General features: G+C 43.0%; 1 protein-coding gene across 1 annotated transcript; it reads left to right on the forward strand.

The window, feature by feature from the left end:
• Positions 1-2890: 2890 nt before the first annotated feature.
• LOC120933454 (mucin-3A-like) lies at positions 2891-45760 on the forward strand. The gene is made up of 10 exons (XM_040346682.1): positions 2891-9286; positions 12950-13057; positions 16095-16210; positions 30035-30093; positions 32108-32259; positions 39833-39886; positions 39978-40149; positions 42646-42813; positions 42917-43002; positions 45429-45760. Exons 1-10 carry the CDS (start codon positions 4048-4050, stop codon positions 45440-45442), a joined length of 6168 nt encoding a protein of 2055 aa, XP_040202616.1. The 5' UTR covers positions 2891-4047; the 3' UTR covers positions 45443-45760.
• Positions 45761-67323: the final 21563 nt, after the last annotated feature.

Here is a 67323-nt window from a genome sequence, read left to right on the forward strand (position 1 = left end):
TTATGGCATTTTTTTTTTTTTACTTGTAATGGCGGCGATCAGCAATTTTTTTTTTCAGGACTGCGACATTATGGTGGACACTTCGGACACTTTTGACACATTTTGGGACCATTGGCATTTTTATAGCGATCGGTGCTATAAAAATGCATTGATTACTATAAAAATGCCACTGGCAGGGAAGGGGTTAACACTAGGGGGCGAGGAAGGGGTTAAGTATGTTCCCTGGGTGTGTTCTAACTGAAGGGGGGGGTGGGACTGACTGGAGGAAATGACTGATCGCTGTTCAAACATTGTATGAACAGAAGATCAGGCATTTCCCCCCTGATGGGACCGGGAGCTGTGTGTTTACACACACAGCTCCCGGTTCTCGCTCTGTAACGAGTGATCGCGGGTTCCTATTGGCTGCTGGGAGAGATCACGTATAGCTACGTGATCTCGCCCAGCAGAGCCGACCTGCCGCCGTATAACTGCGGCGGCTGGTCGGCAAGCAGTTAAATGACTAGTTAATTAGCTCATGTCAATTTATGTTTCTGGTTACAGTTTGTATTGAGTGGGAAATATGATCAGGAGGGGGAAACTCCTTCTCCAGTGTATAAAAGCCTGTATTGTTGTTCAAATAAACAATTGCAGCTTTGCAGCCAAATGAGTCCTGCCTAGTTCTTGGTTGTAATATACAGCTATAATATCTAATACCTATATTCACTGGAGGAAGTGGTATATGATGGAAGCACTCAAGCGGAGTGCCATGAGGTTCCGTTACACAGGCATTAAGTACAACTAGCCAAACATTTTGTCCAAATTTTAGACAGCATCGGCCGGTTCAATAGAAACCGGCCAACGTTCGTCCCATGTGTATGGCAGCCAGTCCGACAGAAGCCGGTCAGACATCCGCATGCTGACGAAGGGGCATAACTGTAAAAGATCTGCCGATCAGAATCTGATCAGCGCTTTCAGCCAGTGTGTTTTAGCATGGGGGGGGTTCCCCTGTCAATACACAATAGCTTAGCAGTGGAGATCGCTGTACTAATATTGGATAGTTAGTGCAGCGGCTCCTTCCGAGCTCTTCATTTTTTTACATTCAGTGCACCGGGTTGAACAAAAAATAAACTGCTAGTGTGTACCAGACTTTACAACACTAGACATAATAGACCCGATTCATTGAGCTGAGAGAGCACTTATAGTGGTTCTATGCATTAAGATAAATAAAAAAAAGGAGAGAGAGGGGGAGGGACTAAGCCACGGCTCAGTGTCTGAAAGGACACACAGAACAGTGGCTCGGCTTGGGTGCCCCATAGCAAGCTGCTTGCTGTAGGGGCAGAAGGGAGGGGCCAGGAGCGCTGGCGAGGGACCCCAGAAAAAGAGGATCAGTGGTACTCTGTGCAAAACCATTACACAGAGCAGGTAAGTATAACATGATTGTTATTTATAAATGAAAAAATAAAAATAACACTTTAGTATCACTGTAAGACATCCTAAAGTGTTCCTAAGGCATGCTAAGATGATATCTCAGTCAGTGTACTGTGTATTTGATTGCCATGCTTTAAAGTGTTTGTGAAACCCTAAGATTAGATTTCTCTTAGCTCATCCTTTTATCTGTAAATATATAGTTGAAAGCCTTTTGTTATTTTTGTTTGATGAGTAAAAAAAAATACCTTTCAATCCCACTATATATTTTGTGAGCTTGCAAGTTTCTGTGTTCTCTGCAATTTCATCTCAACCAATGTTATTAACCCTGCTTGGTTCAAACTATTCTTCCAGAAGCGCATTTGTGAGGTCAGGCACTGATGTTGGATGAGAAGGCCTGTGTCGCGGTCTTCGCTCTAATTTACCCCTAAATAGTGTGTATATATATATATATATATATATATATATATATATATATATATACTGTATATATATATATATATATATTAATACGCTGCCAGAAACAGTACACCATAGAATGCACTGTAGATATAGGCTCCACCTCCTGAGAAAATTGGCACATTTTACCACCTGATCCAGGTCAAGACCCGCTCCTGCAGCGCAATCCTTCTCTTGACAAAGTCCACCAAGATTGGCAGATCAAGCCTCAAAGGAAATCATCATCAAAGCACACCTGAGGCTTCCTATAATTGACTCTTTTCCTTCTCTTTAATAGGATTCCCCAAGTGCCTGTGGTACCTGTCATCGTACCTTAAAACTCCACTGGTATTGGCAGCTCTGCTGTCTTGTCTAGGGTTGCCACCTCATCCCTTTAAAACAGAACACATATGAATTACACAGGTTCTGAGGCTAATTTAATTTAGATAAGGCTCCACTTGAGTTCAATTACCACCTTAATCAGCCACAGAACCTGTGTAATTCATATGTGTTCTGTTTTAAAGGGATGAGGTGGCAACCCTAGTCTTGTCCTTCCAGACCCCTTTTCTTACATTTTATTTTTGTTGTTTACCGATCCAGATTCCTAGTTCCACGTTGGGAACATTGCAGTCCTTATTTTTTACATTGAACACCTTTCTAATCCCATGCATTGATATAGCATGATTTCACCCAACAAAATTTATGACAAATAATAGCTCTCTCTGTGCCCTTTGTTTTTAACTTGTACTAGATGTTATGTACACACTTTGTACCGATGGTATATACTGTTCAGGGATCGTACTGCCTGGCCTTTCCCAGCACAGTTTGCTCCCAGATGGGGTGCGGGGGGAGACGGGGTAGGGACTTGCAACGTATGTATGCTACCCAGTATAATTCATATAGTTCACTTTGTCTGTTTTTCAGTAATGTGTTCATACCGTGACAACGACTGTTCAATGTACTTTGTTACAAAATCTTAAAAAAAGAAAAATAAATCTAATGTCAACAACACTAACATAATCAGCTACTATATTAGTATAACAATCTATAAACTTTTCTATTACTCCAGAAACAGAATTCCCTTCATCAACAACCAGTGATGCCACATCAGAAGAATTAACAACAGACTTGAATTCAAGCACAGAATCCACCACCGTGCCTGGTATAGCCATACAATCATCAACAGAGATACCCACAACCTCATTAACTGATTATTCTACTGAAACTGAACCCACCTCAGATATATCCATACAGTCCTCAACAGAAAAACCCACAACCTCATTAACCGATAATTCTACTGAAACTGAATCCACCTCGGATACCGGTATATCCATACTGTCCACAACAGAGATACCCACAACCTCGTTAACTGATCATTCTACTGAAAGTGAACCCACCTCAGATATATCCAAACCATCCACAACAGGGATACCCACAATCTCATTAACTGTTCATTCTACTGAAACTGAACCCACCTCAGATATATCCATAGAGTCTTCAACAGAGATACCCACAACCTCATTAACGTATCATTCTACTGAAACTGTTCACATCTCAGATATAGCCATACCGTCCTCAACAGAGATACCCCCAATCTCATTAACTGATCATTCTACTGAAACTGTACCCACCTCAGATATATCTTTACAGTCCTCAACAGAGATACCCACATCTCCATTAACTGATCAGTCTACTGAAACTGTACCCACCTCTATTATATCCATACAGTCTACGATAGAGATACCAACAACCTCATTCACTGAAAATGTTACTGAAACTGAACCCACCTCAGATATATCCATACAGTCCTCAACAGGGATACTCACAACCTCATTAACAGATCATTCTACTGAAACTGTACTCACCTCAGATATATCCATACAGTCGTCAACAGATATACACACAACCTCATTCACTGATCAGTCAACTGAAATTGTAACCACCTCTTTTATATCCATACAGTCCTCAACAGGGATACCCACAACCTCATTAACTGATCATTCTACTGAAACGGTACCCACCTCAGATATATCTATAGAGTCTTCAACAGAGATACCCACAACTTTATTAACTCATCATTCTACTGAAACTGTTCCCATCTCAGATATATCCATACTGTCCTCAACAGAGATACCCACAACTTCATTAGCTGATCATTCTACCAAAACTGTACCCACCTCAGATATATCCCTACAGTCCTCATCAATGATACACACAACCTCATTCACTGATCATTCTACTGAAACTATTTCCACCCCTGTTACATCTATACAGTCCACACCAGAAATATCAACAACTTTATTTACTGAGCACTCTACTGAAACTTTAGCCACCTCTGCTCTATCCATACAGTCTACAACAGAGACACCAACAACTTCATTAACTGAACATTTTACTAAAACTGAACCCACCTCAGATATATCCATACAGTCCTCAACAGAGATACCCACAACCTCATTAACAGATCATTCTACTAAAACTGAACCCACCTCAGATATATCCATACAGTCCTCAATGGGGATACCCACAACCTCATTAACAGATCATTCTACTGAAACTGTACTTACCTCAGATATATCAATTTCCTCCTCAACAGAGATACCCATAACTTCAATAACTGATCATTCTACTGAAACTGTACTTACATCAGATATATCAATTCCCTCCTCAACAGAGATACCCATAACTTCAATAACTGATCATTCTACTGAAACTGTACTTACATCAGATATATCAATTCCCTCCTCAACAGAGATACACACAACCTCATTCACTGATCGTTCTACTGAAACTATTTCCACCCCTGTTACATCTATACAGTCCACACCAGAAATATCAACAACTTTATTTACTGAGCACTCTACTGAAACTTTAGCCACCTCTGCTCTATCCATACCGTCTACAACAGAGACACCAACAACTTCATTAACTCAACATTTTACTAAAACTGAATCCACCTCAGATATATCCATACAGTCCTCAACAGAGATACCCACAACCTCATTAACAGATCATTCTACTAAAACTGAGCCCACCTCAGATATATCCATACAGTCCTCAACGGGGATACCCACAACCTCATTAACAGATCATTCTACTGAAACTGTACTTACCTCAGATATATCAATTCCCTCCTCAACAGAGATACCCACAACTTCAATAACTGATCATTCTACCAAAACTGTACCCACCTCAGATATATCCATACAGTCCTCAACAGAGATACCCACAACCTCATTAACATATCATTCTACTAAAACTGAACCCACCTCAGATATATCCATACAGTCCTCAACGGGGATACCCACAACCTCATTAACAGATCATTCTACTGAAACTGTACTTACCTCAGATATATCAATTTCCTCCTCAACAGAGATACCCATAACTTCAATAACTGATCATTCTACTGAAACTGTACTTACATCAGATATATCAATTCCCTCCTCAACAGAGATACCCATAACTTCAATAACTGATCATTCTACTGAAACTGTACTTACATCAGATATATCAATTCCCTCCTCAACAGAGATACACACAACCTCATTCACTGATCGTTCTACTGAAACTATTTCCACCCCTGTTACATCTATACAGTCCACACCAGAAATATCAACAACTTTATTTACTGAGCACTCTACTGAAACTTTAGCCACCTCTGCTCTATCCATACCGTCTACAACAGAGACACCAACAACTTCATTAACTCAACATTTTACTAAAACTGAATCCACCTCAGATATATCCATACAGTCCTCAACAGAGATACCCACAACCTCATTAACAGATCATTCTACTAAAACTGAGCCCACCTCAGATATATCCATACAGTCCTCAACGGGGATACCCACAACCTCATTAACAGATCATTCTACTGAAACTGTACTTACCTCAGATATATCAATTCCCTCCTCAACAGAGATACCCACAACTTCAATAACTGATCATTCTACCAAAACTGTACCCACCTCAGATATATCCATACAGTCCTCAACAGAGATACCCACAACCTCATTAACATATCATTCTACTAAAACTGAACCCACCTCAGATATATCCATACAGTCCTCAACGGGGATACCCACAACCTCATTAACAGATCATTCTACTGAAACTGTACTTACATCAGATATATCAATTCCCTCCTCAACAGAGATACCCATAACTTCAATAACTGATCATTCTACCAAAACTGTACCCACCTCAGATATATCCATACAGTCCTCAACAGAGATATCCACAACCTCATTAACAGATCATTCTACTAAAACTGAACCCACCTTAGATATATCCATACAGTCCTCAACGGGGATACCCACAACCTCATTCACTGATCGTTCTACTGAAACTATTTCCACCCCTGTTACATCTATACAGTCCACACCAGAAATATCAACAACTTTATTTACTGAGCACTCTACTGAAACTTTAGCCACCTCTGCTCTATCCATACAGTCTACAACAGAGACACCAACAACTTCATTAACTCAACATTTTACTAAAACTGAACCCACCTCAGATATATCCATACAGTCCTCAACAGAGATACCCACAACCTCATTAACAGATCATTCTACTAAAACTGAGCCCACCTCAGACATATCCATACAGTCCTCAACGGGGATACCCACAACCTCATTAACAGATCATTCTACTGAAACTGTACTTACCTCAGATATATCAATTCCCTCCTCAACAGAGATTCCCACAACTTCAATAACTGATCATTCTACCAAAACTGTACCCACCTCAGATATATCCATACAGTCCTCAACAGAGATACCCACAACCTCATTAACAGATCATTCTACTAAAACTGAACCCACCTCAGATATATCCATACAGTCCTCAACGGGGATACCCACAACCTCATTAACAGATCATTCTACTGAAACTGTACTTACCTCAGATATATCAATTCCCTCCTCAACAGAGATACCCACAACTTCAATAACTGATCATTCTACCAAAACTGTACCCACCTCAGATATATCCATACAGTCCTCAACAGAGATACACACAACCTCATTCACTGATCGTTCTACTGAAACTATTTCCACCCCTGTTACATCTATACAGTCCACACCAGAAATATCAACAACTTTATTTACTGAGCACTCTACTGAAACTTTAGCCACCTCTGCTTTATCCATACAGTCTACAACAGAGACACCAACAACTTCATTAACTCAACATTTTACTAAAACTGAACCCACCTCAGATATATCCATACAGTCCTCAACAGAGATACCCACAACCTCATTAACAGATCATTCTACTAAAACTGAGCCCACCTCAGATATATCCATACAGTCCTCAACGGGGATACCCACAACCTCATTAACAGATCATTCTACTGAAACTGTACTTACTTCAGATATATCAATTCCCTCCTCAACAGAGATACCCACAACTTCAATAACTGATCATTCTACCAAAACTGTACCCACCTCAGATATATCCATACAGTCCTCAACAGAGATACCCACAACCTCATTAACAGATCATTCTACTAAAACTGAACCCACCTCAGATATATCCATACAGTCCTCAACGGGGATACCCACAACCTCATTAACAGATCATTCTACTGAAACTGTACTTACCTCAGATATATCAATTCCCTCCTCAACAGAGATACCCACAACTTCAATAACTGATCATTCTACCAAAACTGTACCCACCTCAGATATATCCATACAGTCATCAACAGAGATACCCACAACCTCATTAACAGATCATTCTACTAAAACTGAACCCACCTCAGATATATCCATACAGTCCTCAACGGGGATACCCACAACCTCATTAACAGATCATTCTACTGAAACTGTACTTACCTCAGATATATCAATTCCCTCCTCAACAGAGATACCCACAACGTCAATAACTGATCATTCTACCAAAACTGTACCCACCTCAGATATATTCATACAGTCCTCAACAGAGATACACACAACCTCATTCACTGATCGTTCTACTGAAACTATTTCCACCCCTGTTACATCTATACAGTCCACACCAGAAATATCAACAACTTTATTTACTGAGCACTCTACTGAAACTTTAGCCACCTCTGCTCTATCCATACAGTCTACAACAGAGACACCAACAACTTCATTAACTCAACATTTTACTAAAACTGAACCCACCTCAGATATATCCATACAGTCCTCAACAGAGATACCCACAACATCATTAACAGATCATTCTACTAAAACTGAACCCACCTCAGATATATCCATACAGTCCTCAACGGGGATACCCACAACCTCATTAACAGATCATTCTACTGAAACTGTACTTACCTCAGATATATCAATTCCCTCCTCAACAGAGATACCCACAACTTCAATAACTGATCATTCTACCAAAACTGTACCCACCTCAGATATATCCATACAGTCCTCAACAGAGATACACACAACCTCATTCACTGATCGTTCTACTGAAACTATTTCCACCCCTGTTACATCTATACAGTCTACATCAGAAATATCATCAACTTTATTTACTGAGCACTCTACTGAAACTTTAGCCACCTCTGCTCTATCCATACAGTCTACAACAGAGACACCAACAACTTCATTAACTGGTTATTCTACTGAAACTATACCCACTTCTGATACATCTATAACGTTCCCAACAGAAAAACCCACTGTCTCATTCACTGAATATTCTAGTGAAACTGTACCCACAGGTACACAGTCCTCAACACAACCCTCTACCATATTATCCACAAATCAATCTACTGAAATTAGACCCATTTTTAATACAACTATACATTCCTCTACACAGCCCTCCACCATATTGTCCACTAATCAATCTATTGTAATTACATCCACTCCTGATACAACTATACAGTCCTCTACATTGCCCTCCACCATATTGTCCACTAATCAGTCTACTGAAAGTAGACCCACTTCTACTACAACTTTACAGTCCTCTACACAGCCCTCCACCATACTATCCATTAATCAGTCTACTGAAAGTAGACCCACTTCTAATACAACTATACAGTCCTCTACACTGCCCTCCACCATATTATCCACTAATAATTCTACTGAAAGTAGACCCACTTCTAATACAACTTCACAATCCTCTACACAACCATCCACCATATTATCTACTAATCATTCTACTGAAAGTAGACCCGCTTCTAATACAACTATACAGTCCTCTACACAACCCTCCACCATGTTATTCACTAATCAATCTTCTGTAATTAGACCCACTCCTGATACAACTACACAGTCCTCTACACAAACTTTCACCATATTATCCACTAATCATTCTACTGAAAGTAGACTCACCTCTAATACAACTGCACAGCCCTCTACACATCCCTCCACCATATTATCCACTAGTCAGTCTACTAAGACTTCTACCCAGTCTACACCAACAACCTCTACTACCAAAAAGCCACCAATTACACAGCCAGGTGAGTGTGAGCTTACAAATATTGTGCTTTGTTTTCACCATGCCCTTTCATCTTTTATTGGGGGATAATTATTTTTTTTCACCTGGTGGATTAAGTGAACTTATTCCAAGTTTCCTCAGTACTTACTGTACCTCCATGGGTGATGAATGATATGTCAGCACCACACAACCATTCTAGCAATCCAGGGATTAGAAATCCCTGTTATTTCCCCCCATCTATCTCCAGGTCTTCCTTCCAGATCAGAGTGCTCCCAATTAGTCAACGCTGATATGTGACCAATCTGACCAATCAGAATGCCCTACAGAAAGAAGGGGAAACAAGTATGTATTTCAAATTCCTGGACTTCTACACTGCGAAGGCGCAGACATCTCATCACCTACGGCGTTAAGTACAGTAGGGACTGGGGGGGTGGGGGGTGGTTTTGGCGGTTTTATGTTGTTGGTTAATTTTTATGAAAAGGGTGAATGTACACTTTAATGTTTAGATTTAATATTAATAATTAGGGTAAAGAAACTGTTATTTATTGACTTAATTATATCAATATTTACATATTTCTTTAAGAATGTACATCATATGTGTAGAGACATGCCAGTCTCAAAATGATATTGCATTATATATACTTTTTTGAGTATGTAATTTAACAGCAATAAGCATTCTTATTTTTAGTATTATTGTTCTTAAACATTTTTAATCATATTAAGAAAACAAAGCAATTCTTAGTGAATCTTAATTTTTTACTGTTTTCTGAAAACTAAAATCACCATTTCTTTTTTTTTCTATTATCACCTTCTGCTCCTACCATGCAATATAATTGATTCATTTTCCTTAGATCCACCAAGAATTTTGCAGGACGAAAGCCTATCTGACCAAATACAAATATAGTGGATTGTTAAAATTGGGTTTCTGAAGTGGCGGCTGGTGCTGTATATTTTGGGGAGGGGGCGGCAAAAAAGAGATTCTGGCACCACCCCCAAAACCCCCCCCGGTCGGTCTCTCAGTCAAACCCCCCCCGTCGCTCATTCATCCCCCAACCAGCTCTGCACTTATCTAGGTTGTGGGCAGCTTTGGTTCCTTCCTTTATCACCTTCTCCTTTTCGGGGGCTTCTTCCTCGGCGGCTTCACCCTGTGTCTCCGGCTTCACAGTGGTTTTTTCCTTGGCAGCTTCCCTCGGCGGCCAATATGATCACTTCTCTTCTCAGCCAATTGGGTCTTAAGACCTTCTTCGTGATTGGCCAGGAGGAGAATCAGGAAGACAATAGCGAATATTATTTTGCTATTGTTACACAACTGGGTGGGCTCAGCCCACCCTTTTTTTAATCCAATTAGAGCCTCAGACTCTAATCATGTGCTTAACCACTTAAGACCCGGACCAAAATGCAGGTAAAGGACCTGGCCAGTTTTTGCGATTCGGCACTACGTCGATTTAACTGACAATTGCGCGGTCGTGCGACGTGGCTCCCAAACAAAATTGGCGTCCTTTTTTTCCTACAAATAGAGCTTTCTTTTGGTGGTATTTGATTTTTTTCGTGACATCGACATTATGGCGGACACATCGGACAATTTTGACAAATTTTTGGGACAGTTGTCATTTTCACAGCAAATAATGCTATAAAAAGGCATTGTTTACTGCGAAAATGACAATTGTAGTTTGGGAGTTAACCACTAGGGGGCGTTGAAGGGGTTAAGTGTGACCTCATATGTGTTTCTAACTGTAGGGGGCGGGGCTGGACGTGTGACATCATTGATCGTGCTTTCCTATATCAGGGAACACACGATCAATGACAGCGCCACAGTGAAGAACGGGGAAGCTGTGTTTACACACAGCTCTCCTCGTTCTTCAGCTCCGGGGACCGATCGCGGGACTCCAGTGGCGATTGGCTCTGCGGGTCCCGCGGCCGCAGAGCTTCGGACCGGATCGCGGGTGCGCGCCCGCGACCCACGGCTGGGCACTTAAAGAGGACGTACAGGTACGTGCTTGTGCCCAGCCGTGCCATTCTGCCGACGTATATGTGCAGGAGGCGGTCCTTAAGTGGTTAAAGTGACACTAAAGTAAAAAAATAACAAACATGTTATACTTACCTCCACTGTGTGGCTCGTTTTGCACACAGTGGCCCCGATCCACGTCTTCTGGGATCCCTCGGCGGCTGTCATGGCTCCCCCTCCGCAAGAGCTTTCCACCTTCATGCGAGCGAGCTCGCATGGGGGAAAGCTCTTGCGTGCGTGCTTCCGTGATACAGTGGTGGGCATAGCCGCCGACTGTATCACTTGGCCCTGCCCCCCGGCGCGCCGCGTCATTGGATGTGATTGACAGCAGCGCCAGCAAATGGCTGCACTGCTATCAATCTGTCCAACCTAGCCAAATCACCAGCTGGGAACCGAAGAGGATGACGGGGACGAGCGCAGGACTTTCGAGGGGTGAGGTAAGTAAAACAGGGGCTTTTGGATGTTTTTTCACCTTAAAGCGGAGCTTCACCCTAAAGTGGAACTTCCGCTCATCAGAACCCCCCCTATTTGCACCCACTTTTTGGGGTCCTCACTGCGGGGAGTCTGCGGGTAGTGCATCACTTGCCGCCCCCGCCCGTTGTGTTCTGGGAAACACTCGGCTCCCAGAACACAACGGAGACCAGTGAGGACGGCGCTTCACTTCCTGATCCCCTCACCAAGGATGGCGGTGGGGGCAGCAGAGTGACGAGCGATTGCTCGTCCTCTGCTGCCGACGGCGCTGGACTCCAGGACAGGTAAGTGTCCTAATATTAAAAGTAAGCAGCTGCTGGCTTTTAATATTTTTTTTTCCGGGGGAGATCCACTTTAATGCATAGGATGCATTAAAGTGGATGCATAGGATGCATTAAGGTGAACAAAAATTGTATATTCAAATTGTAAAGTGTATAGCCATCAAAAGTATCACAATCGCAATGTTTTCACATTAAAGCAGAACTAAACTCTCTCAATCAGCATTAACTATTGTTTTCCTTATTCTGCTACCATTAATACATAGATAGGAAGTGAATAAAAAAAGTGTCTCTGGATGGAAACACTAACAGCGCTGTTAGTGTTTCCATCCAGAGACACTTTTTTTATTCATTTCATTTCTTTTATAATAGCTGCTATTCTGCAAAAAACAATTACTATTTTATATATTACACTATATCCACAGAGCGTTTGGATCAGTTTTATCTTTGGATAATTTCTGATATATTTCTTACATAGATAGGAAGGTATATTATATTATATTTGCTTGTTTTAAACATTTTTTTTTTTATTAATTCAGTTGCTTCCTGGTTTCTGTCATACATCCCAGGAGTCTTCATGTGAATTTTTGTCTTTCATATGGGAGGAGGAGAGGAGGGAGTTTCTCTGCTAAGCACACCCTCCTGCCTTCATGCCTGAGCTAAGGGCAGATGGATTTCTAGAAGTAAATGCTACATGAAATATCGGCCCTTACCAAAGATAGCCACAGCTAGAGATGCTAAGGGGGAGGGTGTATTTCAAATTCATGAATTTAATAGAGATTTCAGTTTGTGGTGCTCAGATAAATTTTAGTCCCGATTTAAGAAATACATAATTGTACCGGATAAATTCCAGTGCAAGAGTGAGATTTTTTCAAATTGAAAAAATTCAGGAAATTGTAAACTCACGTGTTTTTATGTAATGTCTTTGAAGGAGTCAATTGTGAAAATGGTGGTTATTATGATGGAAACAGATGTGTATGCAAAAATGAAAATTTCTACGGGATCAGGTGTGAATTCATTGTGAGTGAAATCAAGAAAGGTAAGTTTATTTCCATTCTATAAAAGGAATTACATACATTAAAGTGGATGTAAAGCCACTCTCATCCTTTCTCACTACTGCCATAGTGCTGATCTATAAGGATATAGATGCCTCCTGCATGTATCCTTACCTGTCAAATGTCTCCCCTCTGTCTGTTATAAGAACTGAAAAACTGCAGATTCCGTGGGTGGATCGTGATGTCAGTAGACTCCCCGTCCTCCTCTACACTCCCCTTGTCAACATGCATTTTTTCCTATGCATTCCTTACACTAAATTCTGCTATGATCACTAACATCCAGTCAAAATCCAGAAAAGTAACCACATGACTTCAGAAAAGGAGTGGGGGTGAAAATTGATAATAATGCCTGTCTCCAGGCTAGTGCATGAGATATTTAAATGACCTGTCACTCACAACAAGGGGGCGGAACGGACTAAGGTTTTTCTCTGTAAGTCTGTTTTATTTCACTGAACAATAAAAGAGGATTGCTCAGAGCTGCATTCACTCTGTGTGGCAAGACTGGGCACAGATGATAGGAAATCTTATACTCTACATTGTGACATTTCTGGTTTACATCCACTTTAATGGTGGATCATGATATAGCGTTTAGAGAGGATGAGGAAAGACAAACTTGTTAAGGCTCGTACACACGATAGGTTAAACCAATCGTGTGTAGGCCCCATAGGTTATTTAACCTTCGGTTAAAAAAATGGCAACTTGCTTTAAAATTTAACCGATGGATTGCTAACCGATAGGTCAAAACCGATCGTTAGTATGCAAAACCATTGGTTAAAAATCCACGCATTCTCAGAATCAAGTTGACACATGCTTGGAAGCATTGAACTTCATTTTTTTCAGCACGTCGTTGTGTTTTATGTCACCGCGTTCTGACATGGTCGGTTTTTTAACTGATGGTGTGTAGGCGCGACGGACCATCAGTCAGCTTCATCGGTTAACCTAGGCTTTAGTGTGTTGTTTCTCCTTTCCCTGTCCAGTCACAGAGTAAATGTAGTGAGGGAACCTGTAATTAAAAGTGAAACTGCAGCAGAGACAGACAGGGCCGTACAGTGTGTGGCAGAGCAGTGAAAGGCCTCGTACACACGACCGATAATCTTGTCGTAAAAGAAACGTTGTTTTCCTCGACGAGGTTCTTGTCAAGCTTGTGGAGAATCTTGTTGAGCTTTCCTTGCATACACACTGTCAAGACAAAATCTCGTCGTTCTCAAACGCGGTGACGTACAACACGTACGACGGCACTATAAAGGGGAAGTTTGATTCCACTGGCGCCACCCTTGGGGCTGCTTTTGCTAATCTTGTGTTACCGCGTGTTTAGTAAAAGTTTGGTGAGAGACGATTCGCGCTTTTCAGTCTGTTACAGCGCGACGAATGTGGTATCTCCATTACAAACGCTACTTTTACCGAAGGCACACTCCCATCTCATACTTTATTCTGAGCATGCGCGCAGGCCCGGATTTACTCCCTTTGCCACCCCAAGGCCAGGTCCTTCAATGCCGCCCCCGCCTGCGCAGTACAGCAGGGGGGACATTATCCGCCGGGTGACTTTTTCTTTTTCGGCAGGACACTGAGAAGGGGGGGGGGGTTTTGCTGCCGAAAATGAATGACAAAACGACATTGAGTACCGGGAGGGAGGTTGCTCACCTCCTCTTCCCTCTGTTTTTTCTCCTCTCACCATCCACATGACAGGGGAAAGTAAAAGTGTCCTCTCCTCTCAGCCGCAGTGCCGCCCCTGCACCCACTGCCGCCCCGAGGCCTGGCCTTGTTGGCCTTGTCTGGAATCCGGCCCTGCATGCGTGGGTTTCTAAGCATACACACGAACGTGTTTCTCGTCGTAAACCAGCCCGACGAGAAACCCGACAAGGAAATTGAGACTCCCGACGAGAAAAAAGAGAGCATGTTCTCTTTTTTTCTCATCGAGATCCACAACAGTTTTCTCGACGAAAAACATACACACGACCGTTTTCCTCAACAAAAAAGCTCTGCCAGCATTTTTCTTGATGGATTTTGACGAGGAAAACGGTTGTGTGTATGAGGCCTAAATCTCAGGACTGGATGGACATAAATATAAATCCTTTAGCTGGTAAAACAACCAACAATGTAGAATTTTATCTGAATAATAAGCTTTTGTCTAGAGTTCAGCTTTAAATGGAAAAAAAATGTACATTTTGCTAGTAAAGAAAATTTTGTTAAATGAGCACAACATTTTTTTTTTTATAATATTTATGCTAATAACTTAAAATGTGAGCAGAAGATCTTTTTTACATTTGTTTTGGGAATGCGAGAAGTTACGTTCCACTTGGAGGGAGGTCTTGGATTTGTTGGATATGTTGGCTGGGAGTAGCATGGCTCTGACACACACTCACTGTTTGCTGTTCGAGAATATTCCAGATACCCCTAAACCCCTGATGCGTCTTTTGCACACTATATGTGTGGCGGTTCATTGGACGATTGCGCTCCATTGGAAGCATGGTTCCTCTGGCACAGATTGTGTCTAGGGTGGACCAAATTATGCTCACGGAGAAGATTCATCACACACTTAGGGATACCATGCCGCTTCACAACGCTAAATGGAACCCCTGGTTTTTGCACCGTATCTCAGCTCAACCATAGATTGGTTTTTGTGTAAAAACAAAAAGAGAAAAATTATTATTTTATTTTTTATTTATCTTTCTTTACATTTTTTTTTTTTTTTACTGTGAGTTCTGTGTTTTGTTTTTGCCATTTTTCTTTTTTCTTTTTGTTATTTGATTTTTCTACCACTAAATGCTACCCTTGTGGTATTCATGACGGTTGTTTGTCACAGACTTTGGTCAGCAGTTCGTGTTATTGAGCTGTTACTGTGTTAGTTGATGCTCACAGAAGTCTGTAATTTTCAATGTGTGTTATCTTGCCTGTCATGTCTACTGGATACCTTATTTGATGTATTTTGTATTTTGCTTACTTTCAAATAAAAACTTTTCCGTAAAAAAAAAAATGTGAGCAGAAAACACACTAGAGCTTGATTTGTGCTTCTCGTTATAGAAATGGTCACTGTCACAGTAACAGTCAACATTACCATAGAACAAAATTTTACTGAAGATCTCAAGGATGAAAACTCTGACAAATACAAAAAGTATAAAGAGAATTTCCTGAGTGAGGTAATTTATGTTGTGATTACTATCTCGTGATTAAATCTTATTTGAAGTTGTATTGAAATTTAAATGTGTTTGTGTGCATATATATATATATATATATATATAGCGGGTAAAATAAAAGTTGAACACGTCACCATTTTTCTAGCTAAATATATTTCAATTGACATGAAATTTTAACCACATGTCAGTAACAACCCATGTAATCCATACATACAAAATCAAAACAAATATGTTCGGAAATTAGTTTATGTGTAATAAAATGGAAGGACACAGGGAAAAAGTATTGAACGCGCTAACTGAAATGTATTTAATACTTCATACAAAATCTTTTGTTGGTAATGACAGCCTGAAGACGCCTCCTGTATAGAGAAACTAGTCTCATGCATTGCTTCCACACAAATTTTGAAAGTTCCCTGGGCCTCTTCTATAAACTCTGATCTTTAGTTCTTTCCATAGATTTTCGATTGGATTCAAGTCTGATGATTGGCTGGGCCATTCTAGCAGCTTTATTTTTCTTTCTTTAAAACCAATTGAGAGTTTCCTTGGCTTTGTGTTTGGGATCATTGTCTGGCTGAAATGTTCTCCCTCGTTTCATCTTCATCATTCTGGTAGATGGCGGCAGATTTTTATCAAGAATGTATTGGTACATTTTTCCATTCATCCTTCCTTCAATAATATGAATTTTGCCATTACCATATGCTGAAAAACAGCCCCACACCATGATGTTCCCACCTCCAAACTTCACTGTTGGTATGGGGGGTGTTTTTGGGGTGATGTGCCATTTGATCTTCAAACATGGTGTGTATTATGGCATCCAAAGAGTATTCTCCCCTTATTTCACAGCCTTGTCTAAATGTTGTGTGTACTGGAATGGCCAGTGACACCCAGAGACTTTTGAAGGATGTGGGGTACTCCTGTGCCAGCTTCAGCAATGACTCTTGGGTCTAGGTCATCCTATGTCCGATAGGGGCATAGGATGACTGAGTAATGATATCATTAATTACATGAGATGGGACATTACTGATAATTCATGTTTTGCAATATTATCTTGAAATATTACAAGTTGTTCCTTATGAACAGGTCAATAGACTGTTGAGGTGTTAATTGAGTCTGGCTTCTGAAACACATTCCATAGTGTGATGCTAATACCGTTTTGTGTCTATTGTACTAATTAATAGTCAGATTCATAGAGAGTTACGCCGGCGTATCAGTAGATACGCCGTCGTAACTCTGAATCTACGCCGGCGTTAATTTAAGCGTATTCTGGAAACCAGATATGCTTAAAGGGTCACTAAAGGAAACATTAAATAGCTTCCTTTACCTTACTGCAGTACTGGTTTCATGTCCTCATTGTTCGTTTTTGCTTTGAAGTAGCTGTAATTCTGCTGTGATCTCCACACTTCCTGGTTGCCTGTTTCCTTATAACCATGGTACTGGGAGATTTTCACGGTGGTCTAAGCTGTCATTACTGTGTGTCTAAAACTCCTCAGAACCAATCAGATTCATTTTAAAAACAAAACACTGCCCTGGATTTGTCTGTTTTTGTTCTGTGAGTCTTCCCGACTCACCTCTCATGTATGTACCTTTAAAATCGAAAGTGAAACTAGAGGCACATTATATGATAGATTAAATTCAATTTTTAATCATTTTTAAAAGGAATCAGTTAACTTTTATGGAAAAAAGGAAAAAATTGCGCCAACCAATAATATAAACGGTAAAGTCCTTTGTGTTCCCACAAGTGAAATAAAAAAATGCACCATATGAGTGCATTTAAAACGTGAATAAATGAAAAAATCCAGTGTCAGAGTCCATAAATGATGAATCCAAACCAGACAACACCCAGTGTGAAGATGATTTACAGTTGTGAACCGCCACCATATGGACTGAGGCTTACCGATAGGTAATTAAATAACAGCGTTATTCAAATTACAGCAGGATACTCCAGAGTGCGGGATCACAGCCAGGGATACACCAGGTCACGGCCCTTTAAGAGATCCACGACGGGATGCAGCAGAATATACTAAGCAGTACTCGTCCTCATAACATCTCAACAGCCCAGTCGGTTGTAAACCTCCCTAGAGCGACTTTTTCTCTCTTTTTTTCTGGTTTCTAATCAAATTCGACCGACTCAAGACAAACGGCACAGAAACGACTTTAGAACATAGGCGTCTTGCAATATCCAGCATTCTTTATATTATTGGTTGGCGCAATTTTTTCCTTTTTTCCATTATTCTGTGTTAGTTCACGCTATTGCAGCCTTCCCATTTATTCACTTAATTTGTATTTGATTAGCGCAATTTTTTCTTCCTGATAGTTAACTTTTATGTCCCAATAACTTTTATATACCCAATAAACAGTCATTTCAGCAAAAAATTTTTTTTCCTTTAGTGACCCTTTAAATTAGGCTAAGATACGAGCGGCGTAAGTCTCCTACGCCGTCGTATCTTAAAGTGTAATTTTTAGGCTGGCCGCTAGGTGGCGCTTCCGTTGAGTTTGGCGTAGAATATGTAAATGACTAGATACGCAGATTCACGAACGTACGTGCACCCGTCGCAGTAAAAATACGCCGTTTCCGTAAGAGATACGCCGCGTAAAGATAAAGTTGCCCCTAGGAGGCGTAGTCAATGTTAAGTATGGCCGTCGTTCCCGCGTCAAAATTTGAAAATTTTACATCGTTTGCGTAAGTCGTCCGTGAATAGGGCTGGACGTAATTTACGTTCACGTCGAAACCAATACGTCCTTGCGGCGTACTTTGGCGCAATGCACACTGGGATATGTACACGGACGGCGCATGCGCCGTTCGTAAAAAACGTCAATCACGTCAGGTCACCCCCATTAACATAAAACACACCCCCTCAGCCTAATTTGAATTAGGCGCGCTTACGCTGGCCCCATTTACGATACGCCGCCGTAAGTTAGGAGGCAAGTACTTTGTGAATACAGTACTTGCCTCTCTGACTCAAAGGGTCACTAAAGGAATTTTTTTTTTTAGCTAAATAGCTTCCTTTACCTTACTGCAGTCCTGGTTTCATGTCCTCATTGTTCGTTTTTGCTTTGAAGTAGCTGTAATTCTGCTGTGATCTCCACACTTCCTGGTTGTCTGTTTCCTTATAACCATCGTACTGGGAGCTTTCTCACGGTGGTCTAAGCTGTCATTACTGTGTGTCTAAAACTCCTCAGAACGAATCAGATTCATTTTAAAAACAAAACACTGCCCTGGATTTGTTTGTTTTTGTTCTGTGAGTCTCCCCGACTCACCTCTCCCCCGGAACTTCATGTATGTACCTTTAAAACCGAAAGTGAAACTAGAGGCACATTATATGATAGATTAGATTAAATTTTTATTCATTTTTAAAAGGAATCAGTTAACTTTTATGTCTCTATACCCTGTAAACAGTCATTTCAGCAAAACATTTTTTTTCCTTTAGTGACCCTTTAAGGTGGCGTAGCGTAAATACGGTACGCTACACCGCCTTAAAGATGCGGCGCTCTACATGAATCTAGCTATAAGTCTGTAAAGGTCAGATGTCTAACGTTGAGGTGTTAATTAGGTCTGCTTCTACAGACCTTTCATTATGTTATGCTAATGACACTGTTTTGTGTGACTTCTCAGGTGTAGCAATTAGGTCATGTTAATTATGTCAGACCAGTGCCGAAAAGTCTGTGGGATGTGTATCTGAGACTCGTTAGTCCCCCCCCCCATTGTGTGATGTGTGGGTGGAGTGTGTCTTTGTCCCTGTGCTTACTGAAGCATGCTTGTAACTGTATAAAAACCTGAGAGCTAACCATTAAAGCATTCATTCATTTTGGAACCAGGAACAGAGCGTGTGTCTCGTCTTACTGGGAAATGAAATGGGTCCTGTCTGCTGGATTGTGGATTGTCAGATAAGCTGTCGTGGTTGATGGAATGGGAAATAGTAAACGGTGGTGACCGTTACATTGTGCAGCAAACTTTAAATGAGCTTCAACATGCTTTTTCTTCAGCAATGGAGTCTTGCGTGGTGAGCGTACAAACAGGTCATGGCGGGTGAGTGCATTACTTTTTGTCTTAAGAACCCGCTCATGTACTGTACATATATGTCGGCACTTTAAAGATGGATATCTCGGTAATGGCAGCAGCTGCTGCCACAACCAAGATATCCATCTTTTCTGTGAGCGGTCCTGTAAATGATAACGGTGGTCTCCACAGCGGATTCGCCGCAAGATCACCTCTCCCGCCGCTCTCCGCCACTTACCGGAGCCATCGGTAGCGACGGAGGCGATCGGGTCCTTCTTCCTGCTTGGCTGGGATACGAGTGGGGGCAAGATGGCCCCCACCCGTCTCCATAGCATAGCAGGACGGAAGCGATGTCAAAACGTCACTTCCGCCCATGCATTTTAAAGGCACATTTTTCTGTTGTCATTTTTTTAAATGATACATTTACATTTTTTTTTTTTTCTATTGCATTTTAGTGTAAATATGAGATCTGACATCTTTTTGTCCCCAGATCTCATATTTAAGAGGACCTGTCATGCTTTTTTCTATTACAAGGGATGTTTACATTCCTTGTAATAGGAATAAAAGTGACCCATTTTTTTTTTAAACAGTGTAAAAGTTAATAAAATAAATTAAAATAAATAAGAAAACGAGCTCACGCACAGAAGTGAACGCATACGTGAATAGCGCCCGCATATAAAAACGGTGTTCAAACCACACAAGTGAAGTATCACTGCAATCGTTAGAGCGAGAGCAATAATTCTATCCCTAGACCTGTAACTCAAAATATCTAATCTATAGAATTTTCTAAGTGAAGCCTATGGAGATTTTTAAGGGTAAAAGTTTGACACCATTCTAAGAGCGGGTGCAATTTTGAAGCGTGACATGTTGGGTATCATTTTACGTGGCGTAACATTATCTTTTACAATATAAAAAACAAATTGGGCTAACTTTACTGTTGTCTTATTTTTTTATTAAACATTTTTTTTCAAAAAAAGTGTGCTTGTAAGACCGCTGCACAAATACGGTGTGAATAAAAGTATTGCAATGACCTCCATTTTATTCTCTAGGGTGTTAGAAAATATATATATATAATGTTTGGGGGTTCTAAGTAATTTTCTAGCAAAAAAATCATAGTTATAATCTTGTAAAAACTGAGTCTGAAAAACAGGCAAGGTCCTTAAGTGGTTAATACAATTTAGCTGCTAATTCCAGGTCTTTCTGAAGCTCTCCCCAAGTGGAGATACAAACAACACAGTCGCTTCCAGAGCTAATAGGTCTTCCAAGGTGAGGAGTAACAGATGTCAGATAAAATGGTGGTGTGAAAGGTATATATGGTATCCCAGAACTAAATGAATACTGCCTTCCTCAGATGGGGTAATCCGAAAGGAACTACAAGAAAAACAGAAATGGAAGGCTCCCACACCTAGTGCATTACCAGAGATACTTTAATAATAATATTTTTTTGTATAAAAGTGGATACTCACAAAATGCAACTGACAAAAGGCCATAAACACAGTGGATGCACATGCACAGAACATGGGGTACAGCTAACGCATTTTGGGGGCGCACCCCCCTTCCCCCGAGCTAGACCTAGCTCATAGGAAGGGGGTGCGCCCCCGAAAGGCGTTAGCTGTACCCTGTGTCCTGTGCATGTCCATGCACTGTGTTTATGGCCCTTTGTCAGTTTAATTTTGGGTGTATCCACTTTTATACAAAACAAAATATATTATTAAATGATCTCTGGTAATGCACTCTATCTATTCTAATAATTATTTTCACTCCTCTGTCAGAAATCTTGTGAGGATTACCTGGTCATGGCTGGTTTATGGTGAAATTAGGTTCTTTCCACTTCTAGATTATGGCCCCATTAGTGCTCACTGGAACATTAGAAGTTTGGAAATCATTCTGTAACCAATGCCATCAGAATGTTTTGCAACCATTAGGTTGTGAAGGTCTTGAGAGAACTCTTTGCTTTTACCCATCATGACATGTTTCTTGTGTGACACCTTGGTAATGAGACACTTTTTTTATAGGCCATCAGTTGAGGCTGAACGAGCTGATATTAATTTCCACTGACAAGGGGCAGGATTGCTTTCTAATTACTCAAATATTTCTGCTGGTGTCTTGGCTTTCCAATCTTTTTTGCACCTCCATTTCTTCATGTGTTCAATACCTTTTCCCTATGTCATTTCATTTTATTACACATAACTTAACCACTTCCCGACCTCCTCATGTACATTTACGTCAGCAGAATGGCACGGACAGGCACATCCACGTACCTGTACGTCCTCTGCTAGACGTGGGTGGGGGGTCCGATCGGGACCCCCCCCCCGTACATGCGGAGGTCGGGTCCGCTCGGGGAGCGATCCGGGACGACGGCGCGGCTATTTGTTTATAGCCGCTCCGTCGCGATCGCTCCCCGGAGCTGAAGAACGGGGAGAGCCGTGTGTAAACACGGCTTCCCCGTGCTTCACTGTGGCGGCGCATCGATCGGGTGATCCCCTTTATATGGGAGACTCGATCGATGACGTCATTCCTACAGCCACACCCCCCTACACTAGTAAACACATACACAGTGATCCCTAAATGTTACTGCGCCCCCTGTGTTTAACTCCCAAACTGCAACTGTCATTTTCACAATAAACAATGCAATTTAAATGCATTTTTTGCTGTGAAAATGACAATGGTCCCAAAAATGTGTCAAAATTGTCCGAAGTGTCCGCCATAATGTCGCAGTCACGAAAAAAATCGCTGATCGCCGCCATTACTAGTAAAAAAAATAAAAAAAATAAAAATGCAAAAAAACTATCCCCTATTTTGTAAACGCTATAAATTTTGCGCAAACCAACCGATAAACGATTATTGAGATTTTTTTTACCAAAAATAGGTAGAAGAATACGTATCGGCCTAAACTGAGGAAATTTTTTTTTTTTTATATATGTTTTTGGGGGATATTTATTACAGCAAAAAGTAAAAAATATTGCATTTTTTTCAAAATTGTCGCTCTATTTTTGTTTATAGCGCAAAAAATAAAAACCGCAGAGGTGATCAAATACCACCAAAAGAAAGCTCTATATGTGGGGAAAAAAGGACGCCAATTTTGTTTGGGAGCCACGTCGCACGACCGCGCAATTGTCTGTTAAAGCGACGCAGTCCCGAACTGTAAAAACCCCTTGGGTCTTTAGCCAGCATATTGGTCCGGGGCTTAAGTGGTTAAAGGAGGGGTCTCAAACTGGTGGTTCTACAGCTGTTGCAAAACTACAAATTCCATCATGCCTCTGCCTGTGGGAGTCATGCTTGTAACTGTCAGCCTTGCAATGCCTTGCAATGCCTCATGGGACTTGTAGTTTCGCAACAGCTGGAGGGCCACCAGTATGAGACCCCTGATTTTAAGTGTTAATAAACCACAACAATACAATCAGTCTGTATATGCAGTAAAGCATGCTCACTGTGGAACCTAAGGGGTAATCCTCTGCATTATGTAAAAAGGCTGTTTGATCCTATCTTCTTGGATCCTCCCCTTCTTCCACTGTCCCCAATCCATCTACTGGTAAGACAGAGCCTTTGGAGTCACTCGCTCAATTTAGTGTGTGTTGCTAGATTTTTTTTTTTTGGGAGGGTGCATGTGATCAGCACAGAGCCAATTAGCACAGTCCAGACACAGGCTTTGGGGTCCTGCAGCATTATAGGAGAAATAAAACACCTCTTACAAGCTTTAAGCAGACACTGATAGAAGTCACAAGACTGCTATAAACTGCTGATGAGAAATATATTTACAGAGAAAAAAGGTGACATATTCAATACTTATTTTACCCGCTATATATAATCAGAAAAGCTAAGGTATTTTCTTGTCTGAATCAATTCTTAACCCAGTACATCTCCATTTCACATTCTAACTTTGCTGTTGGTTACAGACCTTAAAGCGGAGGTTCACCCAAATAACATTTATATCAGACCAACTTCTTTATACTTCTAACATGTACAGTCCGCCATTTTTTTTTTTAGGCTGTACATACCTGTATTGCATAGGCGCGTCACAGCGTTTCCGAAAGAAGCCGAACATGAAGAAGCTCTATAAGGCGCCTGCACAGTCAGCTCTACACAGCTCCTAGTCGGTGCGCAGGCGCCGTATAGAGCCGGCTAGCAGCTCTGCATGTTCGGCTTCTTTCGGAAACGCCGTGACTCGTGACGCGCCTACGCAATACGGGGGGCGGGGCCTTATCCGCCAGGGAATAACTTTTTCTGAAAGGACGTCAATCATCTGGGCGACCTCCCAGATGACATGCCTCCTCAGCATAGAAACGCCTACTGGTCTGATATAAATGTTATTTGGGTGAACCTCCGCTTTAATTAGGCAATTTACATACACATTCAGTGACTCTTCTCTTATCAGATGGCTCCATCTTGAAGACAAACTGCATGCACATTAATTCTGTGCAAATGGGGAAAATCACATGTTACTAAGCTATTTTCTCTCCAAGTTTAATGCTATTTATTTATAAAGAATACACTTAACCAGGAAAGTATCACATTATGGCCACTAGATGGAGCTGTTGATCATAAGTGGCCATAATGTGGTATTTTCCTGATTCACGCTACTCTTTACAAATCATTAACACTCTATGGCCCGGTACACACGAGCAAACTTGTACGGTGAAACCGGTCCGTCGGACCGTTTCCACCGTACATGCCTGCCAGAGGGCTTCTGTACGATGGTTGTACTAACCATCGTACAGAAGTCCGTGCGTAAACAATACGCGGGGCGTGTCCGCGTCGTCGCCGCAACGATGACGCGGCGATGACGCGGAGACGTGGGCGGGCCTGCCATTTAAAGGCTTCCACGCATGCGTCAAAGTCATTCGACGCATGCGAGGGACGGCGGGCGCTCGGACATGTACGGTAGGTCTGTACTGACGACCGTACATGTCCGAGCGGGCAGGATTCCAGCGGACGGTTTTAAAACACGTCCAGGAATATTTGCCCGCTGGGAAAAGGCCCGGCAGGCAAATGTTTGCTGGAATTTGGCCCACTCGCGCCTACACACGACCGAACATGTATGCTGAAACTGGTCCGCGGACCAGTTTCAGCATACATGTTTGGTCGTGTGTACGGGGCCAACCTGGTAAGAAAATAAATTAAAGGGGTTTTCCACCTTTTTTTTTAGTTTAAAAAAAGTCAGCAGCTACAAAAAGTGTAGCTGCTGGCTTTTAATAAACAGACACTTACCTGCTCCATTGCTCCAGCTCCTCGCCGACCGGGGCTCCGCTCCTCGCCCCCCCTTGCCGGCCGGCGTCTTCATTCTTAGTGTGGGCACCCGGCAGTGACAGCTTTCGGCTTCACGGCCGGGCACCCACTGCGCATGCGCGAGCGGCAGTGCGCATGCGCGAGTGGCGCGGCGCCATCCGATTGGACAGGGAGGGGCTGTGAAAAGGCGATTAAGCTAATCGCCTTTCCAGCCCCTCGGCGGAAGGAGGAAGTGGGACAGGAAGTCCCCTTCTCCTGAAGCCCCCACTCCCACCCCAAAAAAATTACATGCCAGATGTGGCATTTAAGGGGGCGAGGAGTGGGTTAAGCGGAAGTTCCATTTTTAGGTGGAGCTCCGCTTTAATGACATGTGACATTGTACTTGTTTGTACAGAGTACAGTGTGTTAGACTTCCCAAACCTCTTATACAACCCTACATTATTGGATATTGCTATTATGGTTAATTGTGTGTGGGTTTATCAAATTATTGTTGGAGTGGCAGGGAATGTGTCCCTTGCTTACATACTTTTGTGCTAAAGGTATCTCTCTTTGCCAGGAAGTTGGGAAGTATGTCTTTATTTGTAATACAAAGAATATGTATAGCTACAGTACTGTGTGAAAGTTTTAGGCAATGCTGTAACATAAGAATGCTTTCAGAAATAATGGTTTATTTTTATCAATTAAAACAATGGAAAGTAAAGGAACAGAAGATAAATCCAAATCAAATCAATATTTGGTGTGACCACCCCTTGCCACACCGCCATTTACCTTCAAAACAGCATCATTCCTTCTAGGTACACTTGCACAGTTTTTGAAGGAACTCGGCAGGTAGGTTGTTTCAAACATCTTGGAGAACTACCGTATTTATCGGCGTTTACCGCGCACTTTTTTCCCCTTAAAATAAGGGGAAAATCGTGGGTGCGCGATATACGCCGATACCCGCTTCCCACGCTGAGTTTGAACTGCGCCGCCTACATATATCGAGCGCAGTACACTCGGGTACATTCGGCCAGGCTCGGCTTCACTCGCGGTCACGCTCTGTGACACCTCCTAGCCTTTATGCGTGAGAAGCCAAGCGTGGCCGAGCGTGCCCGAGTGTACTGCGCTCGGTATATGTCGGCGGCGGCGTTCAAACACAGCGCGGGAAGCGGGGATTCGACTCAAAGACAGCGCGGGAGGACACCACCGAGGCCGCAGACGGACGTCGGACCGGACAAGGCCGCCGATGGACGCCGGGCAAGACACCGACGAGGGGCATTCAAACTGTAAGTATTTTTTTTCTGAAATTTCCCTTCTAGTTTAGGGGTGCGCGCTATACTCGGGTGCATGCAATACCCTGATAAATACGGTAATCACATGTGTTCTGTGGATGTCGGCTGCCTTAAATCCTTCTCTCTCTTCATGTAATCCCAGACAGACTTCATGATGTTGAGATCAGGGCTCCTTGTTCTTCTTTACACTGAAGATAGTTCTTAATGACATTGGCTGTATGTTTGGGGTCATTGTCCTGCTGCAGAATAAATATTTGTGGCCATTGGCCAATACCTAATGGTGTGGCATGATGGATAAGTATCTGCCTGTATTTCATTAAGGACTTGGTCATTCCCCACTTTGGACGGGGTGGGTCAGCCACGCCTCTTGACCATTGGCCTCTGGGAACCCTTCTGACCTTTGACCTCTGGGGAGGTCCCTATTCCAATTCCTGAGTCCTAGCCTTATTCTTCAAGGGGAAACCCTAACCCTAAACATTAACTCTTAACCCTGACCCCTAACCCTAACATTGAGGACACCATTGACCCTGACCAAATCTCCAGCCCCATTTGCAGATATGCAGCCCAAAACTTGCAATGAACCTCCACCATGCTTCATTGTTGCCTGTAGACACCCATTATTGTACTGCTCTCCAGCTCTTCGCCAACAAACTGACACTTACTATAGCCAGATATTTCAGATTTCGACTCCAGAGCACCTGCTGATATTTTTCTGCACCCAGTTCCTAAATTTTCCTGCATAATTGAGTTGCTTAGCTTTCTTTCCATGTTGGATGTATGACTTTTTTTCAATGAAGACCACTTCTGGCTAGACTTCTCCAGACAATAGATGGTTGTACCTGGGTCTTACACGTTCCTGCCAATTCTGTGCTGATGACACTGCTGGACATATTCCGGTGTTGAAGGCATGATGTGTCTTTCATCTGCTGCATTAAAATGATTTCAAAGGTTATCAACTTTTTTTTTTAAATAACAAACATGTCATACTTACCTCTGCTGTGCAGCTTGTTTTCCACAGAGTGGCCCTAAGCCTTGTCTTCTGGGGTCCCTCGACGACTGCCTCGGCTCCTCCCAGCATCAGATAACCCCCTCTGGGAAGTGCCTTCCCAAGGGGGTTACCTTGCGGGCGTGCTCCCGAGTCCAGCGTTTGTGTCCATAGACACAAATGCCGGACTCGACCCCACCCCCCCGGCGCCTGCATCATTGGATTTGATTGACAGCAGCGGGAGCCAATGGCTGGTTATCCAATGAAACCAGCACGTTCTCGACATGGGACTTTTGAGGGCTCAGGTAACTAAACAGGGGGGCCAGTAAGTATCGGATGTTTTTTTCACATAGGATGCATTAAGGTAAAAAAACAGGAAAAAAAATTGAATATGTTTTACATTTTTCCTATGGATAAAAAAAATGATAGAAAAATGAATCGTATGTATGGAACTCCATCGGTCAAAAATCCACGCATGCTCAGAATCAAGTCGACGCATGCTTGGAAGCATTGAACTTAATTTTTTTCGGCTCGTCGTAGACTCGTAGTGTTGTACGTCACTGCGTTTGGACACAATCGGATTTTTGACTGATGGTGTGTAGGCATGACTGATGAAGATCAGCTTCATCGGATATCCAACGAAAAAATCCATCGGATTAGAATCCATCAGATATCCGATCGTGTGTATGATGCTGAAGGTTTACAACCCCTTCAAGTATCCTTGGCTGACCACTGCATCTACGGTCCTCAACATTGGGTAGCGCAGTGGCCAAGTGGTTAGCACTTCTATCTGCAGCAGTAGGGGCATTATTTCAAATCTCAACCATAGCACTACCTGCCTGGAGTTATCATGTTCTCCCGGTAAAAGGCATAGTGGTAAGTAATAGGCTCCAGTCTAAATTGGCCCTAGTATGTGTACAGTATGCATGCATGTGAGTTAGGGGTCTTGAATTGTAAGCTTTTGAAGGCAGGGGCTGATGTGTGGGTACAATATATAAGTAAAGCGCTGGGTAAATTGTCAGTACTATATAAATACCTGTAAAAAAATAAATAAAAGAGAGAGTGAGTCAGCAAAACAGAGCAAAAACAGATATAAGACAACTTTAACATAAAAATGGATCTCTGTTGGAGCCCCAGGTTGCCCTAAAATATGGGGTGCTACAAAAGTAGGAAAGTTAAAGGAACACTAAAGGCAAAAATGTTAAAAAAAAAAGTGTTTCCGAACGCTGTCTTCTGGGGTCCCTCGGCGGCAATCTCGGCTCCTCCCCGCAAGAGCTTTCCACCTTCATGCAAGCAAGCTTGCATAGTGGAAAGCTTTTGCGGGCGTGCTCCCGTGATACAGCGGCGGGCATAGCCGCCGACTGTATCACTCGGCCCCGCCCCCCGGCGTGCATCATCGGAAGTGATTGACAGCAGCGCCAGCCAGTGGCTGCGCTGCTATCAATCCGTCCAGCCTAGCCAATCAACGGCCAGGCTGGGAACCGAAGAGTATCACGGGGACGCGTGCGGGACATTCAAGGGGTGAGGTAAGTAAAACGGGGGTTCGGGGGGGGAGGCGGTACCGTCGGATGTTTTTTCACCTTAATGCATTGGATGCATTAAGGTGAAAAAACATTTACCTTTACAACCCCTTTAAGCTTAATCCCTCTTTTCTCCTGCTATGCTTCATTAGTGGTCCTCACTTATGATCTACAGCAGGGATCCTCAAACTACGGCCCTCCAGCTGTTGCAGAACTACACATCCCATGAGGCATTGTAACGCACTGACATTCACAGTCATGACTAGGCATTATGGGAATTGTAGTTCCTGAACAACTGGAGGGCCGTAGTTTGAAGACCCATGATCTACAGTATGTGCATAAAACAGCACCTGGGTTTTGGGTTGAGATCGGGAGGCATGCATGGGGTCTGCTAAGTGCCCCGTATGCAACCCATATTTTTAGCATTTCCTTCAAAGTCAGAATCTTATTCTTCAAAGTCAATGTTACCACTGGCCAGGCTTCTCCTTACTTCTTGTAAATGTGACAAAACAACATTTAAGGGTACACATCCTCAGCCGCTGGAGGGTCTTTTCAAACCCCCTCCCCCCGCCCCAAAAAAAGGAAAAAAAACTCTCCTGTCGTTCGTTCCTGTTGATAGGACAGGAAATCTCTTGTATGGAGGCTGTTTGTGATGAAAAGGCTTTTCTTTAGGCTGGAATTTTACTTTAAAATCAGGATCATGCTGCAAAATCGGATTGGGGGGTTCTAATAGTGTGAACAAATATCTGACTTTCTCTTTTTGCTTTTGAGTTTTATTTTTTCTGGTAATATGCGAAAAACAGCTCAACGTTTTTTATTGTCTTGCAGATGGAAAGGATCTACAGAGCCCTAGGTAGATTAGTAAAAATCCGGTTAATATCTTTCAGGTATGAGAACTTATGTGTGTATCAAATACTAAATAGAGATATATTTATTTTCCTGCTCTCAAATAAACCCTTTGGCCTCATTCACATGGGGTAATTACATTCATGCCCCGTGCAGGACCGCGTTTATCGCACAAAGACGCACAGTCTCATCATGTCCCAATATGACATACATGTGGGTGCGGGTGTGTGTGGCTGTTGTGCCCAAACTCACCCTTGGTGCATTCGGGACCATGCACCCACACAATGCATTGGGAGCAGCGTCTGTATCTGTGTAACCGATGAGTACCAATAGACAATAATAGGACTGGTGGCACTGGAATGCACACAACACCTATGCATCTCCGTGCCAGTAAAACATGGCCCTGCATGAGACATGGGTATAATAATTGCCCAGTGTAACTAGGCCTTCAAGTAAAAGGATCACCACTTGACCCCTATGCCTTTTCTGGCACGTTTTGTTTACATTTTTTTTGCTAGAAAATTTCCCCCCCAACATGATGCCTTTTTTTGAAACTGAGGTCCTACAGAATAAATTGGTAGGCGTTACAATTTTTTTTATGTCACACGATATTTGTATATTGGTTTTTCAAATGCAATTTGTTTGGTTCAAATACAGTTTTTTTAATTCTTAATAGGAAAAAAACACAATACAATACCATTTTCTGGTAAAATATAAAAGATGATGTTACGCAGAGTAAATGGATACCAAACATGTCACGCTTTCGAAATTGGGAAACAACGACAATCTATGTAAATTTTACTATCCATTGGTGATGTTTTAAAAGTCTTTACAGGTTACCCCTTTAGATTTACAGAGGAGATCTGATGCTAGAATTACTGCCCATGATCTGACATTCGTAGTTGTACCTCACATGTGTGGGACAATTTCTGTGTGCAGGACCGACTGGTGCTTAAGCCTTTGCACGTGAACGGGGGGGCGGGGTGCACTTAATTTTTTTTTGATTAGCTATTTATTTATTTTTTATTCTTACTCTGTTACTATTGCTGTCACAAGGAATGTAAACATCCCTGCAATAGGCATGTGACAACAAGTACTCTTTATGAATAAATTTGAGGTCTATAAGACCCCAGATCCCTCCTCTGCCCTCTAGGGGCAGTCTAGGAGAAGACTCATGACCAATTCACACTGCCTTGCACTAAAATGTATGGCAAATGCATGTACATTTCCACCCATTTTAGTCGCATTTTAATGTGCACTGAAGTCCGCTAACATACACTTTGATGTCCGTTGACATGCATGTGCGCAGCATTATGGTGTGATAAAGATACATTGGAAATAATTGTTTTTCAGATGTACTCATTTGTATTTCTGCCTGTGCCCCTGTTGCAGATCTTCCCTCAGTTCCTGTCAACAGGAAATTTCACTATAATGTGTAAAAACAATCTGACTACACTTGCAGATAAATGAAACAAGTAAATGAAATACCATGGAAAAAAAATATCAACAATTCTTTAATCACCATATATATTTCATAAACACTAAATGAATATATATCACGTGAAAATTAATCAAAATAGTCAACAAATATATAAAAAGCGACAAGTCCATAATAAAATTCATAAACCAAAAATGTCAACTGTGTCCAATCTTCAAGTCTTTTTGGCCAAAGGTATAAAAAACACACTTACATTTTCAAAGTGTCTACCCAACACTGAGGATAAAAGCGACTTTTAAAGTTCTGTTAGCTCCAGCCATGATCTATGACTGTGAGCGGACAGGCTGTGTGGGATGACATCACTACAATAAAGCTCCACCCTACGTGTTTCAATGTAACGTCATCATCAGGAGCTTTTAGATGTTTATACGCTGTTATCCTTAGTGTTGGGTAAACACTTTAAAAATGTAAGATTTTTAAACTCTTCATATTCCCATGATCAAGTTATCAATCTTTAAGAAAAAAACTTTACAGTATTGACAGTAATGACCCAACTTTCTCAGTCATTTCATGTATTGCTTCTTGTAAATTTGCTAGTACTTTTGTCATTATTCTAGCTCTGGAAGTGTTGTTGTGAACCATGAAGTCAGTACAGAAGTCCCTTTCGAAAATTATATAGGAGAGCAGGCCAACTTTGCAAAAGATGTGGAACACATTGTACGTGGTTCAGAATACAACAATTGCACATACAATACATCAATGGATAATGGTAAGCATGCATTCCTTTCTTTATTTCTTCCTTGCTTTTCTGTCTATGAATCTATCTATCTATCTATCTATCTATCTATCTATCTATCTATCTATCTATCTATCTATCTATCTATCTAATCAGTGGAGTCCCATCTATTAGGGGCACATGGGTGCCGCCCCCCTAATCCATGCATGTGTCCAGCTGTGTGACATTAGGAAACTGTCAAACAGGTGCGGAAAAATTGTTTGTCAGTACATGCCCAGCGTCTAAATGCAAGCTTGTCAAAGCTGCTGGCTCTACAACTTCTGCCTTTTTACTTGATGGATTCTGTCCCTTCCGTGAATTTACAGAATGTGCTGTACCACAATGGCAGTTTTCCAGTCGCTATTTCTTTTCATGTAAGGCCATTCCAGCTCTCTACCATTACGTGGAAGGCAATGTTGTGGCATCATTGGGCAAGGCAGTCAGCCACAAAGTCCACGTTACTGCTGACATGTGGTCCAGCAAGCATGGGCAGGGACGATATATTTCATTCACAGCACACTGGGTAACTCTGCTTGCAACCCGAAAGGATTCAGGACAGAACTTAGTGCTGTAGCTTGTTGTGCCCCCACATCTCCATACAACTGGTGATGATGCAAGATCTGTCAGCTCTACCCCCCTCCTCCTCCTCTTCCTTCATGCCCTCCTCTGCTGAATTGTCCTATGAACCTTAAGTACCCCCTAAGTGTTCAAATGGCTATTTAATGAGTCAGGCTAAAAGGTGCCATGCAGTGCTTCAGATGGTGTGTCAGCTCTGTGGGGACAGGCCCAGAGGTGGTTCACGTCATGCCAGCTAGAGCCAGGAATGGTGGTGTGTGATAATGGCACAAACCTCCTATCCGCCCTTAGACAGGGAAAGTTGACATGTGCCATGCCTGGCACAGGTCCTCAATTTGGTAGTGCAGCATTTCCTAAATAGGTACCCAGGGTTTGGAAGATCTACTATAGCAGGCCAGAAGAGTCTGTAGCCATTTTAGGAGATCATACACAGCCAGTGCTCGGTTGGCTGAAATTTAGCAGAAATTCCACCAGCTCATAAACCGCCTGATTTGTGACATGACCACCATGTGGAACAAGTGCAGCAGAGGGCTGTCAACAAACATCTGTGTGAGTATGGCACAATGACATGCTCAGGCCGACTCAGCTTTTTTTTCCCCACTGGTCAATTGCTGCTCATAAAGAATGCATGTACTGTACTGTCACCATTTGAAGAGGCCATAAGGATGGTGAGCTGTGACAATGCATGCATCAGTGACACAATCCCTGTTGTGTTCTTGCTGGATCAGACTCTGCATGGCATTATGGACAGGGCACTCAAGGCAAAGCAGACGGATGAAGAGGAGGACTTCCTTTCCTCTCAAGGCCCACTTTATGCAGACACTATTGTAACTATGCCACAGAACACACAAGAGGAGAGAAAGGAGAAGGAGGAGGATTCTGGCAGTTTCAGAGGCATTGAAGCAGAGGAAGACATATGTCAAACAGTAATGCCGCGTAGACACGATCATTTTTCAGCATGCAAAAAAAACGAAGTTTTCCCAACTTTATCATTAAAAACGACGTTGCCCACACACCATCGTTTTTAAAAAATGATCAAGCAAAGCGCGGTGACGTACGTCACGTACAACGACACTATAAAGGGGAAGTAAAAAATGGAAATGGAAATGGAACTTCCCCTTTATAGTGCCGTTGTACGTGACGTACGTCACCGCGCTTTGCTTGATCATTTTTTTAAAACGATGGTGTGTGGGCAACGTCGTTTTTAATGATGAAGTTGGGAAAACTTCGTTTTTTTTTCATGCTGAAAAATGATCGTGTCTACGCGGCATTACTGTTTGACATATGTCTTCCTCTGCTTCAATGCCTCTGAAACTGCCAGAATCCTCCTCCTTCTCCTCTCTCTCCTCTTGTGTGTTCTTTTTTTTTTTTTTCCCTTTTTTTTCCACGTCAGACTCTGCTCACATTTTAGCAGCGAGACAAGCTCACGGTTCGACCGCCCATAACGTACCTCTTGTGTGTTCTGTGGCTGCTTTAGCTGATTCAGTGTTAGTAAAAGACGAAAAGTGTTACAGCGTGATGAATGTGCTTACTCCATTATGAACGGTAGTTTTACTACGAGCTCTCCCGTCTCATAACTTGCTTCTGAGCATGCGCAGGTTTTTTACGTCGTTTTAGCCCACACACGATCATTTTTTACAACCCGAAAAACGACATAGTTTAAAACGACATTAAAAAATGCAACATGTTCGGAAAAAAAAATTGTTGTTTTTCAGAACCTGAAAAACGATGTGCAGCCCACACACGATCATTTTAAATGACGTTTTTTAAAAACAACGTTTTTTTCATGCAAAAAATGATCGTGTGTACTCGGCATTAGAGCTGGTTTTCTATCCCCAGAACCCTTGTGAGTAGTGCATGGCTGAGAGGGGGCAGTTCCAGATACTCAGTGGCCCAGAGGAGTCTGCTTCTCATGCCTCTGCAAATTTGCGGTGCTTGGGCTCCCTCATGTTTCAAAGCCTGTGAAAGGACCCAAGAATATGTGGAGTAAACAGAAAGGATCACTATTGGTTGGTGACCCTCCTTGACCACCATTATAAGGGGAAAGTCTCAGAACTCATCCTGTCCCCACAGAGAGTCCAGAAGATGAAATCTCTTGAGGACACGTTAAAGTGGAGTTTATCAAATGATTTTCCAGACTCTGGTAGATTACAGTGTCGTGGAAAACTTTGTTTTGAGGCTTCTGTTAGTCAAGAGAGGAGCGGTGGAGAAGGCGGCCACCTAAGTGATGCATTTCTGAATTTATTTAGTCCTCGACGCGCAGGGTTGTCAGCTTCCACATCCTATCGGCAGCATCTGCATCACATGGTGGACGATTATCTAGAAGCTTTCCAGTCGATGATCCACTGGCTTACTGGATTATGAGAATATCCACTGGCAAGAACTTGCCCAGTATGCTATTGATCTGCTGGGCTGCCCTGCATCCAGCGTTATTTCCAAACCTGCATTCGGTGCTGCTGGAGGTTCTGTTACTGATCATAGAACACGTCTGTCCACAGACTCCCTGGAGTGTACAGCTGGTGTTGTGCTGCTGGCAGATGTGCTGCAAGGACCTGGGACACCCTTTGCTATACCATCATCCCAGTGGAGACTGCTGAGAGGTCATGAGGTATAGCAGGGACAAACTGAGTTGAGTGAGGAGGGACAGATTTGTGCCCCTTTTGTGTGTTTTTAGGTGCTCTTGCCAATGGGCTAGTGGTGGGAGGTTAAATGCCTTGTCAAGCATGTGGTACCCAAATGGTTGGTGTTTTTGACACACTTGATGCGCTTGAGACAAAGTTTGCAAATAGCAACAGTGCGATCAGCTGCACGTGTTCTAAAAAAGGCCCAGACAACTGAGCTGGGGGAAGTGGGCCGGGAGATAACAGCTTCACAATGTGACGGAATAGGGTGACTGCTCTCTACTCTTCCATGATGGCTGTCTCATTGGGGTTGTGCCTCACCCTCACTTTCCTCCTCTGCTCTATCCAGCACCCAATTCGAGTAAGTGACCTCACCATCATCATCTCCTCCATCCTTATTACCACTGGAGACAACCTGGCAATACACTGCGGCTGGGGGAACATAAATGCCAATTTGTGTACCTGTGTTATCCCCTCTCTGTTGGCTCGTGTTCCTGCCTTCCTCAACCTCAGAGTCAGAACCAAGATCTGAATTGAGTAATGGCTGTGCATCATCAAGGTACAAGTGGCTGACACTGTGTTCTAATAACTCCGCTGACTCCTCCATGCCTGATGCTGGGGCTATGGCAGGAATAGCTGTGGACAAGAAGGCAGGTTTTGCCACTATGGCAGCTGCAGGGGACTGCGCGCTAGTCTCTGCTTGGGTGACAGAGGATGAAGAGGATGAGGACGGTTTAGTAAGTCAGTCCACCATCTCCTCTGCATGCTGTGGCTGGATAGCATGAGCAACATCACTAAACAGAGGAAATTATACCCTGCTTAAGGATTGACCACGTCCACCTTTGCCTGTGGACACATACGCTGATGGCCCTATTACAGTGCTGTGGGAATGTCTGCCTCTCCTTGCTGTTCTCCCAGACATAATGGGGGAGTGGGGGGTGCTTTTAAAAAAATGTAATAAAGATGTGTAAATGTATAAGTGGATGCACTTTTATCAATGCAAAGTGGTGTTTGGTGCACTTTGAGTATTTGCCACATAGACACACTTCACAGATATACTATATTATACTGCAATATACTGAATCGAACATACAGTAACACTCAGAACTATATGGCTTTAAACTTGCAGTAATGCAATGAAATATATGGCGTTAAACTTGTGGTAACGCAATGAAATATATGGCGTTAAACTTGCAGTAGCGCACATAACTATATGGTGTTAAACTTGCAGTAACACACAGAACTATCCTGCGTTAATTGCAGTCATGCACAGAACTACATGGCGTTAAACTTGCAGCAATGCAATTAAATATATGGCGTTAAACTTGCAGTAATGCAATTAAATATATCCTGTTAACTTGCAGTAACACAATGAAATATATACAGTGTTAAACTTGCAGTATTGCACAGAACTATATGGCATTAAACTTGCAGCAACACGCAGAACTATATGGCGTTAAACTTGCAGTAATGCACAGAACTATATGGCATTAAACTTGCAGTAATGCAATTAAATATACAGCGTTCAACTTGCAGTAATGCACAGAGTTATGTGGCGTTTAACTTGCAGTAACACAATAAAATATACTCTGTTAAACAGTCACTACACTCAAACTGACTGAACTATCCCTACATTGGCACTAATGTAAAGATGAATGGACGCACTACACTCACACTGAACTATCCCAAGATGCATAGTGAACCGATATTCTATACTGACAGTAGAATCAGAAAAGAACACTATAGCACACTAACTGTCTAAAAGCACTGAACAGAGCCTTGTTCTATCTCTCTCTACGCTGCTATCACACTACAAATGGCCGCTATGGAAGGAATACTTTTATAGTGTGGGGAGGGGATTAAGAGCAATGAGCCATGATTGGATACAGTCATCATAACAGCATCCAATCATGGCTCTGACAGTGCTCTGTTCCCTGATTGGGCGAAGCTTTTATTGCTTCAGTCATTTAGCCTTTCAATGCACTGTGTGGCGGCACAGTGCATTGTGGTCATTTGGCGGCATTCGGTGGACAGAACAAACGGTCGAACGACCCTATAATTTGGTTGTTCGGAGAACTTTTGAAAACGTAATGTTTGGCCCAAACTCATGCTCGGGCCGAACCGTTCGCCCATCCATAGTCACACATGTTCTGGTAAAAACACTCTAAGGCCGGGTACTCACGACCAAACATGTATGGTGAAAGCGGTCCGTCGGACCGTTTTCACCATACATGTCTGCCAGAGGGCTTCTGTACGATGGTTGTACACACCATCGTACAGAAGTCCGCGCGTAAACAATACGCGGGGCGTGTCCGCGGTGTCGCCGCGTCGATGACGCGGTGTCGCCGCGACAATGACGCAGCGACGTGGGCGGCCCACCTTTAAAATGCTTCCACGCATGCGTCGAAGTCATTCGACGCATGCGAGGGACGGCGGGCGCCTGGACATGTACGGTAGGTCTGTACTGACGACCGTACATGTCCGAGCGGGCAGGATTCCAGCGGACTGTTTTAAAACAAGTCCAGGAATATTTGTCCGCTGGGAAAAGGCCCGGCGGGCAAATGTTTGCTGGAATTCGGCCCGCTCGCGCCCACACACGACCAAACATGTCTGCTGAAACTGGCCTGCGGACCAGTTTCAGCAGACATGTTTGGTCGTGAGTACGGGGCCTAAGAAGAGAGTTCCCCTCGTTTTGTAGAGCTTTTCCCTCACTTCCTGTATCTCTGGGACAGGAAGGAACAGAAAAAGTGCCCAATGGGACACAGTCGGAAAAAAATAATATTTTGACTATACATTTGATTGAAGGGGTTGATAAAAAAAAAACAAACAACATACATATTTAACTCCATGTTGCAGCATCCATGAGATATTACAGCTGTCCCATGACTCTGCATCACAAAAGAACATTAGTAAATACCTTTGAGATCTAAAAGGGAAGTATAGCCCAAAAATGTTTGGTCATACTTCTCTTTAAAGTTGACTTACTATAATTGAAGGTAAACTTTGATTTTAGGCTTGATACAAACTGCATATACTTGGTATCCTTGTATTTAGGACAGTTTGTCACCTGGGGTAGGTATCAGGGGTTGTAGTTGGAGATACTAAGACACACCTTTAGAGTCCACTAAATGCTAGGACCTATTGTCACTATGATATATCATTGCCGATATCATCAGCTATGGGCCAGATTCACAGCGGCAATACGCTGGCGTATCTACTGATACGCCGGCGTATCTACTTATACGCCGGCGTATTTTCAAATTTGCCGCGTCGTATCTTGTTTTGGAATCCTCAAACCAAGATACGACGGCTTTTGGCTAAGATCCGACAGGCGTACAGCTTCGTACGCCTTCGGATCTCAGGCCCCGTACACGCGACCGAGTTTCTCGGCAGAATTCAGCCAGAAACTCGGTCGGAGCTGGATTCGTGTGTACACTTTTCAGCGAGGAACCCGTCGAGGAACTCGTCGGGCCGAAAAGAGAACATGTTCTCTATTTTCACGTTAGTCAATGGGAAAAGTCGGCCCGCCGAGTTCCTCGGCGGCTTCCACACTGAACTCGACGAGGAACTCGATGTGTTTGGCACGTCGAGTTCCTCGGTCGTGTGTACGGGGCCTTAGGTGTAATTTTCCAGCGGCCGATGGGTGGAGTTTGCGTCGTTTTCCAGCGTCGGGTATGCAAATTAGCTGATTACGGCGATCCACGAAGATACGCTCGTCGGCTTTTTCCGTCGTATAGTTACGAGTCCTATTTAGATGGTGTAACATTAGACCATCCATGTTAAAGTATGGCCGTCGTTCCCGCATCGAATTTCAAATATTTTTTTTTTGCGTAAGACGTCTGGGAATACGAAAGTACGTTACGCACGTCGCCGTTCAAAAAACACGTCGGGGCGCCGTAAATTCGCGCAAAGCACGCCAGGAAATTTTCAGACGGAGCATGCGCAGAACGTCCGGCGCGGGAGCGCGCCTAATTTAAATGACACACACCCCATTTGAATTAGGCGGGCTTGCGCCGGACGGCTATACGCTACGCCGCCGCAAGTTTACAGGCAAGTGCTTTGTGAATCAAGCACTTACGCCGAAAACTTGCGGCGGCGTAACGTAAAGGGATACGTTACGCCGCCGTAATTTTTCATGAATCTGGCCCTATGTTGGCACTGATCAACGTAAACACAATACTTGTTAAAATGTAAATAAAAAATAATACATTGTAGTTAGCTGTAGCTGAATCCATGATACAGAAATTGCTAAAAAAAAACTTGACAGTTAAGCAAAAAAAATAATAAAATGCATTCTTATATAACTTTCTGGTTAAACATTTGTAATCCCCAAGTAACCCTAATTAATTTCTTCTTCCTTTATTTTGCAGAGATCTTTTGCTTCAAGTCCCCAATTGTCAACACAACAAAAATCGATATATCAGGTACTCTTTTCTTCATTTTATTACACTGGGGAATAAACTCTATCAGTCATTGTTCTGTATCTTTTTTATTTAAAGTATTTATATCTTTCAGATTTGTGCTCCTTTGTGAATATTGATCCAGAATTCAGGAAATATTATTATGGTATAAATGGGACCACTGAGCTCTATTGTGTTAACAACTGCAGTGGCCTCACATTGAATACATATCGGTTAGACTGCCACCATGGACAGTGCTCACTAACAAACAAAGGTCCTCTGTGCTAGTAAGTATCACCCATAACTTATCTGCTTCTTCATTATTATCTTTAACATATACAGTAACATATACAGTATATTACCCAGAGATGTATCTATCAAAGCGATGCATAGAAACACTCTATGTGGTGCCTAGAAAAATACCCCTAAGTAGAGAATTATACTCTTTTATTTCTTTTTTACAGTTTACTTTACCTCCTTGTATAGCACAGCAGAGTCTTCTAAAAATGGTATCTGCAAGTGTCACAAATTTCGAAAATAATATTACTCACTTGAAGACAAAGGCCCAAATTCTCATATCTGGGCATAAAACTGCGTAACATATGTCATTTACGTTACGCCGCCACAAGTTTTACAGGAAAGTGCTTTATTCACAAAGAACTTGCCTGTATTCAAATGATCAAATGATCCGGGTAGGGGGCGTGGATCATTTAAATTAGGCGCGTTCCCGCGCCGAAAGTACTGCGCATGCACCGTCCCTAAAATTTCCCGACGTGCATTGCGCTAAATGACGTCGCAAGGACGTCATTGGTTTCGACGTGAACGTAAATGGCATCCAGCCCCATTCACAGACGACTCACGCAAACAACGTAAATTTTTAAATTTCGACGAGGGAACGACGGCCATACTTAACATTGGTTGCCCCTCATATAGCAGGGGTAACTTTACGCATCGCAAATCTAACTTAAACGTCGTAACTTCACTGCGTCGACCGCGCGTACGTTCGGGAATTTGCGTATTTTGCTAATTTGCATACCCGACGGGGAAAACGACACCTAGCAGCGAAAAAAAAAATTGCATTTAAGATCCGACAGCGTAAGAGCCTTACGCCTGTCGGATCTAATGGGTATCTATGCGTAACTGATTCTAAGAATCAGACGCATAGATAGGACGGCCCAGATTAGGACTTACGACGGCGCACATTGCGTTGCGCCGTCGTAAGCCCTTTGAGAATCTGGGCCATAGCCTTTTCTGGCACATTTTGTTTTTTACAAGTAAAAATCTGTATTTTTTTTAGCTAGAAAATTACTTAGAACCCCAAAACATTCTATATGTTTATACCAGAGACACTAAAAAATAAAATGGCGATCATTGCAATATGTTAATGAATTTGAATGCAAAAAAAAACAAAAAAACAATATATAACCCAATTTTTGATTAAGTATAAAAGATGATGTTACACTGAGTAAATAAATATCTAACAAGTCATAAAATTGCACACGCTCGTGGAATGGCGACAAACTACGTGACTCAAAGTCACGCCAATTTCTTTGTTACGTGTTACCTGTTTAGAGTTACGACTGAGGTCTAGTGCTGGATTTATTTCTCTTGCACTAATGTTTGTGTTAATACCTCATATGTATGGTGCAAACACCATTTTTTTTTACCTTGTCCCATTATTATTTTTTTATCACTTGCATTCCTTTTACAAGGAATGTAAACATACCTTCTAATAGACATAAGAGATCACCGGTCCTCTTTATGATGAGAACTGGGGTCTATTAGTCTCCAAATCTCTCCTCTACCTTTTAAAAGCAAAGGATAAAAAAAAAAGTTTATCTCCAGCCTAGACCAGAAGTGACGTCATGATGTTGCTCCGGTCCTCCAAGATCATAGAGGTGATCAGAGATGATCTAGTCTCTGTTCACTTCTATGGCCAGCTGCACAACCTGTTGGATAATTTCCTGGGTTTGCTGGTAAAAACAGTAAGCCTGAGAAACACCGGTGAACGGCAGGATGGGGGGGACAACCCCTCCCGCTGCTTCTGACAGCAACCTAATTATTCGCTCTGTCTGAAAAAAAATACGGGGTGTTATGGCTGACATACTATATATATATGTATTGTGGTCGGAAAGTGGCTACCCAATGTTTGTTTTTTGATGAAGTCATGAAAATCATTCCTTGATGGCTCTGTTCCAACTTTACTTTCAGAACATCTGGTTTATAGTACAGATACAGCGTAATATTGTACTGTTAACCTTAAAAGTGGCTGCTGGAAATAAATTGGGCCCCCTTACCTGTCCAGAGGCTGCCTGCCCTGTGTTCAGTCCCAGAAGCACACAAATGATTTCAGGTTCAGTCTAGGGGTCTTTTTACCTTTTATTGCAGATATTGAAAAGATATTTAGGGGAGAGGGTTTAGGGTGCAGTATAGTCTATGTAAAGAATCCATGTAAATACTTCCTGCACTGTCATCTACCATTCAAATCAGTAAAAAAAAAATGATCTGTTTATAGTAGGGGTCTCAAACTGTTACAAAACTACAAGTCCCATCATGCCTCTGCCTGTGGCAGTTATGCTTGTGACTGTCAGCCTTGCAATGCCTCAAGGGTACTTGTAGTATCGCAACAGCAGGAGTTTGAGACCCCTGCTCTATAGCAATGTCTGTGCTGTGTAATTTTTTTCTTGTCCCTTCTCTTTAGCATGTATACAATGCAAACTCTAATTTTGGTATCAAGGAGATCTGTTCTCATTTGCCATTCTCAAAACGTTCTATCCTCTCAGCTGTCAGATATCAGACCAATACTGGTACACCGGGGATCAATGCAACACAGCTATCAGTAAACCCGGGGTCATCGCTGGAGTCACAGTTGGACTGGTTGTTCTCCTTATTGTATTTTTAATTCTGCTTTTCTTCGCGTATAGACGTAAACATCGCTCAGAAAAAATGAAGTGAGTGATTTATTGATACAAAAGAAAATAAAGGATCAAAACCTTTATAGCAAAAGTTTAATCTTACCACTTTTATCTGTATATTTTCTTCCTTTAAAACCAGAGTGATACAGCCAGAATTGCGTTCATATAAGGACATCTGGGAGCCACCTGGTTATCAAGGAAACCCAAGAGACAAGACCAGAAAAGGTGAGGGATCATAAAAGACAAATTTAGTTAGCTCCATAGTCTTTATCACAACCATTCAGTTCCTGAACATCACCCCTTCTATTAGATGCTGCCATGTATATCACCCACCTAACTGCCCAAGTTCTTACTGTCACCCTCTCTATTCGTCCTAGTGATGACTTTCACCACAACCTCAAATAAAGATAGATGCAAAAGTTTGAGTTGTTACCAAGACAGGAACTGAAGTTAAGTCTTCCAGTGGGGACGCTTGTTCTGGTGACAACTGTCTAAGGCTCCATTCACACTAATGCTTTTTTTGGTGCATTTTGCATTTTGCAGAATGCAAGGAAATTTTTTAACATGGTTTCCTATGGAACATGTTCACATCAATGTTTTTTTGTGCCTCTGCGTTTTTGAAAAGGGTCAGAGACTTTTTTTCCAGAAAAAAGCAGCGTTTTGCATGCAATAGAATTCAATGGACCTGCATCCAAAACGCATTTTGCCGCGATTTTGCGTTTTTTTTAACCTGTTCATAGCTGGTTGTTAAAGGAAATGTAAAAAAAAAAAACTTACTGCCAAAAAAAAACCCCGCAAATCGCGGTAAAATCGCGGTAAAAACACACGTCAAAAAAAGGAAGCAAGCACCGCAAAAAGCATTGCAAAAACGCTCAAAAGCAACATGCATAGGTGTGAATCGAGCCTTAGCCCCCTTTCACCCTTGTACAACTTCAAAGACGCGCGATTTTACCGCGATTTCGCGGCCGCGATTTTACCGCGATTCGCGGCCGCGATTTTAATGAATGCCTGTGTAAGTGGCATCAAAATCGGACCAAAGTAGTGCAAGGACTACTTTGAAGTCGGCACTACTTAAAGTAGTGCCAGTATAAATGGTTGTCATTGAAAATAATGGAGAATGACTTGTCATACGATTTTGCAGTCCAAAATCGTGAGACAAGTCGTATAAGTGTGAAAGGGGACTTAGACCTCTTTCAAATTGAGGCGTGGAGCCGCGGTGATGGTATAGCGCGGCTATACCGTCGTATTTACCGCGATATTCAGGCGCTAGCGGTGAAGTTTAACTCCCGCTAGCGGCCGAAAAAGGGTTAATACCGCCATTGCGGAGCGGTATTACCATGCTTTCCCATTGATTTGGGAAGGCGCGGTATAGGAGCAGTGAACACACCGCTCCTATACCGCGGTAAAGATGCGGCTAGCAGGACTTTTGGAGCGCTCCTGCTAGCGCACCGCTTCAATGTGAATGCCTTCGGGCTTTCACATTGAACACTACAGGGCAGGTTTTTTCATGCGGTATAGCAGCGCTATTTTTAGCGCTGTACCGCATGAAAAACGCCTCAATGTGAAAGGGGCCTTAGGGAGGATTTCATTCTCTTTGAAGAGATTTTGAGACTATGTTGGTGAGCTTTGGGCTTGTGCCAATGAGCAGTTTGACACACACGTTTGACATCAGTTTCAGATCACATCTATGATAATTCTGAATTAATTGACAAGAGCATTAAGCCTGGTACACACTGGCCGGATATTGGTCAGTTCAACAGAAACCGTTCGACATTAAGCCCGTCTGTACAGCAGCCTGTCCGACAGAAGCTGGCTGAACATTCAGCTTCTGTCAAATGGACATGCTGGAAAAAAGCTGCTGATTGGCATCCGATCAGCACTTGCATCCAATGGTTGCAAGGGCTGACCGGTGTATCCCTATACCTATGTGTGTGATTATATGTCAGTAATAAGGCCCGTACACACAAGATGACTTTTTGACAACAAACCTCAGACGGGCCTGTTTTTGCAGACAATTGGACCATGTGTACGCTCCATCATACAAACTTTTTCACTGTGAGAACAGACAAACTTTCCGGCAACAAATGTCCTACGTTGGCTAATCCGATCGTGTGTACACAGCACCTCCATTCACCTGCCGACTCACTCACTCACCCAATGACTGCCCCACCCGCTCACTCACCTGTTGACCCCTGCTCACTCGCGCACCGACCCGCCCGCTCACTCACCCGCTGACTGGCCTGCTTGCTCACCCGCCGGCCCATCACTAAATTTCTTGGGGGGGGGCAATTTCCCCAATGCCCCCCTGGATCCGCCCCTGGCTGGGAGAGGGAGCAGCTGAGTTGAGCTGCTGAGTCACTGATGGAAGTGGGGAGTTTATCTTTTGGAGATGAAGAGAAGAGAAGGTGTTTTATAGTGAAATCAGGTAGAATTGGACAGAAAGGACAACATTGCTTGGAAATTCAGTGCAGCAGAAAAGTCAGCTCACTACAGGAGGTTAGTAGCTTACTGGGCTTCTGGGACATCATAAAAAAAAAAACAATTTTTAAAAGGAAACGTAGGAAAATGCCCAGATCCTTTTATTATTACTTATTATTGACACTGCTACTATAAATTTTAATATTACTAAAACATCTATTTTGTATACACAGGTTACCACTCCTAGACCCCAACTAATTGATGGATAGCCTCAGCAGTAAGTCGCCAACCTGAAAATGCCGCCACCCAGGACATGGAGCGCTAAACTCTGTCCTATGAAGAATGGAAACAACTGATGACAAACTTGCTGATGAAAATGTGTTGACATTCCCAGGAAAGTGAATCATTTAAACAATGATAAGTGACATAATTAAATTTTTGCAGTATAAAATAATAACATTCTAAAAACGTTATTTCTGATAATTTTGATGATGAGTTTTATTGGTCATTTGACATTCTTGTGTATACTTAAAAGATAACATTTCTGAGTAAATAAAAATGTGTATCTTTTTGTTTTTGAATGTTGTATTGTGGGAAACCAAAAATATGAAACAACACAAAATCTACTCAAAAGTATTACAGTATTTATTATTTATCCTACTATGTTAGATTTAGAATGTATTTTTTTTAAACAAAGTGTCATTACAGCATTATATTTTTCTATTAAAACAAATAAAAATGGTTGCTGTGTAAATAAAAATTACTTAGTGGGTCCTCGGAATGCATTGGGTTGCGAAGAACTACATTTTAAACATTATTCTACCAATTAAGAAAGATCATTAGAATTTCCAAATATACACTACGGCCCAGATTCACAAAGGACTTACGACAGCGTATCTCCAGATACGACGTCGTAAGTCTGAATGTGAGGCGTCGTATCTCGGCGCCTGATTCAAAGAATCAGATACGCCAGAATTTGTATAAGATACGACTGACGTAAGTCTCTTACGCCGTCGTATCTTAGGTGCATATTTACGCTGGCCGCTAGGTGGCGCTTCCGTTGATTTCCGTGTCTAATATGCAAATGAGCTAGATACGCCGATTCACGAACGTACTTCCGACCGGCGTAACTTTACCCCTCATAAAGCAGGGGTAAGTCATATTAGGTATGGACGTCGGAAACGTTGGAACAGCGTCGTATTTTACGTCGTTTGCGTAAGTCGTCCGTGAATGGGGATGGGTGTAGGTTACGTTCACGTCGACTAAACATCGAGCTGGCGTAAGTTAGGGAGAAAATTCAACGTGATTCTGAGCATGCGCGCATGCGCCGTTCGTTAGGTGCGTCATTTACGCGGGGTCACAATTCATTACCATACAACACGCCCCCTACCGGCCTAGTTTGAATAAGGCGGGCTTATGCCGGCCCATTTACGCTACGCCGCCGTAACTTAGGGTGCAAGTTCTTTGTGAATACGGTAATCGCCTCTCTAAGTTACGGCGGCGTAGCATATCTAGGATAAGCTACGCCCGCACAAAGATACGCCCTCCTACGTTAATCTGGGCCTACATGTATACCTAATAATAAATTACTGCAAAAGATCACAAAATGTCAAAATGTTAAAGGGGTTGTAAAGCTTCATGTTTTTTCACCTTAATGCATCCTATACATTAAGGTGAAAAAACACCTTGCACTCTGCGCCCCCCCCCCCCCCCCCCCCCCCGAGCCCCCACTTTACTTACCTGAGCCCCGGTTGCTTTCCCACAGCTCCTGTGGACTCATTGGATGATTGATAGCAGCGCAGCCATTGGCTCCCGCTGCTGTCAATCAAATCAACGCAAGCTAACCCACTCCATATCCATATGCCACCATAAAGAGTACCTGTCACTATTACTATCACGAGGGATGTTTACTTTTAAAAGTAAATGGACAGTGTAAAAAATAAAATAAATAAGAACTTTTTATTTATTTTTTAAATGTAAAGCGCCCCATCCTTCCGTGCTTGCACGGGGAAGTGAACACATATACAAGTCGCGCCGGAAAATGTAAGCACACATGTGAGGTATCACCACGATCGTTAGAGTGAAAGCAATAATTCTAGCACAAGACCTCCTGTGTAGATCGAAACCGGTAACCTGTAAAAATGTTTAAATCATCGCCTATGGAGATTTTTAAGTACCGTAGTTTGCTGCCATTCCATGAGTGTACGCAAATTAAAAGCATGACATGTTGGGTATCTATTTACTTGGCATAACATCATATTTCCTATTAACCGCTTCTGGACCAGCCGCTGCAGTTTTACTGCAGCAGGTTGGCTCCCCTGGGTGAAATGATGTTACCTTAAGTCGCTTCGCCTTTTGGCCACTGGGGGGCTCGCTGCCTTTGCTGATGCGAGTGCTCGGCAGGTACGATGACCGCTGGGCAAACGTGATTGCTTGTGATAAAGCAAGAACCAGGATCTGTGGGCCAGATTCACAGAGGAGATACGACGGCGTATCTCCTGATACACCGTCGTATCTCCTGTCGTATCTATGCGGCTGATTCATAGAATCAGTTCCGCATAGATAGCCCTAAGATCCGACAGGTGTAATTGACTTACACCGTCGGATCTTAGGATGCAATACTTCGGCCGCCGCTGGGGGGAGTTTGCGTCGTATTCCAGCGTCGGTTATGCAAATTAGCAGTTACAGCGATCCACAAAGTTTTTTCCCGTCGTTACGTCGTCGCTAGTAATTTTTTTCCGACGCATGGTTAGGCCTCCTTTAACATGGCTTCATTTTAGTCGAGCCATGTTAAAGCGGATCTCCACTCTAAAGTGGAGTCCCGCTGATCGGCACCCTCCCCCCCTCCGGTGTCACATTTGACACCTTTCAGGGGGGAGGGGGGTGCAGATACCTGTCTACAGACAGGTATCTGCACCCACTTCCGGCCCTACGATACGGGCAAAAGACGGGTTTTTTCCTCGTTTCCCGTCCGTCCCCCGTTGTATGCTGGGAACACTCGGCTCCCAGCACACAGCGGGAGCCAATCGGCGGGCGCAGCGCGACTCGCGCATGCACCGTAGGGAACCGGGCAGTGAAGCCGGAGCGCTTCACTTCCTGGTTCCCTCACCGTGGATGGAGGGGGGAGCAGCAGGGTGACGAGCGATCGGCTCGTCATCTGCTGCGATCACCGCTGGACTCCAGGACAGGTAAGTGTCCTTATATTAAAAGTCAGCAGCTGCAGTATTTGTAGCTGCTGGCTTTTAATATATTTATTTAGTGGCACATCCGCTTTAAAGTATGGCCGTCGTTCCCGGGTCGAATTTCAATATTTTTTTGTTTTGGCGTAAGATGTCCGGGAATACGAATGGACGCTACGCACGTCGCCGTTCTAAAAAATGACGTCACTTCGCGCACGGCGGGAATTCCAAAACGGAGCATGCGCAGTACGTCAGGCGCGGGAGCGCGCCTAATTTAAATGGTGCCTGCCCCATTTGAATTGGGCGGGCTTGCGACGGACGAGTTTACGATACACCGCCGCAAGTTTCCAGGTAAGTGCTTTGAGGATCAGGCACTTACACTGAAAACTTGCGGCGGTGTAACGTAAACGGCTTACGTTACACGGCCGCAATTCTTCATGAATCTGGCCCTGTGTGTGTAAACACACAGATCCTGGTTCTCTTAGGCCTCGTACACACAACGGAACATGTCTGCTGAAACTTGTCCGCGGACCAGTTTCCGTGGACATGTTTGGTCGTGTGTACGGCCGACCGGACAATTTTCCGGCGGATAGGACAGGTTTCCAGCGGACAAATGTTTCTTAGCATGCTAAGAAACATGTCCACTGGAAGCCTGTCCGTCGGACATGTTCGGTCGTCTGTACGACTTACCGGACATGTCCGCTCGGCTGAAAGCCCTCGCATGCGTCAAAGTGATTCGACCGTTACGTGGAAGCATTGACCTTCCAGGGTCGCGCACGTCGCCGCATCATCGTCGTGGCGATGGCGCGGCCACGTCACCGTGTATCCTGTCCGCGGGGATTTCGGTTTGATGGTGTGTACAACCATCAGACCGAAATCTCCGAGCGGACATGTCGCTTATTGCGATTTTTTTTTACCAAAAGTATATAGAAGAATACCTATTGGCCTAAACTGAAGAAAGCATTTTATTTTTATTTTTTTAAATTGAGATATTTATTATAGCAAAAAGTAAAAGATATTTGGGGTTATTTACGAAAGAAAAATCCACTTTGCACTACAAGTGCAAAGTGCACTTGAAATTGCACTGAACGTGCACTTGTAAGTGCAGTTGCTGTAAATCTGAGGGATAGATCTGAAATGAGGGGAAGCTCTGCTAATTTTATTATCCAATCATGTGCAAGCTAAAATGCTGTTTTTTTACTTCCTTGCAAGTCCCCCCCCGGATCTACAGCGACTGCACTTCCATGTGTACTTTCAGTGTAATTTCAAGTGCACTTTGCACTTGTAGTTTGCACTTGTAGTGCAAAGTGGATTTGCCTTTAGTAAATAACCCCCGTTGTGTTTTTTTCCATATTGTTGAACTTCTTTTGTTTATAGCGCAAAAATAAAAACCGCAGAGGTGATCAAATACCACCAAAAGAAAGCTCTATTTGTGGGGAAAAAGGACATCAATTTTGTTTGGGTGCAACATCACATGACCGCGCAATTGTAAGTTAAAGCGACGCAGTGCCGTATTGCAAAAAATGGGCTGGTCACTAAGCAGCTAAATCTTACGGGGCTGAAGTGGTTAAACAAAAAAATTGGGCTAACTTTTTTTTTTTTACTTTCTTTAATATATGAAAGGGTATTTCTTCCAAATAAATTGTAATTGAAAGACCGCAAATACATTGTTACATAAAATATTGCAACTACCGTCATTTTATTCTCTAGTCTCTGCTAAAATATATATCGTATTTATCGGCGTATAACACGCACCCTAATTTTAAAGCGGTGGTTCACCCTGCTGAACAACATTTCAGCATACAATTTGGCATCGTAGCGCGAGCTACAGTATGCCGGTCTTACATTTTTTATCCCTGTACTCAATGTTTAATCGTCTAGGTAGGATTAAACAGTGAGTACGGGGATAAAAAATGTAAGACCGGCATACTGTAGCTCGCGCTACGATGCCAATTTTTATGCTAGAATAAAAAATAAAAAATTTTTTTTTTAATAGGGTGAACCCCCGCTTTCAGAGGGAAGTTTCAGGGAAAAAAATGATATAAAGAACTTTGAAGCAAAATAAGGGTAGCTCAGGCAGTGGGTAAATCCTTCTGGGGCTGAAGTGGTTAAGACCAGTGCACACTGATGCCTGACAAGGGAGGGCAAAGATACACAAACTTTACTTTGCAACGAGGGGGTTCTGTCAGCCAGTGTTTGTTGTGTGTATCTCTTAGCTCCCCCTCCCCTGTCAGGCAGTGTCATTCATTGCTTCCCCACCCCCCGCTGGCATTATAATGTATTTATTGCTCTCCAAAGACCACCAGCCACCCCCGCAATTTATTTTTTTACTCAGCTTTTCATGCAAATGATTTGTACCTGCCGGGTACAAGCTCTGTCAGATCCAGCAGACATTATCCTGCTGCTCTGCACACAGAAGCCAGTCTAACTCTCGCTGCTGTCAGCCTCAACTCCCGCGAGCAGTGCAGAGCGTTACCATGGCTACGCTATGACAGCCGCGAGAGTTAGAATGGCTTCTGTGTGCAGAGCAGCAGGTGAATGTCTGCCGTCGGATCTGAGTGTACCAGGACCCCCCCTGTCTCTGATTGTGTCTGCTCGCCTGAGATCACACCTCCCAACAAGGCACTATATGCAGTATGTACCATGCCGTTTTTAAACTATATCGGCGTATAACACGCACATGCTATTTTCACTCTGTTTTCAGGGTGAAAAAGTGAGTGTTATACGCCGATAAATACGGTATATAATGTTTTGGGGTTTAAAGTATTTTTTTTTGAAAACAATACAAATTGTAACTTGTAAGCAACAAGTGTCAGAACGTAAACGTAAATGCGCTCAGCGCAAGCCCGCCTAATTCAAATTTAAATTAGGCGCGTTCCCGCGCCGAACGTACTGCGCATGCTCCGTCGGGAAAATTACCCGACATGCATTGCGCTAAATGACGTCGCACGGACGTCATTTGTTTAGACGTTAACGTAAATGGCGTCCAGCGCCATTCACGGGCGACTTACGCAAACAACGTGATTTTTTACATTTCAAAGCGGGAACGACGGCCATACTTAACATGGCTTAGAACACCTAGGGCTCAGCCCTAATTTTACACGGCGTATCTCGACGGAAACAACGTAAAGTTAGATCGACGGGCAGCGCGGGCGTTCGGGAATCGCCGTAACTAGTCATTTGCATATTCTACGCCGACCGCAATGGCCTCGCCACCTAGCGGCCGGCCTAGAATTGCATCTTTAAGATCCGACAGTGTAAGTCAATTACACCTGTCGGATCTTAGGGCTAGCTATGCGTAACTGATTCTATGAATCAGTCGCATAGTTAGGACGGGCGGATCACAGAGATACGACGGCGTATCAGGAGATACGCTGTCGTATCTCTTTTGTGAATCTGGCCCATGGTGCTTCCAAAGTTCAGACATTATTTGGTTAATCCTTGGAATTACGTGGAATTATATATTAAAACATATGAAAAACATTCCATATATTTTATTAGATACGAGTCAGAGGGATTCAAATACAATTAAATTTATTAAAACTGATTTGTAATAAAAAAAAAGTAATATTCTGTGATGCTAGTACAAGAAGATATGCAATTGAAATAATCCATTTAACCACTTAAGACCCGGACCATAATGCAGGTTAAGGACCTTGCCCCTTTTTGCGATTCCGCACTGTGTCGCTTTAACTGACAATTGCGCGGTCGTGCGACGAGGCTCCCAAACAAAATTGGCGTCCTTTTTTTCCCACAAATAGAGCTTTCTTTTGGTGGTATTTGATCACCTCTGCGGGGTTTTATTTTTTGCGCTATAAACAAAAATAGAGCGACAATTTAAAAAAATTCAATATTTTTTACTTTTTGCTAAAATAAATATCCCCAAAAAATCTATAAAAAATGTTTTTTCCTCAGTTTAGGCCAATACGTATTCTTCTACTTATTTTTTGGGGGGATAGTTTTATGGCATTTTTATTAATATTTTTTTTTTACTAGTAATGGATTTTTTTTTACTAGTAATGGCGGCGATCCGCGATTTTTTTCGTGACTGCGACATTATGGTGAACACATCGGACACTTTTGACACATTTTTGGGACCATTGTCATTTTCACAGCAAAAAGTGCTATAAAAATGCACTGATTACTGTGAAAATGACAATGGCAGTGAAGGGGTTAACCACTAGGGGGCGCTAAGAGGTTAAGTGTGCCCTAAGGGAGTGATTCTTACTGTAGGGGGGTGTGGCTGTAGGTGTGATGTCACTGATCGTCGTTCCCTATAACAGGGAACAGACGATCAGTGACACTGCCACAGAGAAGAACGGGGAACCTGTGACCCGATCGCGGGACACTGCCGGCGATTGGGTCTGCTTGTCCCGCGGGCGCGGTCACGGAGCTTCAGGCTGGGTCGCGAGTGTGCCGCCGGAGGCTTGCACGCGACCCATGGCTGGGCTCTTAAAGGCGACGTACAGGTACGTGCCTGTGCCCAGCCGTGCCATTCTGCCGACGTATATCGGCGTTAGGCGGTCCTTAAGTAGTTAATATATAATGACTTGGCTTGTAATGAATATAACACATACAGTACACATTGCCATGCTTAGAGCCTATGTAGATGGGCTTTGGGTTTGGGATAATGGGCAAAAGCAGCTGCTTTAAAAAGGATCAATCAACATTAACTTTTTTTCAGATTTTAGAATGTTTTGAATTTTAGAATTTCCGATTTTAGAATTTAAAAATTTCCGATTTTAGAATTTTCTGAATTTTTTGACTTTCCGAATTTCTGAAATGTCAAATTTCCAAAGTCCCGAAATTTCAAATTTGCAAATTTTAGAGTTTTCAAATTTCCAAATTTCCGAAATTCCAAAAGAAGAATGTCATCTACGTACTGAATTAAACAAGTCCGTAAAAAATAGACGGTGAACTATGATATTCTTGCGGAAGGCGATTAAAAACATATTGAATCGAATTTATGAATGAAGCTAAATTAATATTGACAGCTTTTAGCAAGAGGAATGCTAAAGAACCCATTTGAAATGTTAAGTACAGAGAACACTTTTGTGTTTGCATTTAGTTGCGACATGTAGTTTCCGTTACAATTGGCGAACAACATGGAATGTATTTGTTTAGCATTCTTAGGTCTATCAGGAGTCTGTATGTACTAGGACCATCTAGCTTAGCCACTACCCATAAAGGATTACCGTATTTATCGGCGTATAACGCGTGCCGGCGTATAACGCTCACCCCAATTTCAGAGGGAAGTTTCAGGATTTTTTTTTATTTTTTATTTTGTGGTCAGTGTCCATCTGCAGCCTCAATGCAGCCTAATCTGTGCCTAAATGCAGCCTATGTGCCCCATCTCCAGCCTAAATGCAGCCTATGTGCCCCATCTCCAGCCTAAATGCAGCCTATGTGCCCCATCTCCAGCTTAAATGCCTCTCAATTCCTGTCACATGATTCAGTTCCCCTGTGTCATCCAGTGGCAACTGCAGGGGAAAGGAGGGAGAGTTGACAACAGGCCATAGGAGCCTATGGGTTATGTGACTGCTCAGGCATTGTCAGCCATTGTCGAGTACTCTCGAAATCATATGCCCTAGTATGGAACTTCCTCCATATGTGTGTAAATGAGAATCTTGTCAAGAAGAATGTACAAAATGCAGCAAAGGGAATCACCAAGCCGTCGGAAATCACTGAGCCGTCGTCTCCGCCGTCGTCTCCTGTCCATTCGGCGGCAGTCACATACACAGTCCCGCCTCCGCCATCAGCATTGGACCAGCTCCTGTGATTGATAGAACACTGGTCCAATGCCGGTGGCAGAAGCGGGTCTGTGTGTGTGTAATATTAGAGCCGAGTAAACAGGAGAGAAGGCTCGTGAATTCCAGCGGCGCTCGGTAGCGCTCGTCCCCCTCCGAGCCCAAGGTACACTATCGGCGTATAGCGTGCACCCGTGATTTTCCCCCTATTTTCAGGAAAAAAAAGTGCACAGTATACGCCGATAAATACGGTATTTGTCACAGAATTAGGTTTCCTGATAATTCTCTGATCCAAAAAAATCTTGTATAATAATTGATGCAGGTTCATCAGACTGGTGGTAATTTATATTATGGGTGATCTTTGCCTTGAATGTTTACTTCAATGCCTTTAAATAAACCAACCTAGTTTTTTCCCTGACTCCAACTTTTTTTATGTGTCTGTACCAAATGTTTTAACTCCGAATTATCTCCTGTATCTTGCCATTTGTAATCAGTGTCAATTGCTTCTGTCAATCACATGCTACCGACCGGCTACCACAGGCTTACGATTAGCTGGACCTTTCCAAATCGCTAAATGAATTATCCAACCTCTTTGAGACAAAATATCTGAACCAATAATATTCTCTGATCCCTGACAATACCAAAAATCTATTTCAGTTTGCAAACAATCTGGAATTTCAAAAGAAACCTTTTTTTACACATTTTAGCCTAAAAGTCACCTGCCCCATTAAACCCAACAATTGTACAATCTGCTGCATCTGATAAGCAGGCAATTTCAAACCAGTGACCCTGATTTGAGCTCCAGTGACCAATAAAGTTCTCACCTTCTGTCCATTTATTTTAGCTTTTAAAAAAGGAAGTCCACACTTGCCTAGAAAAATTGGAGCTACATAATTTAGACTTCCAATGCAATATTCGCAACACACTCGTTCCTGCAGAAACGTCTGTATCCTATATTGGGTTCTGAAATGACCAACGGTTGGAACCGACAGCAATCATGAGAAGGAAGTGTCCCTAGCACACCAGGATCTCCAAGATTGGGTCCAAAACTTTAATCACATAGTATAAAAAAATAAAAGCAATGTTTCAGAGCTACGCAGGATCCCTTCATCAGGCATGTGACACTCTTGAGAAGAGGAGAATAAGGGGGGATATGATCAACATGTACAAATATATAAGAGGTCCATACAGTGAACTTGGTGTTGAGTTATTCACTTTACGGTCATCACTGAGGACAAGGGGGCACTCTTTACGTCTAGAGGAAAGAGATTTCACCTCCAAATACGGAAAGGTTTTTTCACAGTAAGAGCTGTGAAAATGTGGAACAGACTCCCTCCAGAGGTGGTTCTGGCCAGCTCAGTAGATTGCTTTAAGAAAGGTCTGGATTCTTTCCTAAATGTACAGAATATAACTGAGTACTAAGATTTGTAGGTATAGTTGATCCAGGGTAAATCCGATTGCCTCTCGGGGGATCAGGAAGGAATTTTTTCCCCTGCTGTAGCAAATTGGATCATGCTCCGCTGGGGTTTTTTGCCTTCCTCTGGATCAACTGTGGGTATGGAGTTGGGTGTATAGGATTTTACTGTGTTTTTTATTTTGTTTTTTTGTTTTTTGTGGTTGAACTGGATGGACTTGTGTCTTTTTTCAACCTGACTAACTATGTAACTATGTAACTATGTAAGGGGTCCTGCATGGTTTCGAAACGTCACTTTTATTTTTTGATACTATGTGATTAAAGTTTTGGACCCAATTTTAGAGATCCTGGTGTGCTAGGGACACTTCCTTCACATAATCTAGACTGTGAAACTCTAAGGCCGTGTACACGCGATCGGTCGATTCGATGAGAATGGTCTGATGGACCGTTTTCATCGGTCCAAACCGATCGTGTGTGGGCCCCATTGGTTAGTTAATCTTCAGTAAAAAAAAAATAGGAACTTGCTTTAAAATTTAACCGATGGACGCCTAACCGATGGGTCAAAACCGATCGTTAGTACGCACGACCATCGGTTAAAAATCCACGCATGCTCAGACTAAATTAGGGGACGGGAGCGCTCGTTCTTGTAAAACTAGTGTTCGTTTATGAGATAGCACATTCATCACGCTGTAACAGACAGAAAAGCGCGAATCGTCTTTTACTAACACGAAATCAGCTAAAGCAGCCCCAAGGGTGGCGCCATTGGATTTGAACTTCCCCTTTATAGTGCCCTCGTACGTGGTTTACGTGTCCGCGTTCTGACACGATCGGTTAATTAACCTATGGTGTGTGGGCACATCAGACCATCAGTCAGCTTCATCGGTTAACCGATGACAACGGTCCTTCGGACCGTTCTAATCGGATGGACTGATCGTGTATACGCGGCCTATTTATTTTTTCTCAATCTGTCATAGGGCACCTAATAATGTCTTTCTCCCATTGGTTTAATGTGAATTATTCACATTTGTTCCATTGCTGAGAGCAATCTCTCTTAGCTCTTTCCTCAGAGAACTGTATGGAGAAAATATCTTGACTTCCTCTGCTGTAGGTGGGGCGGAAGGTTCGATGGATACAAGTCAATTTTCTTTCCCAATATTTTTCAACTTAATATATTTTACCAATAATGAATATCCCAAATTTCTTCATCAGTTTAGGCCGATATGTATTCTTCTACATATTTTTAGTGAAAAAAATCACAATAAGCATATATTGATTAGTTTGTACAAAAGTTATAGCACCTACAAAATAGGGGCTAGAGTTATGGCATTTTTATTATTATTATTATTTTTACCAGTAATGGCCGCGATCTGCAATTTTTTTCAGGACTGTGACATTGCGGCAGACAGATCGGAGAATCTTTACACTATTTTGGGACCACTGACATTTATACAGTGATCGGTGCTATAAAAATGCACTGATTACTGTATAAATGTTACTGGCAGGGAAGGGGGCAATCAAGGGGTTAAATGTGTTCCCTAGGGAGTGATTCTAACTGCGGCAGGAGGGGACTGACTGGGGAGGTGTTCCTATATACAAGGAACACACTATCGATCTCCTCTTCCCTGACAGGACGTGGATCTGTGTGTCTACACACACAGATCCACGTCCCTGCTCTGTGACTGGCAATCGTGGGTGCTTGGCGGACATCGGGGGCGCCAGGCACGCAAATCAGCTCCTGAGTGACGCGGTGGGCGTGCGCCCCCTAGCAACCAGGAAGCTGAGGACGTCATATGACGGTCGCCCGGGATGGCATATTACTTTGGCTGGGATGGGAAGTGGGTAAATATTTTCTACGTTGTGACTTATATGACCAATTTTATGGCAATAAAGGCAAGTAAATGGCTCTTTATGATTGAATTGCTGTAGCTTCCTCTTCCAAAGCAAACACAATTTTGTATGCTTTAGAAAACTTCATTCTAAAATCAAAAGGATCATCGTGTATTGTAACTCTTAAAGAGTCAAAATGTTTGCAGTGGGCGTTTCCTCACCAGTAATGCACATTAGCAACTGACGCAGTCTTTCAGATGCATCACAATGAACCTCAGCCCCAGTGTCATCAATATATGGCAAATTGATTAAACGCTGTGCCATAAAATTGGGAACCTACAGACAGAATATTCTATTCCTTTGCTCGTCACTGAGATTAACCACTTCACATCCCAGCTATTATCATTTGACGTCCGTAGGAGGGATCTTCCGTCCTGGGCGGGCGTCATATGATGTTCTGGGCTTCCCCGGCATCTAGGGGGCGTGCACGCCCACCGCGTCGCTCGGGAGCCAGTGCGTGTGCCCGGCAAGCTGCGATGTCTGCCGGGTACCGGCGATTGCCGGTGACACAGCCAAGGACGTGAATCTGTGTGTGTAAACACACAGATTCACGTCCTGTCAGAGGAGAGGAGACCGAATACTAGGATACACATTTAACCCCTGCCAGTCACATTTATACAGTTATCAGTGCATTTGTATAGAACTGATCGCTGTATAAATGTGAATGGTCCCAAAATAGTGCCAAAAGTATCCGACATGTCACAGTCGCAATAAAAATCGCAGATCGCCACCATTACTAGTAAAAAAAAAAAATATATATCCCCTATTTTGTAGACGCTATAACTTTAACGCAAACCAATTAATATACGCTTGCGATTTTTTAAAACAAAAATATGTAGAAGAATACATATCGACCTAGACTAAGGAAAAAATAATAATTATTGATATTTATTATAGGAAAAAGTAAAAAATATTGTGTTTTTTTTTTTAACTTGTTACACTTTTTTGTTTAACCACTTAAGACCCAGGCCTTTATGCAGGTAAAGGACCTGGCCAGTTTTTGCGATTCGGCACTGCGTCGCTTTAACTGACAATTTCGCGGTTGTGCGATGTGGCTCTCAAACAAAATTGGTGTCCTTTTTTTCCCACAAATAGAGCTTTCTTTTGGTGGTATTTGATAACCTCTGCGGTTTTTACTTTTTGCTCACAAAAAAAAAAAAGAGTGAAAATTTTGAAAAAAATTCAATATTTTTGACTTTTTGCTATAATAAAAAAGATATAACATTTTTTTTTCCCTCAGTTTAGGCCGATACGTATTCTTCCACCTATTTTTGGTAAAAAAAAATCACAATAAGCGTTTATCGATTGGTTTGCGCAAAATTTATAGCGTTTACAAAATAGGAGATAGTTTTATTGCATTTTTATTAATTATTTTTTTTACTACTAATGGCGGCGATCAGTGTTTTTTTTCGCGACTGCGACATTATGGCGGACACATCGGACAATTTTGACACATTTTTGGGACCATTGTCATTTTCACAGCAAAAAATGCTATAAAAATGCATTGTTTACTGTGAAAATGACAATGGCAGTTTAGGAGTTAACCACTAGGGGGCTCTGTAGGGGTTATGTGTGACCTCATATGTTTTTATAACTGTAGGGGGCAGGACGTGTGATGTCATTGATCGTGTTTCCCTATATTAGGGAACACATGATCAATGAAGCTGCGCAAACCAATCGATAAACGCTTAGGGCTAGATTCACGTAGCCCGCCGTAAGTTTGTGCGGGCGTAGCGTATGTTATTTACGCTATGCTGCCGCAACTTAGATGGGCAAGTGCAGTATTCACAAAGCACTTGCTCCGTAAGTTGCGGCGACGTAGCGTAAGTCAGCCGGCGTAAGCGCGCCAAATTCAAATTTGCAAGAGGTGGGCGTGTTTTATGTAAATAAAACATGACCCCACGTAAATGACGTCTTTAACGAACGGTGCATGCGCCATTCGTGAAAGAATCCCAGTGCGCATGCTCGAAATTCCGCCGCAAATCGTCAATGCTTTTGACGTGGACGTAATTTACACAAAGCCCTATTTGCGAACGACTTACGCAAACAACGCAAAATTCAACGCTGGCCCGACATCCATACTTTTTTTTTCTTTTTAAGTGTATTTTGTGCGTGAACTCGAGAGAGGAGCTGGACTGCAGGAGTTGGGAGTAGGCAGGCCTCCCCCAGAGGCAATCTGCCACCTTTCTCCATGGCAATGGCGGGTGTGTGAGGGGGTCCTCCCACACAGCCCGCCCTACCTGCTCTGCTTTAAAGCCCAACGGGGCAGAGGGACTCCCTATAAGGGAGTGAGAGGATCTAGCCCGCTCAACCAGCCCCATTAGTCCTTCGCCTCTCTTTTTAGAGACCGCGTGGTCAAAGTGCGTGCATGTAAACCCAATTTCGAGTGTGTGTAAGTGTGGTGGTTTTTGTGGGAGGGGGGTGGGCGTACTAAGCGCAGGCTTACCTCGCATAGCACACCCACCGGGAGCCGGGCTGAGACCACCAAACTCAATTCACATGTAGCCGAGACCGGGATCCGAACCCCTAGCTGCAGAGGTGAATGGCTTGTCAGCGCAGTGCCAATCGCGTTGAGCCACCGCAGCTCCACCGACATCCATACTTAACATCGGTTGCTCCTCATATAGCAGGAGCAACGTTACACCGGAAAAAGCCTTACGCAACTGACGTAAAAAATTCCGCCGGGCGCACATACGTTTCTGAATCGGCGTATCCAGTGCATTTGCATATTCTAAGCTGAAAGCCAGCGTAAATATGCAACTAAGATACGACGTCGTAAGAGACTTACGCCAGTCGGATCTTAGGCAAATTTCGGCGTATCTTGCTTTCTGAATACAGAAAGAAGATACGCCAGAGCAGATTTGAATTTACGCTCCGGGGACTGATCGCGGGACTCCAGCGGCGATCGGGTCCGCGGCTCCCGTGGCCGCGGTCACGGAGCTTCGGACCGGGTCGTGTGCACGCGCCGGCAGCGCGCGCGACCCCACGGCTGGGCTTAAAGGGCCACGTACAGGTACGTGGATGTGCCCAGCCGTGCCATTCTGCTGACGTATATCGGCGTGAAGGGGTTCTTAAGTGGTTAAAGTGCAAAAAATGAAAACCGCAGAGGTGATCAAATACCACCAAAAGAAAGTGTTGCATGACTGCGCAATTGTCATTCAAAGTGCGACAGTGCTAAAAAATAAAAATTGGCCTGGGCAGGAAGGGGGTGAAAATGCCCGGTATTGTGGTGGTTAAATTGGTCCCAAAAACTTTCAAAAGACATCCCCGTTTTGAAAAGTATCCCCTCTCATATCATAATGTGGGATTTCCTTCAACTTTTGTTTCCGAATGTCTGCCTCTGTTGTCTCATCATCAACTTCTGCTGGTGACTCTATATAAGACGCTTTAGCAACTTCTGACTGCATTTGAATTTTTCTCGTTATTACCGCTATTTGTGTATTTCTTGCAACATCCTGAATTTCAATTTCACTCCCCAGATGCTCAAAATAATTGCAAAAAATTTCACTGTTTGCATAATTAAGTTCAATAAAAGATATATTCTCGTGTGCTTGTGTAACATTTTAACATCCTGACTTGTTCACTACACAAATCATATTTCTTGCTGGCACTTCAAACACAATTGAATTAAACACTCTAACAAGCTTCAATAGATTACGTAATTTTTTCTATGTTTTAGCTAAAGAAAATCTAGACTTATAAATATCAACATTAGCCTGCAGACATTGCTCATACATTGATTTCCACAAAATAGCGTCAGACGGATGGCTAGCTATACCTTGAAATTCCAACTTGCTTTCATTAGCTGAAGAATCTGCAAATTCCATAATTGCTACTCACCTAATATAACAATGTTTCTCCTTTGAGCTGGACTCAAGGACCCGTCTCACAGGATTTCTGGTATCCACACAATGGGCCAGATTCACGAACAAATCCGGCGGCGTAACGTATCCCCTTTACGTTACACCGCCGCAAGTTTTCAGCGTAAGTGCTTGATTCACAAAGCACTTACGTGTAAACTTGCGGCGGTGTAGCGTAAAGCCGTCCGGCGCAAGCCCGCCTAATTCAAATGGGGTGTGTACCATTTAAATTAGGCGCGCTCCCGCGCCGAACGTTCTGCGCATGCTCCGTTCGCAATTTTCCCGACGTGCTTTGCGCGAAATTACGGCGGCCCGACGAGTTTGTGAATCGTGACGTGCGTAACGTACTTACGTCGAAAAAAAAAATTTCAAATTCGATGCGGGAACGACGGCCATACTTTAACATGGGCTGTGTAAAGTTAAGGCATGAAAAAACATGACTAACTTTGCGAAGGGAAAAAAAGACTTGCGACGACGTAATGAACGCGAAAACCTTCGTGGATCGCCGTAAAACCTCATTTGCATACCCGACGCTGGAAAACGGCGCGAACTCCACCCAGCGGCGGCCGAAGTATTGCATCCTAAGATCCGACGGTGTAAGTCAATTACACCTGTCGGATCTTAGGGCTTTCTATGAATCAGCCGCATAGATACGACAAGAGATACGACGGTGTATCAGGAGATACGCCGTCGTATCTCTTCTGTGAATCTGGCCCAATATTCTCAGGTCTTCACAATCACTGATCGATTCCTAGATTCTTTCAATCATTCCAAAGTTTGACCTATCAGTAAGATCTCTGGGCCAGATTCACAGCCGAGATACGACGGAGTATCTCAGATACTCCGTCGTATCTCTCAGAGTAACTATGCGACTGATTCAGAGAATCAGTTCCGCATAGATAGCCAGAAGATCCGACAGGTGTAATTGTTTTACACAGTCGGATCTTAGGATGCAATACCGCGGCCGCCGCTGGGGGGAGTTCGCGTCGTAAACCAGCGTCGGGTATGCAAATTAGGAGTTACGGCTATCCACGACGGTTTTTCATGTTCGCTACGTCGCTGCTAGTCTAGTTTCCCGTCGCAAAGTTAGTCGTCGTTTTTGGTGCCCTAACTTTACAGAGCACACGTATGTGCTGTATAAAGTATGGCCGTCGTTCCCGCGTTGAAATTTACATTTTTTTCCTTCTTGCGTAAGACGTCCGGGAATACGGAAGTACGCTATGCACGTCGCCGTTCGAAAAAATGACGTCACTTTGCGCAAAGCACGGCGGGAAATTCAAAAGGGAGCATGCGCAGTAGGTCCGGCGTGGGAGCGCGCCTAATTTAAATGGCACACGCCCCTTTGAATTACGCGGGCTTACGCCGGAGGCCGCCGGCGTAGGTTTTCATTGCAAGTGCTTTGTGAATCAGGCACTTGCGATGAAAACTTGCGTCGGTGTAACGTATCTACGATACGTTACGCCGCCGCACTTCTACGTGAATCTGGCCCTCTCAGTTCATTTCTCCCCTCTGATCAAACAACGATGAGGAAAAATTGTCCAAAGTATTGATACTGGCTGGCTGAGCCACTGAAGAATGTCTTTTAAATTGTGAAAAGACACCAATAATATTCTGTTGTGTCTTTGGGTGATTGTGAGAAGAATTTCTTTGAAAATGAGCTGAAGTAGTGTGATTTTATTTACCACACAAAAGTTACATATATAAGCAAAAAAGTTGCAGTTACAAATACAAAATAACTGTAGCTTCAAATTAAACAAAATGAGATTAAAGTTTAACTCCCCTTTTGTTGAGAAAAAAAACAGTCCACCCTGGGTGATCTATGTACATTGCAAGGATTATAACAACCTTTATTGCAGATTCCTACCTTTTGTTATTCAGAAGTAATCCTTCTGTGTTTGTCTGTGCCTCTGTCCTGAGTGGGTCTAATGGGAGTGCTTTCATAATTAAAGCGGAGGTTCACCCAAAAACAAGTATATAACATTACATTCAGTATACCTCAAACATGTGGAGTATGCCGTTTTTTTTGGGGGGGTGTACATATGGTATTATCAGTATTTTCCTCCCGGCTTCCGGGTACTCGTTCCTGCGGGAGTGGGCGTTCCTGTGCAGTGCTGCAATGTCATCTGGGACTTCGCCCATATGATTGACGTGCCTGAGAAAAACTCCCTCCGGCGGATAAGGCGCGTCACGGCTTTCCGAAAGTAGCCGAGCCGCAAGTCGGCTCTATACGGTTCCTGCGCACCGACTATGAGCCGTGTAGAGCTGACTGCGCAGGCGCCGTATAACTTCCTTTACCTTAATGCAGTGCTGTTTTCATGTCCTCATTGTTCGTTTTTGATGTCAAGTTGCTGTAATTCTTCTCTGATCTCCACACTTCCTGGTTGTCTGTTTCCTGATAACCACAGTACTGGGAGCTTTCTCTCTGTGGTCACTAATCAAGGAGGTGTGATTACTGTGTGTCTAAAACCCCTCAGCACCAATCAGTTTCGTTTTACAAACCATCACTGCCCTGTATTGGCTCTGTGTCTCTGTACATCACAGAAGCAGAAAACAGCATGCAAAAACGAAACTAAAACTGCAGGTACATTATATGATTGATTTTTATCTATTTTTAATCATTTTTAAAAGGAATCAGTTAACCATTATGTCTCTATACCCTGTAAACAGTCATTTCAGCAAAAAAAAAAAAAAAAATCCTTTACAACTCCTTTAAGTGTTAATACCTTGTGCTGACCACCTGTCCAAATGGTAATAGATAATGCTCCACACAAAATGCAGTGTAACCAAGAAGTGTTTACTTTGTAGAGAACAAAATGAAAGAGTTAAACAAACAGCAGTTGACTTCTTACAGGGCCTTGCAAGAGTCAATGATAAAGATTAAGAACAAGTTTAAATAATAAAGACCAAAATCAGACCAGTGTAAGATTGTGGTGGAGGGATTTCCCTAATATAGTACTACCAGCTACTACTAACAATACTGTACAAAATGAGTATATAATAATTAAGCTATATGAGTCTATAACTCTTTAGCTCCCCCTAGCGGGCAGTTCTTAGACACGTGTCCTACTATGATAGCTTAGTTAGTTAGACTGAGTCCTGTAATCGTTCCTTCCGGTTAACTGAAGTCTTCGCTAACATTTGTTGGTGTATGTTAACAATTTTTAATCCAGTAGGTATAAAGAAAAGTGGAAAACGAACATTCAAAGTAAATATGGCGTGCTGGCGACACAAGCGCCAATTTCTTTAATGCACAGTCACTGCCGGATGCACTGTATCCCTGCACGTGGCGTGTTAACCTCCAAACAACAATGGTGAGTCTATCAGATCCACCTTCCAGTTGTTATATCATTGGGCGGGTGCCCTTCTCACCCAATGAGGCCCCACCTCTCCGGTACGCTCCGTCTGTAGTGTCCCGGTTCTCGGCCCCTCCGCGACTGGCAGTCTCTGGTCCTCAGCGCAGCCGTCACAAAGTGCGGAGACACGAATAGAAGGGTGAATTTTGCTATAAGACCCCTTTCTCACTGAAACGGTTTTACAGCGCTATTAAAACGCTCATAAAACGCTCTCCATGCATCTCAATGGACCCTTTCACACTGAGTCCTGCAAGCAGCATCTTTGGAGCAGCTTTTGGGCGCTGAAAAAAACGCTCCAAAAACGCCCCTCTCCATTGAAATTAATTGAAAGCGCTGTAAAAACGCCTTACCCTTTCACACTGAGGCACTGCAAAAACGCCGTAAACCGTTAGGGTCTTAGCGGCGCTTTACAGGATTGGGATTGCAGATGAGGCTTCGCTCGAATTATGCTCGAAAAGCACTTGAATAACGCTCGAATAACGCTTGAAAAACGCTTGAATAACGCTCAAAAAACGCTCAAAAAATGCTCGAAAAACGCTCGAATAACGCTCGAATAACGCTTGAAAAACGCTCAAATAATGCTCGAAAACAGTCTGCGTGTTACCTCTTCCTTGGATGGCGCCAGAATGACCCGGCCCCGCCTACCACTATACTGACTAACACTCCTCGTGCTAATTAACATCGCCCCCTTGCACAGCTAACAAACCCATCCCACTTCCTCTTCCTGTGTGCGCTCTACACAGTGTTCCCCCAGTCATGGGGCCCCTGCTCCTGGGTTCCCCTTACTACGGGGCATTCTCGAATAATGCTCGAAAAACGCCCCAGTGTGAAAGGGGCCCAAATTTTTAAACAAATGAAATATTGCTTTCAGTTTGTGCTGTACAGATACAGATATGTTCTACTTTAGGGAGCATCACACTCTTACCTGAGATCAGTTTAAGACATGTCTGAGATTTGATATGGGTTGATTGGCAGGTGCTTTCATTTATCTGTGGATGATCTTCTTTTGACTAGCATGTGACCCACTTCTAAAACGCCACATGCGACCCACAGGGACATGCAGACAGTGCATGCTGGGAAGGACGTCTATGGACGCCCTCCCAGCAATTAAGGCCTGCGCTGTAGCTGTGTTTCGGCTATATTGCTACACTTAGAGGCGCCTCTCTTCTATTTTATATTCCGTTGTGAAATGATGCTACTCTTATATCAAGATATCGCTTGTATATCAAGTAAAAATGTATAAAAAAATTAGGGCTGCGGAAATTAACGATTAATTGTTCGATTAATCGTTAATTTCTTTGATCGACTAAAATTATTTTGATCGACGATCCGCGGAGTGAGCTCCGCGGTCTCGCCCATAGGAAAGGCCGCGGCTTCGGCCTAGCTCCGAAGCCGCGGCCATCTTGGTCCACCCGGCGGCAGCCAAGTAGCGGCGCGCTGACGTCATCATCACCCGCCCGCCTGCTTGTATTATCTTCCCTTGCGCACGTGTCCATCAGCTACTCTGCGGACGGGTCTGTAGGTAAGAGAGGACAACAACCATCCTTTATATTAAAGCATGGGAGCAGATGTTATTAAAGCATGGGGGCAAATGTGTATGTAAAGCATGGGGGCAAATGTGTATGTAAAGCATTGGGGCAGATGTGTATATTAAAGCATGGGGGCAGATGTGTATATTCTTGCAGTATGGGGGCAGATGTGTATATTAAAGCATGGGGGCAGATGCTGTAATATACACATCTGCCCCCATGCTTTAATATACACATCTGCCATCATGCTGTAATATACACATCTGCCATCATGCTGTAATATACACATTTGCCCCCATGCTAGAATATACACATCTGCCCCCATGCTAGAATATACACATCTGCCCCCATGCTAGAATATACACATCTGCCCCCATGCTAGAATATACACATCTGCCCCCATGCTAGAATATACACATCTGCCCCCATGCTGTAATGTACACATCTGCCCCCATGCTGTAATGTACTCATCTGCCCCCATGCTGTAATGTACACATCTGCCCCCATGCTAGAATATACACATCTGCCCCCATACTGCAAGAATATACACATCTGCCACATGCTGTAATGTACACATGGGGTCAGATGTGTATATTCTTGCAGTATGGGGGCAGATGTGTATATTACAGCATGGGGCAAATGTGTATAATCTTACAGCATGGGGGCAAATGTATTACAGCATGGGGGCAAATGTGTGTATATTACAGCATGGGGGTAAATGTGTATATTACAGCATGGGGGCAAATGTGTATATTCTTGCGTTAATTAATCAAAATTAGTCGATTAATCGATTAAAAAAAAAACGATTAATCGACCACAAACATTTTAATCAGTAACAGCCCTTAAAAAAAATTTTTGCTTGTCTTTCAAAATGCTCTCAAACCAAGTTACTCTCAAACCAAGGTTTTACTGTATAGGCAATAAATTATGTTTTTTTGAGAACTTTTTTTTTTTGTTCATGTACAGTCTCATAGCCACTTGGCTTCATATTCTCTGGATCAAGTTGGGGGCCATTTGGAAGATATGGACACTGACAGTAATAGGGCCTTAACAATTGAGGTAGCAAGTTGCATTAAGATAAATCCTGAGATGAAGAGTGGATTCCACTCAGAAGGTGAAGAGGATGTGCCTCTCCACTTGTGGAAATGTACCTTTATAC

The sequence above is a fragment of the Rana temporaria genome, chromosome 3 (genome assembly GCF_905171775.1).
Source record: "Rana temporaria chromosome 3, aRanTem1.1, whole genome shotgun sequence".
NCBI lineage: Eukaryota > Metazoa > Chordata > Amphibia > Anura > Ranidae > Rana > Rana temporaria.

Bases quoted from the DNA above. Each gene is read 5' to 3' on its own strand.
- LOC120933454 (XM_040346682.1), top strand. From the start codon at position 4,048: ATGATACACACAACCTCATTCACTGATCATTCTACTGAAACTATTTCC. The intron at 40,150-42,645 runs GTAAGTATCACC...CTATCCTCTCAG, and splicing joins AACAAAGGTCCTCTGTGCTA to CTGTCAGATATCAGACCAAT. The intron at 42,814-42,916 runs GTGAGTGATTTA...CTTTAAAACCAG, and splicing joins CATCGCTCAGAAAAAATGAA to AGTGATACAGCCAGAATTGC.